This window comes from Meles meles, unplaced genomic scaffold, assembly GCF_922984935.1.
Source record: "Meles meles unplaced genomic scaffold, mMelMel3.1 paternal haplotype, whole genome shotgun sequence".
Lineage (NCBI taxonomy): Eukaryota > Metazoa > Chordata > Mammalia > Carnivora > Mustelidae > Meles > Meles meles.
Genome location: NW_025721143.1, coordinates 49,055 through 121,143, shown reverse-complemented (window position 1 = coordinate 121,143; position 72,089 = coordinate 49,055).

Below are 72,089 nucleotides of genomic sequence, written 5' to 3'. Positions count from 1 at the left end.
TAGTATTATGGGGCAAAGAGGAAAAGAAACAGAAGGAAGAGGCATCCACACCGAGAGAACATTTAAACATGTCTAAGGAAATGGTGCGCATCATTTCATTTCCACTTCACATGTTTATTCCCAAGACTTTACAGCCTTATGGTGTGTTTCTGTGACAGGAACAACCTCAGGGGACCCTTTGGCATACCTCTTCCTTGAAGGTATGAAACTCGATTGGTACCCAGTGGGTGGATGAGAACTCCCCTCCCTGTACTTCCCTGAGCACAGAGAATATTTCTGGTGAAGGACAAGTGCCTCAGCTAGCTACTTCCTGGTAACCCCAGTCCTGCCTACTGGTGCTGTTCATGAAAGAAAATCAGTCTCTGGGATCTAAACTTCAAGGTATTCCCACTGCAGAAAAAGTAAAGGGCATTTCTGGTTTCACCAGGTCCCTTTAAAAAAATTATTATTAATAGGAATCTAACTCAGATAATTCTGGATTGAAAGCCAAATACAGAAATTTATATAACCCTGTTACCCACCCTTTTTTGAAATCGATTACTCTAGCATGTTTATTGAATATATTGGGCTTACATTTATGAAAATGTGAACACAGTTTTCCTGCACTATATTTTAAAAAAGGTGGAGGTGTACCAATAAAACAGGTGACCTGGCTGGGGAACTTCATCCTGCATTACTTAAATGGAGATCTGTGAGTTCCTAGTGCTGACACAATGCTGGCATCTCTTTTAAATGACACTGTTTTTTAAATTATATATGAGAATTAGACATCTGAATGCTTTTTAATTTTTTTTAATTTCTTTATTTTCATCTTAACAGTGTTCATTGTTTTTGCACCACACCTAGTGCTCCATGCAGTACGTGGCCTCCCTATTACCCACCACCTTGTTCCTCAACCTCCCACCCCCCCGCCCCTTCAAAACCCTCTGGTTGTTTTTCAGAGTCCATAGTCTCTCATGGTTCATCTTCCCTTCCAGTTTCCCTCAACTCCCTCTCCTCTCCATCTCCCCATGTCCTCCGTGTTCTTTGTTATGCTCCACAAATAAGTGAAACCATATGATGATTCGCTCTCTCTGCTTGACTTATTTTGCTCAGCATAATCTCTTCCAGTCCCGTCCATGTTGCTACAAAAGTTGGGTATTCATCCTTTCTGATGGAGGCATAATACTCCATTGTGTATATGGACCACATCTTCCTTATCCATTCATCCGTTGAAGGGCATCTTGGTTCTTTCCACAGTTTGGCGACCGTGGCCATTGCTGCAATAAACATTGGGGTACAGATGGCCCTTCTTTTCACTACATCTGTATCTTTGGGGTAAATACCCAGCAGTGCAATTGCAGGGTCATAGGGAAGCTCTATTCTTAATTTCTTGAGGAATCTCCACACTGTTCTCCAAAGTGGCTGCACCAACTTGCATTCCCACCAACAGTGGAAGAGGGTTCCCCTTTCTCCACATCCTCTCCAACACACGTTGTTTCCTGTCTTGCTAATTTTGGCCATTCTTACTGGTATCAGGTAGTATCTAAATGTAGTTTTAATTTGAATCTCCCTGATGGGTTGCTTTTTAATTTTTATTATACTTTTTAATTTTAGGGGGTAAGTGGAGGGGCAGAGTGAGAGGGAGTGAGAATCTTAAGCAGGTTCTACACCATGCTTGGAGCCCAATATTGGGGCTACATCTCACAAGACCTGAGATAAAATCGAGTGTTAGATGCTTAACCCACTGAGTCACCCAGGGAACCCAGTCACTGGTAGATTTATTAAAAAAAAATGTTGGAAATGCTGTTGTACTAAATCCCTTTTATGTGAATGGCTACAGATTACAATGGCCTAAGCTACACTGGTGAGTATAATAAAGTGACTGCTGGTACTTTAAGAACAATGGACTTTAGAAGACCGATGGTTACTAGGTATATTCTATTGATAATTCTACTGAATCTGATAAGCTTTAAGCATCAAAGTTGATGCTGTCCAGACAAAAAAGGATGGTTATTATTATTATAGGAACCTCTGGTGGTATGAAGAACAGAGAAGAGCCCTTTTCTGAAAGTCATCAAAATTTCACAGAACCACCATGGTTCTATAATTTTTCTGTCTACTGTAGGTGGAAATGCAATCTCACAAAACCCTAGCTATGAGAGGGATTTGCTTTAATTCAGGAACACTCCACATTTAAGTGTGCTAAATTAATCTCTTTCAATATAATTCAGGGTTTTACATTTTATGTTTGTATGTTATACATATGCGTGCGTATGTATGTGTGTGTTATTTTATGTATATATTTATACTCACTTTTCCAAATATAATTATGTTATATTGCTTTATTAATTGATCAGTAGTACAATTGATCATTGATGCAGAATATTTTTAAACTCCTGTTTCCAGGCATAAACACTGAAAACTATTTGTAAAAATTAAACCAAGGTGAACTCCATTACACATTTAAGTGCTATTGAAGGGAATTAATTTATTTTTAAAAATATTTTATTTATTTGTTTTTGTTTTTTTACCTATTTTTTAATTTAATTAATTTATTTTTTCAGTGTAACAGTATTCATTATTTCTGCACAACACTCAGTGCTCCATGCAATACATGTCTTCCCTATTACCCACCACCTGTTCCCCCAACCTCCCACCCCTGACCCTTCAAAATCCTCAGGTTGTTTTTCAGAGTCCATAGTCTCTTATGGTTCACCTCCCCTTCCAATTTTTTTTTATAAACATATAATGTATTTTTATCCCCAGGGGTACAGGTCTGTGAATTGCTAGGTTTACACACTTCACAGCACTCACGATAGCACATACTCTCCCCAATGTCCATAACCCCCTCCCCCTCTCCCAACCCCACCTCCCCCCAGCAACCCCCAGTTTGTTTTGTGAGATTAAGAGTCATTTATGGTTTGTCTCCCTCTCAATCCCATCTTGTTTCATTTATTCTTCTCCTATCCCCCTAACCCCCCATGTTGCTTCTCCATGTCCTCATATCAGGGAGATCATATGATAGTTGTCTTTCTCCGATTGACTTATTTCACTAAGCATGATACCCTCTAGTTCCATCCATGTTGTCGCAAATGGCAAGATTTCATTTCTTTTGATGGCTGCATAGTATTCCATTGTGTATATATACCAGAAATCACAACTAGGCAGAGAGGAAGGCAGAGAGAGAGGATAAGCAGGCTCCCCATGGAGCAGAGAGCCTGACATCGGGCTCAATCCCAGGACCCTGGGAACATGACCTGAGCCAAAGGCAGAGGATTTAACCCACTGAGCCACCCAGGCGCCCCAGAAGGGAATTAATTTAAAAGCAGTCTATGCTGCTACACCAATTGTCCACTGTAGATACAGTTTTATCATTGGTCACCATGTAAGATTTAACTTTAATTCCAGTTAGATAATATATGGAACAATATTAGTTGTAGGTATATAATATGGTGATTCATCACTTCCACACAACACCTGGTACTCATCACATGTGTACCCTTAATCCCCATTCCCAATTTAACCCATTCCAACCACCCACCCTTAGGTGACCTTCTGCTTTTTCATTAGAGTTACAGATCTGTTTATTGATTTACCTCTCTCTTTTTTTTTCCCCTTTGCTCCTTTCTTTTATGAATTCCCATATGAGTGAAAACTCAATGATGTCTTTCTCTGACTTACTTCGCTTGGAGTAATACTCTCTAGCTTCATTCGTGTCACTGCAAATCACAAAAATTCGTTCTGTTTTCATGGCTTAGTAATATTTTATTATATACCTATATATCTGATGTCTAATATGCATTACATATCTATATATGTGTACATATCTATATATATATATATAAAACACATGTTATATATCTATAGATTATATCTGTATATCTATAGAAATATACATATGTATAGATACAATTTACATATAGATATATACATATATATGTATATATTTTATATAATGGTATATATAACATATTTTCTTCAGTCATTCATTTGCCAATGGTCAACTAGACTCCTTCCATATTTTGGCTACTGTGGTCCAATTTACTGTATTACTTAGGTACCCAAACTATTGAGAATATCTGTGGCTTTTAGGCTTCAACCTACATTTAATAAATTATTTGGGGAAAAAAAGAAAGAAAAAAGAAAAATTACCAGAAAAATAGAGTGATTGGTAACATATAATTATTTTGTCAAATCTTTATTATTTTTTTTTCTGGATTAATGAAATCTTCATCTTAAATCCTGGAATGACATTGTTCTAAAAGAGTGTACAAGGTGAAATTAATGGACTTCTAAGCAGCAGGGCTCATTGTATGAACTTTGTTACATTTTTATAGAGCAGATCCTCTGAATTAGTCTTCTCAGGGTCTGCTTCACCCTGTTTCTCAGGCTGTAAATGATCAGGTTGAGCACTAGGGTCAGGATGGTGTAGAAGACAGCAAGGACCTTGTCCTCTGTGGGAGATTGGAAGGATCTAGGGCATAAGTATGTGTAAACTAAGGGTGCATAGTAGAAAGTCATTACAGTGAGATGGTTGCTGCAGGTCAAGGAAACACAAGGAAGAGGGTGATGCTTACAAAAACTTTGTACTCAGACACAGTTGTCCATGCATGACATGGCTGGGACATCATAAAATCAATTGTTGATGGCTCCACATCTACAAAAAGGGGTACATAAATCATATGCAGTGTGGGCCCAGGAGTTGATTGAGCCTATCATCCAAGATCCTCTTGTGATCACCACACACTCTCTTTTGATCATACAAGTAGCATAGTGGAGAGGAAAGCAAATTGCTGCATAATGATCATAGACCACAGAGGTCAATAGTAATCCTTCTGCATCAGATAAATCAATGAAGAAGAAACTCAGAATTGTAGACCCAAAGAAAGAAATATACTTATTTCCAGACTGATTATCAGAAACCATCTTAGGAACCATACTGGAGATGTAGTACAGTTCCTTAAGGGACATGACTAAGTAGGAAATACATGGGTGTATGGAGATGGGTGTTCAGGAGGATTAGGATGATTATGGACAGGTTACCAAAGAGAGCCATTAGGAAAATAAGAAAGCTAAGAGTGAAGAAACCCAGGCCAATGCTTGATGGTGGGAATACCCCCAATAAGAAGAATCAGTTGGTGTTTAGTTAATATTTTCCATGGGACAGTAACTTCATTTTCCCTAAAGAGAGATACATAGTAGGTTAATGAATTATTAATTCATTATTTTAGTTCTACTGTGATTTATTCGGGACATATTGCAGCTCTTAAAAAATTAACACATATTTTGAAAAAAAATTTCCTCATAGTTAAAATCTTGGTGACATATAAATATCCATCCCCAAAATACTTAATGGAAATGAGTAAATTATTAAGGATAATATATTTTTGTGACTTTATTGAGATACACATACACATATTTTATTTTCCTGTGTAAGTTTAGTTATTATCAACATCAGGCTTTATACTTGTTAAGTATGCATTATAAGGCAGTGTAAATGTATAAATTATAGACCCATACTTGAGTATATTTTATCACACTTTGGCAGTGATTTTTTTTTTTTATTTGTAATTAAGCCCTAGGATTTCTGAAACTATAGTAGTCCTATCAGGTCATGCTGTAGATATATATCCTTTTGGTTTGATCACTTGGTGGTTTTGATGCCAAGACTTAGTATCTGTTTCTTTTTTGCCCAGAAATCTACAATGAAGTGTTATTGACAACTATAAATTATAGGAAGTAGATTTCGTCCTCCTCACTCAATATTCAAATACTTTAAAGAAACTACTTTCCTGACAATTTTCTCTAGCATTTTATTGTGGTTCCTTGACTCTGCTTACACTCTCTGAAAATATCTGTATTGTTTTTTTGCGCCTCATTAATTATATAACATTCTGCATTGCTTTATGACATCTTTCTTTTGTCTGCTTGACCTCTTGCGTTTGTGTACTGGAAACTCTTTCAATTTTTAAGAATTTTCTTTTTTTTTTAATTTATTTGACACAGAGAGAGATAGAGAGGTCACAAGCAGATAGAGAGGCAGGCAGAGAGAGAGGGGGGAAGCAGGTTCCCTGCTGAGCAGGGAGCCCGATGTGGGGCTCGATCCCAGGACCCTGGGATCATGAACTGAGCCGAAGGCCGAGGATTAACCCTTTGAGCCACCCAGGTGCCTCAAACTCTTTCCATTTTTTGATATGTGTGAGTTTAGCTCCTATATGTATCATCCTCTGTCATAAAGCTCAACTCACATAATAATAAAGCAGTAAATCTGCATAAGGTAAAACGGAGTGGGAAACAGAATAGAGGGTGGAATTGGTGATAAGAACATTTGGGGTGAAGACATTTTAAGGAATAGACACTTAAAAGGAGTAGGAGAAATGGTATTTTGAGAATATTCTAAGTAGGAAGGAGTGGAGGGAATCTTCTCCAAAAGGAGTACCATCTGGGAGGAAACACCAACAAAGGACTCTATGCTTCAGTATCATACTTTTCTAGGAACAAAGCCATCAGAATATTGAGGAATTTGTTATATGAAAGATACACACACACACACACACACACACACACACACACACACACATGTACACTGAATTAAAAATGACTTACATAAATGCCTGGCTGTCGGTATTAAGGAGGGCATGTATTGCATGGAACACTTGGTGTGGTGCATAAACACTGAATCTAGGAACACTGAAAAGATAAAATTAAATTTTTAAAAAGGATATATGCAAGAAACTTTTACAAAAAAAAAAATCTTATGTCTTCAGGGGAATGTGAGACTGTGTTAAATCCAAAGTAAAAATGTCATGTATTTTATAAAATAAAGTGCCCAATAACAATAAAAGACTTTTTAAAATAAATGAAAATAATTAAAATAATAAATTTAATAAAAGTGTCAAAAGATAAATTGATGAGAATCAACCAGAAGCAACAGTGAAACACAAAATCTGACACTTAGGACAGTTAAGAGAATGAGAGGAATAATATAAGGTGACCCAACATATACTTATGGGCATTTCTGTAAATGCCTATGACATCAATTTTTTTTTGTCAAAACACTTATTTACTCTTAAGTTAATATTATAAAAAGAGCTTTTCTCTAAACCAATATGTGAACTACATTGATGAAATTTGAGGTAAAGAGCACAGAAAAATAACATAATTAATCTATTAAATAGCATCTTCTTGAAAATTCTAAATATTATCTTGAAAACAATTTCTTGATAATCCTCAAAATGAGGTAGACTGATATCCTAAATTCTCCTTGGGAGAAATTATGGTAATATGAGATGAAATCTATATAGTCATGCGTATAAAATAACATGTTTCAAAATACTGTTGTATATTTTATATGTGAACAATACATTCCATGAGATGAAGCAAAGCTCTTGATGCGTATCCTCAGACATAATGTAGTGTGTGGCTATGTTGATAGATTGGGGAGGGAAGGGGAAAACGTTGATGTTGTAGGAAGGGGGTGACTCTTTATCCACAGTGGACTGAGTTACAAATCATGGTCTGGTATTTTGGATTTAGGAATCAAGCATTAGAGATGAGCGTATTGTTTAAAATATTGATGAACTACTAGGAAAAATTGTAAACGAATTTGAAGAATTTGCCTTGGTGTCAAGAGGCATAAGCTATGAAACTGTCATTTTATCCTGTGGTTTGTTGATGCCATATCCATCCATTCTTGGAGTAATATACTAAAGTGTTTTAAAAAAGTTATTTCAGTTAGTAATTTACCTGTATTCAAATTATTGCAGGTGTGCATCTCCTAATCTTCTGCAAAATACCCACATCAGGGTGCTGAGTCTATAGGAAGCAATTGCTTTTCAATTATTGGGTGGTCACTGACAATTTCCAGAGGAAAACCTGGGAAGGTGGTTGGGTTTATAAGGTAAAGACGCATTGCATCTGACACGGAAGCCACTTGAGATATTGAATATCTGGTTACAAACTCTAACGTGAAGAATTATATTTTCATGTAAAAATAATTAGATTATTTCCCCCTTATTTTCATTTTATCCAATGACATAATGAAAACTAGCCTATTTAATTTGCAAAAGATTTGTGCCTGCTTCAGTCTTTTAACCTTCGCTAGAACATTTGGGTCTGGCATCAGCATTACTGGTAATATGCAGTGGAGAAAAAGGGAAAGAGTTGGTTTCTTAGCGAATAGGAGAACTAAGGCTTGAACCTGAACAAGGTCCACACATGGCAGAGAAGATAGAATTATACACTTTCATTGACCATCTCCATAGGGTGGAACCTACCACATGTCAAGATTTATGCCCGGAATTAATTTTATTTAATCCTGACCAAAGTCTCTTGAGGTTGATACAACCACCAATATGACTACAGACAGCTGATGATAAATTATGTTTAGACAATTAAGGAAATTCTTTGGATATCCTGTCTTAACATAGTTGGTAAGTAGATGCATATATTTATATACATTAAATTTGTATTTAAAAAGAAGTCTATCTTAACACAAAATATTTTAGGCAACAATTATGAAGTAAAAAATAGTTAACTGGTGCTCGCTTCGGCAGCACATATACTAAAAAAAAAAAATCGTAGTTAACTGTCCAAAACTAAAAAGAAATTAAAATAAAAATATAAAAGTTTTAATTAAAAATCTACTATAGATGAAACAGAGTCAAGAATGCATAAAAGTTATTTATTTATAAATAAATTGTTTTAGTGCTTTGGTATTGTCAGTTCAAGATATTTCTTGTTTGCTCTCATCTGCAGTCTCAACCATAGTTTCTCTTGTTACCCGCAAAAATACTTTAATCAAGAGTATAGAGAATACACACATCACTTCCAGATTCTCTCAGTGAACTCTAATCCATGTCCTTCCCTATACAAAAGTTGCCCTAGGTGACTTTCCTCACAAAGCATCATTCTCCTCTTTTAATATCTCCTCTGTAAATTGCTTTGTAAATGTATATATTCAGTTTATTCCTACATCATAATGAAGAAGTTCCTCTAAATAATGTCATTTATAAATAATTTTCACATTGCCAGTTTTAATTTACTTTAATAACATTTAACAAGGATTATCAATATTACAGATATTCTTTTTCCTATGTTTCTCATGTTCCTATTCAATTGGAAGTAAAACTTGAAAAACATCTCCCTTTATTGATTCACATATGTATGGAATAAAGAGATTTTTCAAATATAGGATTATTATTATAAAGATTCAATGTGGATTCCATGTGATGAGAAGTAATTTATATAAAACTATATAATGATCCAGTGGCAAATCTAGAAATGTGTCCTCTAGATACCAGACAATGTAGAGTTTTCCCCTGAAGCAAATGAATGTCAAAAATATATCATTCAGATGACAAAATATGTCTGGTCACAATCAATTTTGTCTGATTATTGCATAGCTCCAACAAGAATGTGCATTGAACTAAGAATTTTCTATCACTTTGCCTAAAATTTTATAAGAATCTCAGACTAAAAAAATAGCACCAGTTTTCATATAAATTTGGGTTGCCTTCTCTTTTCAAGAACTCTGTCATATTTTTGTATGTACTTTAGCAAAATAAGCTTCTTTTTTTTTAATTTCTTCCATTTTATTTATTTTTTCAGCGTAACAGTATTCATTCTTTTTGCACAACACCCAGTGCTCCATGCAAAACGTGCCCTCCCCATTACCCACCACCTGTTCCCCCAACCTCCCACCCCTGACCCTTCAAAACCCTCAGGTTACTCACCTATAGGGGAAGAGTTCCCTAAAGGACCTATCAGGACTTTTGCCCCAGGACTACCTTGAACCTACTGGCTGCACAGAGTCTACCTTGGTTCATTGAAAATTGTGTTCACACTTGTATCTGTAATGTCTGTAGATAATAATTATTTTGAATCGCTTTCAGTTATATAGGTTTTAAAATATTGTGAAATGACTTTCCTAGAATGAATCAGATTACAGAAAGGAGAATCCTCTGGAGTCTTGCCAAAGACAGTGCCCTACAATATCTCTGCAATGAGTCATACATGGAATTTTTTGTGCCTTCTAATGTTTCCATAACAGCTTCTATTAAAAAGAATATACAGTGCAGGGGCACCTGGGTGGCTCAGTGGTTTAAGCCTCTGCCTTTGGCTCAGGTCATGATCTCAGGGTCCTGGGATCAAGCCCTGCATAGGGCTCTCTGCTCAGTGGGGAGCCTGTTTCTCCCTCTCTCTCTGCCTGCCTCTCTGCCTACTTGTGACCTCTCTCTCTCTGTCAAATAAATAAATAAAATATTTAAAAAAAGAATATACAGTACAGAGTTCAGAATGATTTAGTGACTTAGGAATAAATTCTCTTTTTAAATATTTATGCAATGTGTATTCTTATTTGTTTAGATGGTTACAGAGCTTGTGCCCCTAAGGATTTTATAATGCACAGAGATCTAAAATTCACAGTATTAATATGTGCATGTTACTATTGCTTCTATGTATACCTTCATGAAATATCACAATTGTGAATTAGAACTGATAAATACATAAGTCGGTAGACAGATATATGGAGAGATATCTGATTTATCAGTATATACTTTGAGTTTGGGTTCAGATTGAAGTGAGGTTTATTTTGCTTTATTGCAAAGCATGCTGCAGATTTTTGGAGCCAATTCTAGATCTAATGTTAGCAGTCTCTTACTATAAATGTGAACTTGGATTAGTGAATTCACTCTCTGAGCCCCAACCTCACAAGTAAAGCAGATCAAAATCATGAGATATGATCCCACACTTCTTAGAATGGATATTACCCAAATTGAAAAAAAAATAATGAGAGTTGGAGAGAATGTGGAGAAAACACATCACTTGAGCACTATTGATGTGACTGAAAATTAGTACAGCCATTATGGAAAATAGTATAGAAGTTCTTCAAAATTTAAAAGTAAAATTTTCCTATGTTCCAACAATCCCAATTCTGGCTATATATGCAAAAGAAATAAGTTGATATGAAATCAAATTTGAAGCTATTCTTTACTCTTGTAATCATTATTGCAGTGTGACCCACAATAGATAAAATATGGAAATTAATTTTACATATGCATTGACAAATGAATGGAAAAATGAAATAACAGCAACATGGAAGAACCTGGAGGACACTGAGAGAAGTGAAATAAGCCAAACACAGAAAGACAAACATAATTATAATTGTATATGAAATCTAATAGTCAATCTTTAGAAGTAAAGAGTAGAATGACAATTGTCAGTGACTACAGGCAGTGAGAAATGGGAAGATGTGAGTCAAATGCTATGTTTCCAGGATCTATGTTGAAAAGATCTATTTATAGCAATTTATATATAGTTAACAACATTGTATATTTGAAATTTTCTGTTACTGCATACCTCATCAGTTGGTAATGTTCTTACACAGACACACACACACACACACACACACACACACACACACACAAGCTAATTGAATTGGTGGATATTCACTTTGATTTTGGTGATTATTGTAAAGTATAAGTATCTTAAATGAAGCTGTGCACCTTAAATATATAAAATTTTTGTCACTTATACCAAAAGAAATCTGAAGAACAAACAAAAAGTATAACAAGACTGAATGGCATAATTTGTACTGGATATGTAAAATCCGAGTGGCATGAGTGACCCATGCACAGTAGCTGTGATATTTTTTACCATCTTCACCACTGTCACTAAAATCAGCATACTTACTATCATACATTTTTATCCATACACATGTCATCCTTGGATTTCTCAGGGACATTCTTCCTTAAAAGTTGAAAAAACACTCAGTGATTTTCACAAAGCATCCTACTTTGCTCTCACAGATGTAACTATTATTGCACTGGAAAGTTAGTGAGAGGCAAGGAAAATTTTATTTATTTATTTTTATGTATTTTTAAGTTGACTTCTTTTAAATGATTGTATTTATTTATTTAACAGAAAACATAAGTAAAGGGAGCAGGAGAGAGATAAGCAGGCACCCCACCCATCAGGGAGCCAGATGTAGGGCTCACTATCAGGACTCTGGGAACATGACCTGAGCCTAAGGTCAAAGTTTAACTGACTTAGCCACCCACATGCCCCAAAGTCATTTTTAATGCCATAGTTAGACACAGAAAGCAATACAGCTGGGCAAAATTTGTGTTAAAAATAATCCTATTCTTTTGGACCCAACTATCTCCATATATGGACATGTCCATAGGTTAACAAAGGAAGTTTACATTTTTGAATAAAGAGGCAAAGTAGGCAAAAACACTAATACTGATGCAAAAAATTTAAAAAAAATAAAAGAAAAAGAGAACCAAGGCAGAGGAAGTTGTTTAAGCTCTCCTTGACCTGCGGGAATGGTGGCAACAGAATGATTTGAGATTAATCTGTGGGGAAAGAGGGGGAACCAGATTTGCTGCTTGAAAAAAAGGTAAAATAATAATTTAAAAAAAGACATGTTTATAATCAATCCCTGGTTGTAGACAAGTTCTCCAAAACCAATACCTGGCACCGCTCCACCAAACAAACAGGGAAAAAAGTTCTTGGATTATCTCATCAAGCTCTTTCCCTCCACTGCCTCCGCTGGGGGGAGAGCTTCTGGACAGCACTCAGCTGGGCCTCCTGTGTGGGGGCTGTGCAGGCTGACCGGGCTGAAAAGTCCCCCTCTTCCATGGCCACCACTCCTTCCTGCCCCCAGATACAGGAAAGAACTAGGAAATGCTTATTTTCTACCATCACTGTTGAAGATTTCATTCTCCCAAGCTTTATTCCCTGAGTTTCATGTGAGCCCATGGAAATGCTACCCAATATGACTCAACACTGTACTTATAAAGGCCCTCATCCATTTCCTTTCCAGAGAGCACATTTATGAAATGGCCCCTAAACCATTTTCTAAAGTAAACAGTGTAACACTGTGCAATCAGACTCCAGTTAAAATCTTCGGTTTCCAAAGTGGACCAACTCTTCCATAGATGACATCACTCATTTCCTAAACTGACAACCTGAAAATGGGAATGATTTCCATCCAGTCAATAATCCACAATGCCTGGGCACCTGGGTGACTCAGTTGGTTCAGCGACTGCCTTCACCTCCGGTTATGATCCTGGAGTCCCAGGATCAAGTCATGCATCAGGCTCCCACCCTCAAAAGGGAATCTGCTTCTCCCTCTGAACTTCTCCCCTCTCATGCTCTCTCTCTCACTCTCAAATAAATAAATAAATAAAATCTTTAAAAAAGTCCACAATACCAAAGAATTCACCCAACAGGATCAACAGCTCTGGGACCACATCCTACACGTGCATGAAATCAGCTGTACTTCTCTAAAACAAAATTTAGGCTACCTAGGCCATACTAAAACATTCTTTTTTTTAAAGATTTTATTTATTTATTTGACACATAGGGAGATCACAAGTAGGAAGAGCAGCAAGCAGAGAGAGAGGGGAAGCAGGCTCCCCGCTGAGCAGAGAGCCTGATGCAATGTGGGGCTTCATGCCAGGACCCTGAGACCATGACCTGAGCTGAAGGCAGAGGCTTAACCCTCTGAGCCACCCAGGTGCCCCTAAAGCATTCTTTATTTAGTTGCAATCTCACGCTCTTCAGAGGGTCCATGACAAGCTCTGGACTCAAAATACTTTTTTCCTTCCTCAGTGCATAATATGTCTGTTTCAAATTCAATAATTGTTTTGAAAATCCCTCGTGTTCAAATTCTCACATTTGCATGTCCATTTGCATTCATATATTTACTATATATTTTGTCAGAGAGAACTTTTTATATTAAACTGATCATATTTACATGGATATATTACCATTTAGTGTAATTTAATTTACCATAAACTGAGAAAAGTACATCGATGCTTGTAGATATCAGCCATTGATTCAAATATCAATTCCACCATATTTATTACCATTTCACAATAGATTATAAGGAACAGCAGCAATGCTTTCAAGATTTCCATAATATTTTCTTGGGGTTTAAAGAGAGCTTCATTTTTTTTTAAAGCAAACGAGTATGTACTCAATTTATTTACTTTTTAAGTTTTAATTAGATATCTAAATGAAAATATGAGATATATAAGAGATATAAAAATGCATATCTTTTATTTTTTAAAGATTTTATTTATTTATTTGACAGAGATCACAAGTAGGCAGAGAAGCAGGCAGAGAGAGAGGAGGAAGCAGGCTCCTTGCTGAGCAGAGAGACCAATGTAGGGCTCCACCCCTGAACCCTGGCATCATGACCTGAGCCGAAGGCAGAGACTTTAACCCACTGAGCTACCCAGGCACCCTAAAAATGCATATCTTTTAAATCGACTTTAGTCAACTAAAATTTCCCTTATACTTTCCATAGTTAATGAAATGCTTGAATGTATTAATTATCAATTATAGTATTTTAAGATAGTTCTTTATTAATTCTAATCATAATTATCTTAAGCATTTAAAGAAGTATCTCAACCTTAAATGATAAATAAAAATAAAAATACCAGAAGGCATGTACCTTTTATCAGCTTTCATAGTTACAAACTTACTGGTTTGAAGAGCTGACATTGGTCTTCCCATCTTCAATGGAATGGAGTCATTTTTCTGAGTCAACTTTGAATATTTTTCTTCTTTTAATTTTTTTTAATTTATTTTTTTTAACTTTGAATATTTTTCAAAGCAGTCTGTATGCTTTTTTTCTCATCCCTACCCTTGACATTTGAGATAACTCCATAAAGACTAAACAGGGATCATGACTTCAGGGTATCTTTGGAGATTAACGATAACACGTGGTGTTCTGTGTGTGTATTCACTTGACTATGTCCACTGAGACATGAATAAGGTGAAAATACTAATTGCTTAGCATGTCCCTAGAACAAAGTTTAGAAATGAGTTCTGATACTTTGTGTAGCTTTTTTTTTTTTTTTTTAATTTTCTCTAAAGAGTTTATTTATTCATTTGGCAGAGAGAGACACAGCGTGAGAGGGAACACAAGCAGGGTAAGTGAAAGGAGAAACAGACTTCCAGAGGAGCAGGGGGTCCCATGCAGAGCTTGATCCCAGGACTCTGGGATCATAACCTGAGGTGAAGGCAGATGCCTAATGACTGAGCCACCCAGGCTCCCCATGTGTAGCTGTTTTAATAGGTGAGTTCAAGGTCAATCCAGAGGGTAAAAAAATATACTTATTCAGACTTCTTGAATGTTATGTCTTCATGTATAAATTCTTTCTATATTTTGGATATTAAGCCCTTATTGGATATATTATTTGCAAATATTTTCTCCCAAACAGAAAATTGCCTTTTTATATTGTTGATGGTTTCTTTCACTGTGCATTAAAAAAAAAAAAAAAGAAAAGAAACAGACAAGCAAAACAACCCTTCTGTAGTCCCAAGGGTTTAATGTGGTTTTCTGTTTCTCTTGCCAGAGAAGTCTTATCTAGAAGTCTGTTTCTATGGCTGATATCAAGTCATTAATTTCCTTTCTGAGAAATTTTTTATAATATCCATTTTGAGTTTATATTTGTGTATGATGTAGTAAGTGCCACAGTTTAATTGTTTTCCATTAAGCTGTCCAATTGTCACAGCACCAATTACTGAAAAGACTGCCCTTTCTCTAGTTCCATCCACGTCGTCGCAAATGGCAAGATTTAATTTCTTTTGATGGCTGCATAGTATTCCATTGTGTATATATACCACATCTTCTTGATCCATTCATCTGTTGATGGACATCTAGGTTCTTTCCATAGTCTGGCTATTGTAGACATTGCTGCTATAAACATTCGGGTACACGTGCCCCTTCGGATCACTATGTTTGTATCTTTAGGGTAAATACCCAGTAGTGCAATTGCTGGGTCATAGGGTAGTTCTATTTTCAACATTTTGAGGAACCTCCATGCTGTTTTCCAGAGTGGTTGCACCAGCTTGCATTCCCACCAACAGTGGAGGAGGGTTCCCCTTTCTCCACATCCTCTCCAGCATCTGTCATTTCCTGACTTGTTAATTTTAGCCATTCTGACTGGTGTGAGGTGATATCTCATTGTGGTTTTGATTTGTATTTCCCTGATGCTGAGTGACGTGGAGCACTTTTTCATGTGTCTGTTGGCCATCTGGATGTCTTCTTTGCAGAAATGTCTGTTCATGTCCTCTGCCCATTTCTTGATTGGATTGTTTGTTCTTTGGGTGGATGGAACTAGAGCGTATCATGCTTAGTGAAATAAGTCAATCGGAGAAAGACAACTATCATATGATCTCCCTGATATGAGGACATGGAGAAGCAACATGGGGGGGTAGGGGGATAGGAGAAGAATAAATGAAACAAGATGGGATTGGGAGGGAGACAAACCATAAATGACTCTTAATCTCACAAAACAAACTGGGGGTTGCTCGGGGGAGGTGGGATTGGGAGAGGGGGAGCGGGCTATGGACATTGGGGAGGGGAGGCGAACCATAAGAGACTATGGACTCTGAAAAACAACCTGAGGGTTTTGAAGGGTCAGGGGTGGGAGGTTGGGGGAACAGGTGGTGGGTGATGGGGAGGGCACGTTTTGCATGGAGCACTGGGTGTTGTGCAAAAAGAATGAATACTGTTACGCTGAAAAAATTAATAAAAAGGGAAAAAAAAAAGAATAAAAGGACCCAAAAAAAAAAAAAAAAAGACTGCCCTTTCTCTCATTGTACCTTCTTATCCACTTTTTTGTAGATTAACTGACTATGTATCTGTGAGTTTTTTTCTGAGTTACTTTGTTGTATTGATCTATGTGTCAGTTTCCATGCCAGTTCCATACTGTTGAGGTTTATTATTATTATTGTTATTATTATTATTATCAATTTAGTTTTGTAATAGCTTGAAACCTGGGCTTGTGATAATTCCAGTTTTGTTCTTTGTTCTCAAGATGGCCTTCTGTCTTGGGTTACCACACTGTTTCGATTACTATCACTTTATATTTAATTTTCAAAACAGGAACACTGAGTCATCCCATCTTATTCTTCCTCAAAGTTCTTTTAGTGCATGAAGGTTTCTCTTTTGTTTATGTTGCATTATATATGTTTACTTTCATATGTTGAAGAATCTTGGCATTCCAGGATTAAATCCAACTAGGTCATAGTGTATAATACTCTTCATATACTGATGAATTCTGAGTGCCAATATTTTATTAAAAGCTTACATAAAGACTGATATCCAGACCAATATCATTTATGGCATTTGTATGAGGGCAATGTTGCCATATGGAATGAGTTAGTATGTATTCTTTTCTCCTCTGGTTTTTGAAAGAGTTGGAAAAGTATTGGTGTGAATTTGATTTTGTACACTTGGTAAAATTAATCAGTGAAGTTTTTTGGCTCAAGGACTATCTTAGTTGAATGTATTTAATTATGTATTCAATCTCCTTACTACTTATAGATGAACTCAGTTTTATATATCTTCATGAGCCAGTATGTTGTTTCTGGAAGTTAGTATACTAGTTCATGGATATCCAACATGTTAATGTATTTATAATATTGGGTTCATAATTTTTATATGTATAAAACTTACAAAAATGTACCCACTCTCACTGCATATGTTAATATTTTGATGTTTATTTTTTATTTTTTATTGGTTAATATAGTAGAAGTTCTGTTAATTTTGAAAGAATCCTGCTTTAGTTTTGATGTATTTCTTTGATGTTTTTCCTGTACTACTATTATTTGTTATCTCTTCTTCAACTTTATTACTGCTTCACCTTCATTAGCTTTAGATTTTTTTTTCTTTTTATATGTGATTAAGTTATAAGATATTCTTGTTGATTTCAGAACTTTCTTTTTTAATTTAAATTTTTACTGCCATTAATTCTTCTTTAGGACTTTTTATCTGAAATTCATATATTTCAGTATCTTTATTTCTACTTTCATATGCTTCAGATTGTTTTTTTTGTAATACCTATTATAAATCCTTAAACCTCTTAGTTTTTAATAGTCTACTGTTTAATATCCATATAATTGTGTTCTAGTTTTTCTTCTGTTATTCATTGTTTATGTAAGCTTAATGTAAGCTTCATTACATTTTTTTCCATTTTTTAATTTCTTTTTTCATCTGTCTGATAGCCATTTGTATGTCTTCATGGGAAAAGTGTCTGTTCATATCTTCTGTCCATTTTTTTGATATGATTATCTGTTTTGTGTGTGTTGAGTTTGAGGAGTTGTTTATAGATCCTGGATATCAACCTTTTGTCTGTACTGTCATTTGCAAATATCTTCTCCCATTCCGTGGGTTGCTTTTTTGTTTTGTTGACTGTTTCCTTTGCTGTCCAGAAGCTTTTGATCTTGATGAAGTCCCAAAAGTTCATTATCACTTTTGTTTCCTTGGCCTTTGGAGACATATCTTGAAAGAAGTTGCTGTGGCTGATATCGAAGAAGTTACTGCCTATGTTCTTCACTAGGATTGTGATGGATTCCTGTCTCATATTGAGGTTTTATCCATTGTGAGTTTATCTTTGTGTACCATGTAAGAGAATGGTAGAGTTTCATTCTTCTACTTATGGCTGTCCAGTTTTCCCAGCACCATTTATTGAAGAGACTGAACAGACACTTCTCCAATGAAGACATACAAATGGCTATCAGACACATGAAAAAAATGCTCATCATCACTAGCCATCAGGGAGATTCAAATTAAAACCACATTGAGATATCACCTTACACCAGTTAGAATGGCTAAAATTAGCAAGACAGGAAACAACGTGTGTTGGAGAGGATGTGGAGAAAGGGGAACCCTCTTCCACTGTTGGTGGGAATGCAAGTTGGTGCAGCCACTTTGGAGAACAGTGTGGCTATTCCTCAAGAAAATAAGAATAGAGCTTCCCTATGACCCTGCAATTGCACTGCTGGGTATTTACCCCAATGATACAGATCTAGTGACAAGAAGATCCATCTGTACCCTAATGTTTATAGCAGCAATGGCCACAGTCACCAAACTGTGGAAAGAACCAAGATGCCCTTCAACAGATGAATGGATAAGGATGATGTGGTCCATATACACAATTGAGTATTATGTCTCCATCAGAAAGGAAGAATACCCAACTTTTGCAGCAACATGGACGGGTCTGGAAGAGATTATGCTGAGTGAAATAAGCAGGGAGAGTCAAGTATCATATGGTTTCACTTCTTTGTGGAGCATAACAAATAACATGGAGGACATGGGGAGATGGAGAGAAGGGAGCTGAGGGAAATTGAAAGGGGAGATGAACCGTGAGAGACTATGGATTCTGAAAAACAACCTGAGAGTTTTGAACGGGTGGGAGGTGGGAGGTTGGGGAACCAGGTGTTGGGTAATAGGGAGGGCACATATTGCATGGAGCACTGGGTGTGGTGCAAAAACAATGAATACTGTTACGCAGAAAAGAAATTTTTAAAAAAGTGAAAAAAAAAAGAATGATATAGTGTCCTTTGTAACTCTGACTATAGTCTTTATTTAAAATCTAATTTATCTGATATGAGAATCACTACCCTGGCCTTCTTTTGAGGCCCATAGGCATGAAAGATGCTTCTCCATCCCTTCACTTTCAGTCTGGGTGTATCTTTAGGTTCAAAATCGGTCTCTTGTAGACAACATATGGATGGGTCCTGCCGTTTTATCCAATCTGCAACCCTGTGTCATTTATGGGCTCATTTAGGCCATTCACATTGAGAGGGATTATTGATAGATATGTTTTTGTTGACATTGTGTTACCGTTGAAGAATTTCTGTCTGTAGATTGTCTCTATATTTCTGTTCAATGATATTCTTAGGATTTTTTTTCTTTTATAGAACTCCCCTCCCCCCCTTAATATTTCCTGCAGGGTCAGCTTCGTGGTTGCATAGTCTTTTTAGCCTTGCTGGTCTTGGAAACTTTTTACCTCTCCATCCCCTTTAATGTCTGTCTTGCTGTATAAAGTATTCTTGTCTGTATGTTCTTCTCATTTATTAACCTGAATATATTTTGCCATCCCTTCCTGGCTTGCCAGGTCTCTGTGGACAGGGCTGACGTTATTCTAATGGGCTTTCCTCTGTAGGGTAAGAGCCTCTTTGTCCAAGTGGCTTTCAAGAGATTGTATCTACAATTGTGATTTTTCAATATTACTACCAGGTGCCTTGATTTTTTTTAAGAATCTATAATCTTGGGGGGAGACTGTTCTGCCTCTAGCACATGAACTCTGGTTCCATTCACATGATTGGGAAAATTTTCATAGACAACTTCTTCCACTCTATCTTCTAGATTTCTATCTTTCTCTTCCCCTTCAGGGATTCCAATACTTCTGACTTTGGAACGTTTCATGGCATCATATATTTCCCTGATTCTGTTTTTGTGGCTTCTAAGCTGTTTGTTCCAGGCTTCCTCCTGATCTTTTCTCTCTGTTTGTCCTGCAGATCACTAATTCTATCTTCTGTCTCAGTTACCCTAGCTTTTAGAGAATTTAGCTTAGATTGGAACTCACTGAGAGCATTTTGGACATCATCCTTGGTGGCTTTCAGTTCTGCCCTAACATTGTGAACATCATCCCTGGTGGCTTTCCATTCTGCCCTATCAATTCCATTTGGTCATCCATGTCTTTCTCCAACCTAGATATTGCCTGGATAATTGTTAGCCTGAATTCCTTTTCCAATATATTGTCCATGTCGATAGCCATTAGCCCTGTTACAGAAGCCCCATACTCTGTATTTTTCTTCTGTTGTGCATTCCTCCTCCTATTCATTTTGGTGAGAGATGACTGAATGGATATAGATGGATGTATCAACTGTGGTTCAGTCAATGTGCACCCTGGAACACTCTGAGTAATCAGGATTCCCCACCTAAATGAGAGAAAAAAGAAAAGAAAAAGAAAGAGAGAGAGAGAGAGAGAGAGAGAGGAAAAAAAGGGAAGATAAAAGAGAAGGCTCAGCCCAAAAGATTTATGAAGGTAAGATTTGTGAAGGTAAGATTTACCTTAAAGAAGGTAAGATTTATGAAGTATACAAACAAAAACAGACAAAAGACTGATAAAAGTATATGACAAGAGAAAAAAAATATATATATATACATAAAAGCAAAAAAAGGAAGGACCTCGTCAAAAAGAACTCTAAGTATAAGATTTATATACTATCAGGACAAACAAAAATACACAGAAACAATGGAGGAAGGAAAAGATGGGAGAGTGGTTATAAATTCTCAGTGTGGGCAAGGAAGTTTATTTTGATTCTTCTTGGATGTATCTTGATGTTTTGTTAATGGACTCAACTTTCCTAAGATAAAGGGTAATTAAAAATTGGTTTACCTGTAGGGGTAGCATTGATTGGGGAAAGGGGATTACCTTGAATTTAACTCTATATGTATATTAGAAAATAAAAATTAAAGTATAAACTAGACTAAACTAAAATTTAAAAAAAATTTAAAAAATAGAAAAGCAAAAATAAAACATGGGTGTATGTATCAAAATGTTCAGGTTAGAATGTTATTAAGGGATTTGATGTACTGGACATCTCACTGTGATTGTAAATAGGATAAAAAATTACCTATATGTATAAAAAATATGAACCAGAATAGTGGTAAGGAGTTAAAAATAAAAGTTGTATCTGTGAAGTAGTGGTGGTTGTTCTCTTGTTGTCTGTTTTTTTTCTCCTTCCTTCCTGATAGGTTTTCTGGGGGAGGGGCCTGCTACGTGGGTTTTCAGTCAATGATGTTCCCTGAGTTAAGTCCTCCTGCTCCCCTCAAGGGGGTGGGCTCTGGGGAAACTGTTTTTTTCAGGTTTTTGTTCTCTGGAGGTTTTTATGTTTGTTCATCTGTTTGCTCTCGCCTTGACAGCTTTTGAGGGTTTTTGGAGTTTTGGAGGAGAGCAAACTGCACCCAGACCTCCCTCTCAGACAGAAGCCTCAGAATGCTCTGCAGAGCTGCTGGCAGAGTAGGTTCAGAATCCTGGTCCCTGGGGATGCAGGATCTCTTCCTTGTACTCAAAACCACAGCAGTGGCGGCTGTAGGGCAGCTCCAGACCACCAGAGAGGTTCCAAGCAGCGATTGCACACTGAGATTTTCCCGCTGGCCCGGGCTGGGAGTGCATGGTTTTTCAGGGTCTCAGAGCTCCTGGCTAGTGCCTGTGAGCACCTCTCCCAGGGGAGGGTGAGGGGCGTGCATGTCTCAGGCTCTGATCGCTCAGCGGGGTTCTAAGAGCGCCAGGCTAATGCCTACCCACACCTCTCTCAAGGAGTGTGTGGTGCACGCGCATCTCAGGAACGCCATCTGGCGAAGCTCAAAGCCCCTCACGGGAGCCAGATCCCACTCATTCTCAGGCGCGCTGGAGGCTCAGGTGCGCTGGTGGCTCAGGGAACAAGATCTGGTTTCTCTCCGGCACTCTCTCTGGCTCAGCACCAGGGGAGGCGCTGCTGGATCGGGGGACTTAAGCCCCTGTCCCTAACTGCCCTGATTCCCACAATTTCCTCCCATGATCCTTTGTTCTTTTTTTGAGTTCTTTCAACCAGACTCCAAGTTAATGCTGGTCCCGAGATGCAGGGCACTCTCATGTTGGAGTATTATTTTCCAATTGGTCGCCTCTGGTGGCTCCCACCCCCTTTTGTTTATCTTCTGATTTCAGTCCGAAGTACCCACTCCACTTTACCTCCCCACTGGTGTCTTCTGCCCCCGTAGAGATCCAGACGTGTATAATTCTGATATAATTCTGATTTCAGGGGCACCTGGGTGGCTCAGTGTGTTAAGCCTCTGCCTTCGGCTCAGGTCATGATCTCAGGGTCCTGAGTTCGAGCCCCGCATCGGGCTCTCTGCTCAGCAGGGAGCCTGCTTCCCCCTCTCTCTCTCTGCCTGCCTCTCTGCCTACTAGTGATCTCTGTCTGTCAAATGAATAAATAGAATCTTAAAAAAAAAAAAAAAGACTGATTTCATGGGCGATCGGAGTTCTTTGGTAGGTAATCAGCTCACTTTAGGGTATAGGTTGAAAGAGCGCCTCCTCCTACTTCCCCGCCATCTTGTCTCCCCACCTCTTGTTTTCTTAATGACTCATTGAATTCTATTTATTTCTTTAGTCTATCCACTCTTCTGTGTTCTCCTACCTATGAACAGCTCACAACTCTTAGCCTTCTCTTTCACTCTTCCTTGTCCTCAATTCACCTATCCTATACCTGTTTTGTTTTTTTTCCCCTTATGGCTTGACTTAACCAATTTAAACCTCAGGCCACACTATCCATCGCCTATATTCTGGGATGCATGGACTCCTTCACAATACCACACACAATTCCCACCTATGCACCATATCTACACCACACTCGGATGTTTACATTCAAAGGCACATTCTTACAATGGTGGTTTTCCATTTCATTATCACCTCCCCCAAGGTGAAATGCCAGTAATTTACATATCCTTATACACATTTTGAAAGACATAACTCTCTGAACTTTTTTTTTACATATTTTATTTATTTATTTGATAGAGATCACAAGTAGGCAGAGAAGCACACACAGAGAGAGGAAGGGAAGCAGGCTCACTGCAGAGCAGAGAGCCTAATGTGTGGCTCAATCCCAGGTCCCTGGGATGATGACCTGACCCGAAGGCAGAGGCTTTAACCCACTGAGCCACCCAGGCGCCCCAGCATTATCTGAATTTTTAAATCAGTTTGGGAAAATATACTCAATATTCCCTGTGAGACATAGCATATTGATGACAAAATAACAATAGTTATTACTGATTAGTACCTTTCTATTGATGATAGCTGCTTTGGATTGAATCCTTGTTATGCGACACACACGGATTTATGCCATAGCTAGTACTCAGAGAAATCTGGGATGTCTTTGGTATCACTACAAATGAGGAAAACCAGAATCAGGAAAATGAAGCATCTGCAGGCCTGGGATTCCCACTCAGGAATGCCAAGTGTTGACATGGCTGTTTTATGCATTATAGCACCAATCATGTAATCCTATTTGAAAAAGTCAACAGACTAGCCATACTTGATTTTAACCTTTCACTTAGTTTGGGTGGCCATTATGTTTTATTATTGCTTATTTCTTTGGTGCTTGTTTTATACCAATAGCCACCATTAATATGGTATCAAGCTATCATGGGCATGTCATTAGTAGAGAAGTTGTGTGGACTGTGCATGTACTGAGGAATGTAAGATGGGCACAAACCCTTTTACCCACCTCTAAGTAGTACAGTTTTCATATTGTGAATATACTTATCTCACTCTGATCAAAATAAGATTCAAAAAGGAAATGAATAGGTGATATTACTAAAAATGGCAACGTAAAAGCCTCCAAAACCTTCCATAAAAGTCAGGAGAAAACTGTGTGTGCATGCATGAATATGTGTGTGTGTGTTTAATGGTCAGAATCCACATTTCAGAACTCTGGAATTAATTGATGGCTTGCAGGAATCTGGATAGTGTTTAATTTGAAAAAATGCTAAATACCGGGGCACCTGGGTGGCTCAGTTGGTTAAGCAAGTGCCTTTGGCTCAGGTCATGACCCTGGAGTCCTGCGATCGAGTCCCACATCAGGCTCCCAGCTCCATTGGGAGTCTGCATCTCCCTCTGACCTCTCCTCTCATGCTCTCTCACTCTGTCTCTCTCTCTAATAAATAAATAAAATTTTTTTAAAAATGCTAAATATCAGAAGGAGAGAGAGTTTCATGGCATTTTTAACTTGGCCTATTCCCATTCACCCCACGCCAGCTCAGTGATAGCCTTGAAAACGACAGCTTCACAATCCCATGAAAATCTACAGGTTGGCAGGCACTGGAGGAAGAAGAACAAGATTGGAGCCTTTCAAAGCCCATTCAAGGGAATGCAAGAGAATTTTCATTATTTAACCAGTTTGGTAGTTCCCTAGAAGATTTCACTTCCAAAGCTATCTTTATTTTAACAGTCTTAGCCCATATTCAGGCTCTTATAACAAAAATGTCATAGACTGAATGGATTAAACAACAAATAGTTATTTCAAAGAGTTCCGGAGGATGGGAAGTCCAAAATTGAGGCACCCATCTATTCAGTGCATGCTAAGAGGCTGACTGCTGATTAGCAGATGGCAGTCTTCTAACTGTGTCTTTGCACAACAAAAGGAGTGAAGGAGCTCTCTGGAGTCTCTTTTATAAGGACACAATCCTACTCATGAGGGATCCCATCTCCTGGTCTAATCATCTCACAAAGGCTCCACCTCCAAATACCATCACATTGGGGATATGATTTCAGCATATGAACTGGGGTGAGGGGGCACTGGGGACACAGGCAATCAGTCCATAAGCACTGACTCAAAGTTCACTCAGTGTAAAAAGACTCAAGAGACTTGTTAAAAACAATTAGAGGCTGGGCACCTGTCATGATCTCAGGGTACTGGGATCAAACCCCGCATCAGGCTCTCTGCTCAGGGGGAGGCTGCTTCCCCCCGCCTCTCTCTGCCTGCCTCTCTGCATACTTGTGGTCACTGTCTGTTAAATGAATAAATAAATATAAAGAAAACAATTAGAGGCAATTGCTTAATATCATGAATGCCTAAGGTAGTAGATAACAATTTAGACAAACAATAGGCTAATCATAAAGTTTAAAAGGAAAAACTGAAGAATGAGATGTCCCTAGACAGGGCTGAAAATACTGTAATGAAATCCTAGCAATCCTCAAGGCACATACATAGGGCTATGTGCATGTACAGGGCTGTGCACCTGCTTAGCGAAGATCTGAGAATATCCTAAGTATCTACTTCTGGTTAACCTGGAGTCTTTGTGCCAATAAGCAGCAAAAGCTAAGCAACGCTATAAAATAAAAGACATTCCCAGGTAAACAAAACTGAGTTCATTGTTAACACATTAGTATTATAAGAAATATTAGAGGAGTTCTTCAAAGTGATATGAAAGGGCAGTAAATGTAACTCAAATCCATATGAAAAAATAAAAAGCAATTATAAATGTAATTATCAGTGATGCTTTAAATCTACCCTAAAGTCTTCATCACCTGCCCTTTGATACTTCAGAGTGTGAGAGAAAGACATTTACACTATTTTTCAATTTACCATGCTAATGGGCATCAGAAGAAAGCTGGGGTGGCAATCCTTATATCAGATCAATTAGATTTTAAGCCAAAGACTATAATAAGAGATGAGGAAGGACACTATATCCTACTCAAAGGGTCTGTCCAACAAGAAGATCTAACAATTTTAAATATCTATGCCCCTCACGTGGGAGCAGCCAACTATATCAACCAATTAATAACAAAATCAAAGAAACACATCAATAATAATACAATAATAGTAGGGGACTTGAACACTCCCCTCACTGAAATGGACAGATCATCCAAGCAAAAGATCAACAAGGAAATAAAGGCCTTAAATGACACACTGGACCAGATGGACATCACAGATATATTCAGAACATTTCATCCCAAAGCAACAGAATACACATTCTTCTCTAGTGCACATGGAACCTTCTCCAGAATAGATCACATCCTGGGTCACAAATCAGGTCTCAACCGGTATCAAAAGATTGGGATCATTCCCTGCATATTTTCAGACCACAATGCTCTGAAGCTAGAACTCAATCACAAGAGGAAAGCTGGAAAGAACCCAAATACATGGAGACTAAACAGCATCCTTCTAAAGAATGAATGGGTCAACCAGGAAATTAAAGAAGAACTGAAAAAATTCATGGAAACAAATGATAATGAAAACACAACAGTTCAAAATCTATGGGACACAGCAAAGGCAGTCCTGAGAGGAAAATATATAGCGGTACAAGCCTTTCTCAAGAAACAAGAAAGGTCTCAAGTACACAACCTAACCCTACACGTAAAGGAGCTGGAGAAAGAACAAGAAAGAAACCCTAAACCCAGCAGGAGAAGAGAAATCATAAAGATCAGAGCAGAAATCAATGAAATAGAAACCAAAAAAAACAATAGAAAAAATCAATGAAACTAGGAGCTGGTTCTTTGAAAGAATCAATAAGATTGATAAACCCCTGGCGAGACTCATCAAAAAGAAAAGAGAAAGGACCCAAATAAATAAAATCATGAATGAAAGAGGAGAGATCACAACTAACACCAAAGAAATACAGACAATTTTAAGAACATACTATGAGCAACTCTACGCCAACAAATTGGACAATCTGGAAGAAATGGATGCATTCCTAGAGACATAGAAACTACCACAACTGACCCATGAAGAAATAGAAAACCTGAACAGGCCCATCACCAGTAAGGAGATTGAAACAGTCATCAAAAATCTCCAAACAAACAAAAGCCCAGGGCCAGACGGCTTCCCAGGGGAATTCTACCAAACATTTAAAGAAGAACTCATTCCTATTCTCCTGAAACTGTTCCAAAAAATAGAAATGGAAGGAAAACTTCCAAACTCATTTTATGAGGCCAGCATCACTTTGATCCCAAAACCAGACAAGGATCCCACCAAATAAGAGAACTACAGACCAATATCCTTGATGAACACAGACGCAAAAATTCTCGCCAAAATACTAGCCAATAGGATTCAACAGTACATTAAAAGGATTATTCACCACGATCAAGGGGGATTTATTCCAGGGCTGCAGGGTTGGTTCAACATCCGCAAATCAATCAATGTGATACAACACATTAATAAAAGAAAGAACAAGAACCATATGATACTCTCAATAGATGCTGAAAAAGCATTTGACAAAGTAAAGCTTCCCTTCCTGATCAAAACTCTTCAAAGTGTAGGGATAGAGGGCGAGGGGGAGGGGGTTATGGACATTGGGAAGGGTATTTGTTATCATGAGTGCTGTGAAATATGTAAACCTGGCGATTCACAGACCTGTACCCCTGGGGATAAAAATACATTATATGTTTATAAAAAAAAAACTGGAAGGGGAGGCGAACCATAAGACACTATGGACTCTGAAAAACAACCTGAGGGTTTTGAAGGGGTGGGGGTGGGAGTTTGTGGGAACCAGGTGGTGGGTAATAGGGAGGGCATGTATTGCATGGAGCACTGGGTGTTGTGCAAAAACAATGAATACTGTTAGCTGAAAAATAAATAAATAAATTTATTAAAAACAAACAAAAAAACAAAATTCGCTAATCCCATGATATTGATACAAGTAGGGCACATATTGCATGGAGCACTGGGTGTAGTGCATAAAAAAATGAATCTTGGAACACTGAAAAAATAAAAAAAATTTTAAAAAGTCACCAGTAATATAATTTTAAATCAAATAATTCTCTATTGAAAGCCAAATAGAGTAATTTATATCACCTTGTTGTCCTCTATTTTTGAAATATAATTATTATTATAATAGGTTTATTGTATATATTTGACTTACATTTATGAAAATGGAACACTGTTTTCTTGGGCTAGGTTTAAGTAAAGGAAGGGATGTACCAATAAAGCAGGAGATCAGTCTGGGGATCCTCATTCTGAATTACTTAAATGGAAATATATGGGTTCCTACTACTGACAACAACATAGGGTTATATGCAAAGAAGCTGGCATCTCTTTAAATTATATATATTTTTAAATTATAATGGGAATATATAAGAATTTGTACACTTTTTAATTTTTCTTTTATTTTTTACTTTTAGGGCATGGGAGGAGGGGCAGAGGGATATGGAGTGAGAATCTTAAGCAGGTTCCACACAATATTTGGAGCCCAACACTGGGGCTAGATCTTACATGACCTGAGATGAAATCAAGAGTTGGATGCTTAACCCACTGAGCCACCCAGGGAACACAATCATTGGTTAAAAATAAAAGTTTTTATAATGCTGTTGTACTAAATTTCTTTTAAGTGAATGTCTACAGATTACAATGAAACAGCCTCATGGATGAGTATCATAAGGTTACCAACAGTATATTAAGAACAATTCTCCTTAGAACTCTGATGGTTACTAGGCATTCTCTATTTATAATTCTACTAAATAAGACAAGCTTTAAGCAGCAAAGTTGATGTTTTCCAGAAAAATGAGGAGGATTATTTTTAGGATAGAAACCACTGGTGGCATGGAGAACAGAGAAAAACCCCTTTCTAAAAGCAATCACAATATAACAGAGCCACCACAAGTCTGCCTACTGTGGTTGAAAATGAAATCTCACAAACCCTAGCTAAGATACTAATCAGCTTTCATCCAGGAATTTTCCACTTTCAATTGTGCTAAATTTATTTGTTTCAATATGATTCAGTGTTTTATCTTTTATGTTATATGTTTACATATACGTGTGTGATATTTTATGGATATATATATGTTAATTTCCCAAAGAAAATTAATTTATATTGTTTTATTAATTGATCAGTAGTAGGATTGGTCATTGATACAGACTTTTTTTTAAACTTCTGTTTCCAAGCATAAGCACTGAGAACCATTTGCAACAATTGAATGCAAAGTGAACTCCATTACATACTTCAGTGTTATTGGAGTTATTTTAAAAACATTCTATGCTTGCTACACAAATTGTCCATTGTAGCTAAAGTTTTATCATTTGTCACCACTTAACGTGTTTTTAAGACTTTATTTAATTTCCAGTTAGAAAATATACAGCATAATATTTGTTGCAAGTATATAATGTGGTGATTCAACACTTCCATAACGCATGGTGCTCATCACAAGTGTTCTCATTAATCCCCATCCCCTGTTTAACACATCCCCCACCACCCTCCCCTCTGTGACCAACTGCTCATTCTTTAGAGTTAAGGATCTCTTTATTGTTTTGTCTTTCTCTCTTTTTTCCCTCTTTGCACCTTTCTTTTCTGAATTCACATATGAGTGAAAACTTATGGTAATTGTCTTTCTCTGACTTACTTCTCTTGGCCTAATACAGTCTAGCTTCATTCATGTGATAGAAAATGGCAAGAATTCATTCTGTTTTTATGCCTGAGTAATATTATAATATATATCTGTATATCCAATGTCTAATTTGTATTATATACCTATATATGTATAGATATAACATATATATCCATAGATTATATCTATCTATATATAGAAATGCACACATAAATATAGTTATAATACACACACATATATCTATCTATGCATATGTATAGATTTACATAATTTACATAATGGTATATATACCATATCTTCTTTATTCATTTATCTCTCAATGGACATCTGGACTCTTTCCATATTTTGGGTATTATGGTCTTATTTTCTTTAATACTTAGGTACTCATATCATTGAAAATATATGTGGCCTTTAGAATTCAACTTACATTTAATAAATTATTCATAACAAAAAAGAAACAAAAAAGAAAATTGCCACAAAAACAGAGTGATAGGGAATATATAATGATACTCTGTTTTTGTGGCAATTTTCTTTTTTGTTTCTTTTTTGTATATATATATATATAATTTATAAATTTATTTATATATATATATATAACTTATTTTTCTAGATTACTGTATCCTTATCCTAAATCCTAGAATGGCATTGTTCATAAAGAGTGTACAAGGTGAAATTAATGAATGAAGCAGCAAGACTAGTGAGAAATTTGTTATATTTTTGACTAGCAGAACCTCAGAACCACTCTTCTCAGGGCCCACATCACCTCCTTGTTTCTCAGGCTATATATGATTGGGTTGAGCACTGGGGTCAGGATGGTGTAGAAGACTGCCAGGACCTTATCCTCTGTGGAGATCTGAAGGATCTTGGACATAAACAAGTGTAAACAAAGGATGCATAGTAGAAAGTCACCACAGTGAATGGGTGCTGCAGGACAAATAGGCCTTCTTCCTTCCTTTGGATGCATGCAGCAGATGGCAAGGATGACCTGGCCATAGGAACAAGCAATGCCAATGAAAGGAAACACAAGGAAGAGAGTGATGCTCACAAACAAAGTGTACTCATAGACCCAGGCATCCATGTAGGCCAGACTCAACATGGCTGGAGCATCACAAAAGAAATTGTTGATGGTTCAGGATCAACAGCAAGGTATACCAAGGACATATTCAGTGTGAGCACAGGAGTTGATTGAACCCGTGATCCAAGAACCTGTTATCACCACACACACTCTTGCTCAGATGAATGGGATAACAGAGAGGAAAGGAAATTGCTACATAATGATCATAAGCCATAGAGGCCAATAATAATCCTTCTGCACCAGCTAAAGTAATGAAAAAAAAAAAAACAACAACTCTCAATTCCACACCCAATGAAAGAAGTAGACTTGTTTCCAGAGAGATAATTAGAAGCCATCTCAGGGACAATGTTGGAGACATAGTTCAGGTCCATGAGGGTGAGCTGACTAAGTAGAAAATACATGGGTGTGTGGATATGGGTGTCTAGGAGGATGAGGATGATCACGGACAAGTTACCAAACAGAGCCATTAAGAAAATGAGAAAACTGGGAATGAAGAAAAACAGGCCAATTCTTGACGGTGGGAATAACCCCCAGTAAGAAGATATGACTTGATCTTTGGTTCATATTTTCCATGAGACATTAATTTACTATTCCCTAAAGAGACACAAATATTAAGTACAGAAAAATAATATATTACTTCATTATTTTAGTTCCACCATGATTTATTCAGGACACATGGTGGCTTTTTAAAAAATTAACACACATTTTGAAAAAAAAAATTACCTCATAGTTAAAATCTTGATGAGTCATGAACTTCAGTCTGTGACTCTATCAAGATACATATGTTTCATTTTCCTGTGTAAATTTAGTCATTACCAACATCAGACTTTGTAGTTAAATATGCATTGTAAGTCAATGTAAATGCACAAATTATAAGCCCATATTGAATATATTTTATGACACTTAGGCAATGATTTTTTTTCTTTATAATTAAGCATTCATATTTCTGGAACTATAGTAATTTATCAGGTCATGTTGCAGATATATATCCTTTTTGTTTATTCATGTATTTTGATGCCAAGACTTACTCTCTGCTTCTTTTTCCCCTAGAAATATACAGTAAATAGTTATTGCCAAATATAATTTATGTGAATCAGACTTCTTCCTCCTCACTCAATATTCAAATGCTTTCAAGAAATTCCTTTCCTGATAACTTTCTCTAATATTTTATTTTACCTTCTTGATTCTACTTAAGCTCTCTGAAAAGATCTGTATTGTTCTGTTTTTCAATAATTATATATTATGAATTGCTTTGTGCCACCTTTTCTTGGTCTGTTTTATCTCTTGCTTTTGTGCATTTAAAGCTATTTCCATTTTTTTGATAAGTGTGAGTTTAGCTCCTAAATGTATCTACTCCAGTCAAAAAACTCAACTAACATGATAAAGTGGTTAATCTGCATAAATTTAAATAAAGTGGAAAACATAGTCCAGGGTAGAATCAGAGGTGAAAATGTTAAAAACCTTTAAGGTGAAGAAATTTTAAGGAACAGACACTTAAAAAGAGAAGGAGAAATGGCACTTTTGAGATTATTCTAAGTAGGAATGAGTGGAGGGTATCTTCTCCAGAAGAAATACCATCAGTGTATAAAGCCCAACATGTTATGCCCACAAAGGATTGCAGTGCTTCAGTCTCTCATACTTTTCTAGGACCAAAGCCATCAGAATGTTGAGGAAGTGTTTATATGAGAGAAAGACACACACACACACACACACACACACACACACTGAATTAAAAATGATTGAGGTAAATGCAAGAAAACTTTATAAAAACTTCTGATGTCTTCAGAGAAAATATGAGAATTTGTTAAATCCAAAGTAAAAATGTCATGTGTTATATAAAATTAAGTGCCAAAAAAATAAAAAAAAACTTCTGGAAAATAAAGGTTATAATTAATATAATATATTTCATGATAGTCTCAAAAGATAAACTGATGATAATTGACCAGAAAGCAACAGTGAAACACAAAATTTGACACTTAGGAGAGATAAAAGGATGAGAGCAATAATATAAGATGATCCATCATATACTTATGGACATTTCTGTAAATGCATATGACAGTGATTTATTTTTGAAAACAAAAGTTATTTTTAAATATATATTATTAAAAAAAACCCTTTTTTTCCAAACCAATATATGAACTACAATATTCAAAGATGGTGAAAAGAACACAGAAAAATAAAATAAATAATCTATTAAAGGGCATTTTCAGGGAAATGTTCAATATTGTCTTGGAAACAATTTCTTGATAATCCTCAAAATGACGTAGACCAATATCCTAAATTCTCTTTGAGAGAAATTATGGTAATATGAGAAGAAATCTATGCAGTCATGCATATAAAATAACGTGATGTTTTACAATACTGTTATATGTCTTATATATGAAAAACAAATTCCAGGAGATGGAACAAAGCTCTAGGTGCTTATCATCACACATAATGTGATATGTAACTGTGTTGACATAATGGGGAGGGAAAGAGGAAAGTTTGATAATGTAGGAAGGTGATGACTCTTCATCCATACTGGCCTGAGTTACAAATCATGGCCCGGTATTTTGGATTTAGGAATCAAGCATCAGAAGATGAGCATAGAGTTTAAAATATTGAGGAAGTACTGGGAAAAATCATAAAATAATTTGAAGTATTTGCCTTGGGTACCAAAAGGCATAGGTTAGGGAACCATCATTTTATCCTGTGGTTTGTTGATACCAAATCCATGCATTCTTGGAATAATATATTAAAATGATAAAAAAAAGTTATTTTAGTTGGTAATTTACATGTACTCAAATTATTGTACATGTGCATCTCCTTATCTACTGTGAAATACCTACATCAGGATTCTTGGTCTATATGAAGCAGTTGATTTTCAATTATTGTGTGATCACTGTCAACTTGCAGAGGAAAAACTGGGGGAGCTGATTGTGTTTATAAGTTAAAGAGGTATTGTGGGAGAAGTAGCAGGCTGAGATGACATCAGGTAGCAGGAGATCAGCTAGTAGCTTATCAAACCATTCCAAACACCTACAAATCCAATAGGACATCAAATAGAAGAATAACAGCCGTTGTAGAAACAGAAAATCAACCACATTCTGAAAGCTAGGACCAGCAGAGAAGTGAATCCAAAGCAAGGGGAAGATAGACCTCGGGGGAAGGGGCCAGTTCCCAGCAAGTGGCAGAGCAATGGAGCAAAAAATCAGAACTTCTAAAAGCCTGCCCCACTGAGGAACATCAATCCAGAGGCTAAGTCAGGGAGAAGACCACTCGGGGACAGCATGGCCTCAGGTCTCATGGGGTCACAGAAGAATCAAGGATCGGGGGTATCTGAGTGTTGCAGAGCTCACAGGTATTAGAACAGGGAAGTCAGCTACAGAGATGGAGGTGAGGAGTGAGGTCGCAACTTGGGGTTACCTTAAATTGCCATCCATGGCACAGGCCACTGCTCGTTGAGCAGGGACCACACAAGATCCATGGAGATCCCCCTGGAAGAGCACTGGGATCTGTGTGGTGTGGAGACTCCAGGCAGGGCTGTGTGCCAGAGACAGAGAAGCCTGGTCACAGGCTGGGTGAGCTTCGTGGGCAGTCCGGAGGCCAGGGAGATGGGAGTGATTGAGCGCTTTTCTCCAAGGGCACAATGAGGAGTGGGGCCCTGAGATCTCAGCTACTTCTGTCCGGAGATTGGGAGGCCGACATTTTCATTTCCATCCTCCAGAACTCTACAGAAAACATTCAGGAAACAAAAGCTCCCAAAAGTGAACCCGAGTGGACCCCTGGTAAGGGCGGTGCAATTCTGCCTCAGGCAAATAGACTTGAGAATCACTACAACAGGCCCCTTCCCCAGAGGATCAGTAAGAAATCCAGCCAAGACCAAATTCACTTACCAAGGAGAACAGTGGAATTCCAGAGGATGAGAAAGCAAAGCATGGAATTCATGTCTTTCTCCCCATGATTCTTTAGTCTTGCAAAGTTAATGAATTTTTCTTAATTTTATTTTTTCTTTTGCTAATTGTTTTAACATTTACCCTTTCTTCTTTTAACATTTTAACTAGTTTATCTTAACAATACCTTTCATTAAATTTTTTTGAACCATTATTATACTCATATTTTATTCTTCATTGCATCTAACTTTATTTTGTGTATAAATATAGGATTTTTTCATATAAACATTTGTGATACAACTTCTTCTAATAAATCATAATGTACCCTAAATCTAGCACAGAGCTTTGTCCTAGTCTCCAGGCTGAGCAAATTCTCTCCACGTTCTTTTTCTTTATTCTACTAACCAACTTATCAACTCCTTTTTTAGAAATTAAAAAAATATCATCTTTATAATCATATTACAACCCTTTACTGTGTTTACCTTTATATATGTTTTCCATTCTTTAAAAATTTGGGAGGTAGTTTCTTTTAAGAGACCAAAATTCTTGCAAAATTAAGTGGGTGACCCTGTTCTATTCACCAATCTAATATATATATATATATATATATATATATATATATATATATATATATATCTTTTTTAACTATCTTCTCCTTATTTGTTTTCTTTTTTTTCCTGAACTTCTTTTTAACCCCTTTCTTCTCACCCCCACGATTTGGGGTCTATTCTGATTTGGTAAAAGCACATTTCCTGGGGTCTTTGCCACCCTTTTAGTAGTTTATTTGCTTCCTTCATATATTCTTATCTGAATAAAATGACAAGGCAGAAAAAAACTCACCACAAAAAAAGAACAAGAGGTAGTACTGAAGGCCAGGGACCTAATCATACAGACATTGGTAATATGTCAGATCTAGAGTTCAGAATGTTGATTCTCAAGGTGCTAGCCGGGCTCAAAAAAGAGTTGGAAGATATTAGATAAACACTGTCTGGAGAAATAAAAGCCCTTTCTGGAGTAATAAAAGAATTAAAATCTAACCAAGTTGAAATTTAAAAAATATCTATTAATGAGGTGCAATCAAAAATGGAGGCTCTTACTGCAAGGCAGAAGAGAGAATTAGTGATATAGAAGACCAAATGACAGAGAATAAAGAAGCTGAGCAAAAGAGAGATAAACAACTACTGGATCACAAGGGGAGAATTCAAGAGATAAGTGATGCCATAAGAGGAAACTGCATTAGAATAATTGGGATTCCAGAAGAAGAAGAAAGAAAGAGGGGAGCAGAAAGTATATTGGAGAGAATTTCCCTAATATGGCAAAGGGAACAAGCATTAAAATCCAGGAGGTGCAGAGAACCCCCCTCAAAATCAATAAGAATAGGTCCACACCCAGTCATATAATAGTAAAATTTACAAGTCTTAGTGACAAAGAGAAAATCCTGAAAGCAGCATGGGACTAAAAGTCTGTAACATACAAGGGGGAAAACATTAGATTGGCAGCAGACTTATCCACGGAGACCTGACAGGCCAGAAAGAGTGGACATGATATATTCAGAGCATTAAATGAGGAAAACATGCAGCCAAAAATACTATATCCAGGTAGGTTATCATTGAAAATAGAAGGAGAGATAAAAAGCTTCTAAGAAAAACATAAATTAAAAGAATTTGTAAACACCAAACCAGCTCTACAGGAAATATTTAAAGGGGTCCTCTAAGCAAATAGAGAGCCTAAAAGTAGTAAATCAGAAAGGAACAGAGACAATATACAGTAACAGTCACCATACAGGCAATACAATGGCATGAGATCTATATCTCTTTTTGGTTACCCTGAATGTAAATGGGCTAAATGCCCCCAGTCAAAAGACACAGGATGTCAGAATGGATTAAAAAAAAACAAAACCCATCAATATGCTGTCTACAAGAAGCTCATTTTAGACTCAAAGACACCTCCAGATTTAAAGTGAGGGGGTGGAAAACAATTTACCATGCTAATGGACATCAGAAGAAAGCTAGTGTTGCAATACTTATATTAGATCAATTAGATTTTAAGCCAAAGATTATAATATGAGCTGAGGAAGGACACTATATCATACTCAAAGGGTCTGTCCAACAAGAAGATCTAACAATTTTAAATATCTATGCCCCTAACATGGGAGGAATCAACTACATAAACCAATTAATAACAAAATCAAAAGAACTCATCAGCAATAATACAATAATAGTAGGGGACTTTAACACTCCCCTCACTCAAATGGACAGGTCATCCAAGCAAAAGATCAAAAAGGAAATAAAGGCCTTAAATGACACACTGGACCAAGTGGACATCACAGATATTTACAGAACATCCCATCCCAAAGCAACACATTCTTCTCTAGTGCACATGGAGTTTTCCAGAATAGATCACATCCTGGATCACAAATCAAGTCTCATCCCATATCAAAAATGGGGATTATTTCCTGCTTATTTTCAGACCACAATGCTCTGAAGGTAAAAATCAATCACAAGAGGAAATTTGGAAAGAACCCAAATACATGGAGACTAAAGAGGATCCTTCTAAAGAATGAATGGGTCAACCAGGAAATTAAAGAAGAATTGAAAAAATTCATGGAAACAAATGATAATGAAAACACAATGGTCCAAAATCTGTGGAACAGAGCAAAGGCAGTCCTGAGAGGAAAATATATAGCAATACATGCCTTTCTCAAGCATCAAGAAAAGTCTCAAATACACAACCTAACCCTACACCTAAAGGAGTGGAGAAATAACAACAAAGAAAGCCTGAACCCAGCAGGAGAAGAGAAATAAGATCAGAGCAAGAATCAATGAAATAGAAACCAGAAACTATAGAACAAATCAATGAAGCTAGGAGCTTGTTCTTTGAAAGAATTAATAAGGCCAATAAAGCCCTGGCCAGAGTCATCAAAAAGAAGAGAATGGACCCAAATAAATAAAATCATGAATGAAAGAGGAGAGATTACAGCCAACACCAAAGAAATACAATTATAAGAATATATTATGAAGAACTCTACAACAACAAATTTGACAATCTGGAAGAAATGGATGCACTCTTAGAGACATATAAACTACCACAGCCAAACAAGAAAGAAATAGAAAACCTGAACAGACCCATAACCAGTAAGGAGATTGAAGCAGAGCCACCAAAAATCTCCTAACAAACAAGAGCCCAGGGCCAGAGGGCTTCCCAGGGGAATTCTACCAAACATTTAGAGAAGAATTAATTCCTATTCTCCTGAAAATCTTTCAAAAATTAGAAAGGGAAGGAAAACTTCTAAACTAATCTTATGATGCCACATTACCTTGATCCCAAAACCAGACAAGGATCCAATCAAAAAAGAGAATTACATACCAATATCCTCGATGAACACAGACATGAAAATTGTCATCAAAATACTAGCCAATAGAATACAAGAGTACATTAAAATGATTATTCACCACGACCAAGTAGGATTTATTCCAGGGCTGCAAGGTTGGTTCAACATCCACAAATCAAACAATATGATACAATATATTAATAAAACAAAGAATAAGAACCATATGATACTCTCAATAGATGCTGAAAAAGCATTTGAAAAGTACAGCATCCCTTCCTGATAAAAACTCTTCAAAGTGTAGGGATAGAGGACACATACCTCAATATCATCAAAGTCATCTATGAAAAACCCACCGCAAATATCATTCTCAATGGAAAACAAAACAAAACAAAAAACTGAGAGCTTTTCTGCTAAGGTCAGGAACATGGCAAGGATGTCCATTGTCATGACTGCTATTCAACATAGTCCTAGAAGTCCTAGCCTCTGCAATCAGACAACAAAAAGAAATTAAAGGCATCCAAATCAGCAAAGAAGAAATCAAACTATCACTCTTTGCAGATGATACAATACTATATGTGGAAAACCCAAAACACTCCACTCCAAATTTGCTAGAACTTGTGCAGGAATTCAGTAAAGTGTCAGGATATAAAATCAATGCACAGAAAGCAGTTGCATTTCTTTACACCAAAAACAGGACACAAGAAAGAGAAATTAAGGAGTCAATCCCATTTAAAATTGCACTCACAGCTTTGTAGTCAAAACTATAAGATACCTAGGAATAAAGCTAACCAAAGAGGCAAAGAATCTATACTTAGAAAACTATAAAGTACTCATAAAGAAATTAAGGAAGACACAAAGTAATGAAAAAATGTTTCATGCTCATGGATTGGTAGAACAAATATAGTGAAAATGTCTATGCTACCTAAAGCAATCTACACATTTAATGCAATACTACCAAAATTCCATCCATTTTTTTCAAAGAAATGGAACAAATAATTCTAAAATTTATATGGAATCAGAAAAGACCTCCAATAGCCAGAGGAATTTTGAAGTTCTTAAAAAGGTAAAAGTAAAATTACCATATACTTCGACAATCCCACTTCTGGATATATGCCCAAAGGAAATAAATTATTTGAAATCAAATTTGAAGCTACACTTTATTCTTATAATCATTATTGCAGCATGATTCATAATAGATAAAATATGGAAATTAATTTTATATATTCATTGGCAAATAAATGAAAAAATGAAATAACAGCAACATGGATGAACCTGGAGAACATTAAGAGAAGTGAAATAAGCCAGACACAGAAAGATAAGCAACTTATAACTACAACTGTATATGAAATTTAATAGTCAATCTTTAGAAGTAAAGAGTAGAATGGCAATTGTCAGTGACCAGAGGGAGGGAGAAAAGGGAAGATGTGGGTTAAATGCTACGTTCCCAGGATACATGTTAAATAAGTTCTATTTACAGCAATTTATATATAGTTAACCACATTGTATATTTAAAATGTCCTGTTACTATAGATCTCACCAGTTGGTAGTATTCCTACACACACACACACACACAAAAGCTAAATGAATTGGCAGATATGCACTTTGTAGTGATTATTGTGAAGTGTAAGTATCTTAAATGAAGCTGTGTACCTTAAATATAAAATTATCTATATATATTTATATATATATATAAAATATAGAAAATTTTGTCAATTATACCTAAACAAATATGAAGAAAAAATGAAAAAATATGACAAGACTGAATGGGATAATTTATATAGATATGTCAAATCTGAGTTGCATGAATGACCCAGACACAGTAGCTGTGATATTTTTTTACCATCTTCACCATTGCCACTAAAATCAACATAGTGACCATCATACATTTTTATCCATTCACTTGTCTTCCTTGGATTGCTCAGGGACATTGTTCCAAAAAAGTTTCAAAACACTCATTGATTTTCACACAGCATCCTACTTTGGTATCACAGATGTAACTATTACTGCACTGGGAAATTAGTGACAGACAAAGAAAATTTTAATTTATTTATATTTTAAAGTTAACTTTTTTAAAAAAAGATTGTATGTATTTATTTCACAGAAAGCACAAGGAAAGGGAGCAAGAGAGGGAGAATCAGGCACCCCGCCAATCAAGGAGCCAGATGCAGGGCCCACTGTCAGGACCCTGGGATCATGAGTTGAGCCAAGGCAGAAGTTTAACGGACTTAGCCACCCAGGTGCCCCAAAGACATTTTTCTTTTAATGTCATAGTTAAACACAGAAAGCAGTACAACTGGGCAAAATTTGTGTTAAAAAAAATAATCCTATACCCCTTTGGACCCACCTACTTCCTCCTTATATGGGCATGTCCATAGATTGACAAAGGAAAGTTTAAATTTTTTTTAAAGATTATTTTTAAAGATTTCTAAAGATTTTTTAAAAGATTATTTATTTATTTATTTGACAGAGAGAGATCACAAGTAGACAGAGAGGCAGGAGGAAGTAGGCTCCCCACTGAGCAGAGAGCCCAATGTGGGGCTCAATCCCAGGACCCTGAGATCATGACCTGAGCCTAAGGCAGAGGCTTAACCCACTGAGCCACCCAGGCGCCCTAAAAGTTTACATTTTTGAATACAGATGCAAAGTAGGCAAAAAACATTAACATTGATGCAAAAAATAAAAACAAAAGAAAATCAAGGCAGAGGAAGCTTAACCTGTTGGAATGGTAGTAACAGAGTGATTTGAGATGGGATCTGTGGGGAAGGAGGGGGAATCAAATTTGCTGCTTAAAAAAAGGTTAAAAAAAAAAAAGACATCTTTACAATCAATCCCTGGCTGATTGCACCCCTGCAACAAGAAAATGGGTAGAAGAGTCCTTGGATTATTTTAACAATATGGCCATTTTCTTCTATGCCTCCACTGGGGGTGGGGGTTGGGTTCTGGACTACACTGAAGCTAGGCCTTCTGTAAGGGGCTGTGGCAGACTGACCAGGCAGACCTGTCCCCCCTCTTCCTGGGTCTGGACCTCCTTCTGGTTGACCCTGCATCCCCCTCCTGCCCCCAAATCCAAGGAAGAAGTAGGAAATACTTATTTTCTACCACCACTGTTAATGATTTGCACTCTTCTAGACCTTATTCCTTAAGTTTCATGCTAGCCCATGGAATTCCTACCCAGTATGACTCAACTCTGTCCTTACAAACACCCTCATTTAATTCCTGTCCAGAGAGCACATTTATGAACTACCCCCTAAACACTTTCTATTGTAAATAGTACAGCTCTGCTCACTAAAACTCCAGTTAAAATATTGTTTCCAGGGGGCGCCTGGGTGGCTCAGTGGTTTAAGCTGCTGCCTTCAACTCAGATCATGATCTCGGGGTCCTGGGATCGAGTCCTGCATTGGGTTCTCTGCTCGGCAGGGAGCCTGCTTCCCTCTCACTCTCTCTGTCTGCCTCTCTGCCTACTTGTGATCTCTCTCTGTCAAATAAATAAATAAAATCTTTAAAAAATATATTGTTTCCAAATTTGACTAACTCTTTCATAGATGACATCACTCATTTGCTTAACTAACAACCTGAAAATGGGAACGATTTCCGTCTGGTCAATAATCCACAATGCCAGAGAATTCACCCAATAGGACCAATAGTCATGTCCTATGCATGCCTGAAGTCAGGTCTATTTCTTCAAAATAAAGTTTAGGCTACAAAGCCTTCTTTATTTAGTTGCAATCTCCCCCATCTGTAGGGGGTCCCTTACTGCCTCTGGACTCAAAATATGTTTCCTTTCCTCAATGGATAATATGTCCATTTCAAATTCAATTATTTTTCTAAAAATCCCTTTGTTCAGACAAATTGTAACATTTTCCAGTCTATTTGCATTCATATATTTACTATTTATTTTGTCAGAGAGAATCATTATTATTTTAAAGTGACCATATTTACATGAATATAGTATCACTTAGTGTAGATCTTCATTTGATTTACCATAAGTTGAGAAAAGAAATACACTGGTGCTTGTAGATAATAGCAACCATTGATTAAAATGTCAATTCCAGAGACAAGGTATTAGAAGCTCAGAAGATGGTGGGGAAGTAGGAGGAGGCGCCGTTTCAACCTGTACCCTAAAGTGAGCTGATTACCTACCAAAGAATTCCGATCACCCATGAAATCAACCTGAGATCAGAATTACACACGTCTGGATCTCTACAGGAGCAGAAGACGCCAGTGGCAGGTAAAGCAGAGTGGGAACATCGGACTGATATCCGAAGATAAACAAAAGGGGGAGGGAGCCACCAGAGGCAACTGATTGGAAAGTAATACCCAATACGAGAGTGCCCTGCGTCTGGGGAACAGCATTAGCTTGGAGTATGGTTGAAAGCACTCAAAAAAAAAAAAAAAAAAAGAAAAAGAAAAAGAAAAAGAAAAAGAAAAAAAGCAAAGCATGGCGGGGGGAAATTATGGGAATTGGGGAGGTTAGGGACAGGGGCTTAAGTCCCTGGACCCAGGACAGCCTCCACTGGCACTGAGCCAGAGAGAGTGCTGTGGAGAAACCATGTCTTGGTTCCTGAGCCCCCAGCGTGTCCGAGAACGCATGGGGTCCGACTCCCCAGAGGGGCTGGGAGCCTGGCCATATGGCATTCCTGAAATGTGCGCATCCCACACCCTCCCTTGGGAGAGGTGCGCAAGGGTGCTAGCCGGGAGCTCTGGCATCCTGAAAAACCAGGCATTCCCAGCCTGGGCCAACAGGAAAATCTCAGTGTGAAATCGCTGCTTGGAACCACTCTGGTGGTCTGGAGCTGCCCAGACAGCCACCGCTGCCGTGGGATTGGGTACAACGAAGAGATCCTGCATCCACAGGGACCTAGAATCCGAACCTACTCTGCCAGCAGCTCTGCAGAGCATTCTGAGACTTCTCTCTGAGAGGGAGGTCTGGGTGCAGTTAGCTTTCCTCTAAACCAACAAAAACCATCAAAAGCTGTCAAGGCAAGAGAAAACAGATGAAAGAACATAAAAACCTCCAGAGAACAAAAGCCTGGAAAAAAAAAAATGGTTTCCTCAGCGCCTACTCACTTTAGGAGTGTGGGAGGATCTAACTCAGGGAACATCATTGTCTGAAAACCCACGTGGCAGGCCCCTCCCCCAGAAAACCAACCCAGAAGGAAGGAAAAAAAAAAAAAAAGAGGACAAGAGAACAACCACCACTACTTCATAAATACAACTTTTATTTTTTAATCTTTACCACTATTCTGGTTCTTTTTTTAAATTTTTTAACCTATTTTTTAACCTATTTACCAACACAGTGAGATGTCTAGTACATCAAATCCCTTAATAACTTTCTAACCTGAACTTTTTTATACATACACCCATGGTTTTTTTTTTTTTTTTGCTTTTTCTATTTTTTCTTTTAGGGAGGGTGTGGGGCCCGTCCATTTCAGGAATGCTGTGTGGCGAGTCTCCCAGCCCCTCATGGGAGCCGGACCCATGCGTTTTTGGGTGCGCTGGTGGCTCAGGGACCAAGACCTGGTTTCTCTGCCCCACTCTTTCTGGCTCAGCGCCAGGGGAAGCTGTCCTGGTTCCGGGGACTTAAGCCTCTGTCCCTAACTTCCCCGATTCCCACAATATCCCCCCGTGATCCTTTGCTCTTTTTTTTTTTTTTTTTTTTTTTTGAGTACTTTCATCCAGATTCCAAGCTAATGCTGGTCCCCAGATGCAGGCCACTCTTGTATTGGGGTATTACTTTCCAATTGGTCGCCTCTGGTGGCTCCCTCCCCCTTTTGTTTATCCTCCGATATCAGTTCGATGTTCCCACTCTGCTTTACCTGCCCACTGGCATCTTCTGCTCCTGCAGAGATCCACACATGTTTAATTCTGATCTCAGGCTGATTTCATGGGTGATCAGAGGTCTTTGGTAGGTAATCAGCTCTCTTTAGGGTACAGGTTGAAAAGGCACCTCCTTCTACTTCCCCACCATCTTGACTCCCCCCCAGCTTTGGTTTTCTTGTGCAACAATGCCCTGGCTATTTGGGATCCTTTATGGCTACATGCAAATTTTAGGATTGTTTGTTTTAAGACTGTGAATAATTTTGAGGGTATTTTGATAGGGATTGCATTGATTGTGTAGATTGCTCTGGACAGTATATGCATTTTTACAATCTTAATTCTTCCAATCCAGGAGCATTGAATGACTTTCCATCTCTTTGCATCTTCCTCAATGTCCTTCCTCAGTGTTCCTTAGTTTATACTGTAGATATCATTAACCTATTTGATTAAGTTTATTCCTAGGTGTCTTATGGGTTTGGGTGCTATGGTTAAGGGAATTGACACCTGAATTTCTCTTTCTCCATTCCCATTATTAGAGTATAGAAAAGCAAGAGAATTTTGTGCTTTGATTTTGGAATCCTGCACGTTGCTGAATTCCTGTATGAGTTCAATTTAAGGGTGGCGTCTTTTCTGTTTTCATATAAAGTATATTGTCACATGCAAAGAGAGATGATTTGACTACTTCTATGACAACTTGAATGCCTTTTACATGTTATTGTCCAAATGCTGAGGCTAGGACTTCTAATGCTGTGTTCAATAAAGTGGCAAGAGTGGGCTTCCCTGTCATGCTCCTGAACTTAAGGGAAGAACTGTCAGTTTTTCCCCATTGAGAATGATATTTGCTGTGGCCTCTTCATAGATGGATTTTATAATATGAGATATGTTCCCTCTATCCCTCTATTTTGAGGAGTTTTAATAATGAGAGGATGTTGCATTTTGCCAAATGCTTTTTATGCATCAAATGAGAGGATGTTATGGTCCTTGTCTTTCTTTTGTTTATATGACTAATCACATCACTTGATTTGTGAATATTGAACCTCCCTTATATCCCAGAAATGAAACTCACCTGATGGTGGTGAATACCCTTTTAATGTACCTTGGAATCCTACCAGCTTGTATCTTGTTTAATATTTTTTATTAGGTCCCACTAGGTTTATTCATCTATAATTCTTTTTCACGGGGTCTTTGACTGCTTCTGGATCAATGTAATGCTCAGCCTCAGAAAATGAGTGTGGGAGATTTCCATTCATTTCCATTTTTTGGAAGCAGCTTCTGTAGAATAGGTATGTCTTATTCTTAAAATCTTTGGTAGAATTCCCCTGGGAAAGTATATGGTCCTGAACTCTTGTTTTTCTGGGGGAGGTTTTTGATTCCTGATTCAATTTCCTTGCTGTTTATTGGTCTCTTCAGATTGTTTATTTCTTCCTTTTTCAGACTTGGTACATTACACATTTCCAGGAATGCATCTATTTCTTCCAGATGGCCGAATTCTTTGGCATATAGTTGCTGATAATATGTTCTAACAATTCCCTGTTTCTTTTGCATTGGTCGTGATCTCTCCCCTTTCTTTCCTGATTTTGTTAACTTAGGTCCTTTATCTTTATTTTTGGCTACATCTGGCCAGAGGTTTATTGATCTCATTAATTTGTTCTGAGAACCAACTTCTAGTTTGTTGGTGGGCTCTGCTATTCTACTAGTTTCTGTTTCATTGATTTATGCTCTCATCTTTATTCCTTCTTCTCTCATTCCTGGTTTCAGCTCTATTTGCTGTTCTTTTTTCCAGGTGTAAGGTTAGCATGTGCATTTGGATTTTTCTGATTTTTTAAGACAGCCTTGGATGGCTAAGCAATTCCCTCAAAGACCAACTTTTCAGTTTCACATAGATTCTGAACCACAGAAACACATTGGTGTTTTCATTTTCATTAGTTGCATTGAATTGTTTAAGTTCTTTAATTTCCTAGTTGTCCCAATTATTTCTTGGTAGGATGCTCTTTGACCTCCAAATGTTTGAATTCCTTCCAAAATCCTCTTCTGATTCAGTTCCACTTTCAAAGCATTATTGTCTGAAAAAATGCAGGGAAAAATCTCTGAAATTTGGTAATTGTTTGAGACCTGATTGGTGACCAAGTATGTAATCCTTTTATTTTTAAATTTTTGAGTATGTAATGTCAGTCACCCTACAGTACATCAGTATTATTTGAGGAAGTGTTCATAGACTCATGGTTTAAGTGTAACAACCAGTGTTTCATTCAGTACATGCCGTCCTTAATAACCACCACCAGCCTCACCAATCTCCCCAACCCCTTCTCCTCTAAAACCCTCTGTTTCTTAGAGTTTACGTTCTCTTGTGATTCATCTCTCCCTCCAATTCCCCAACCGTCCCTTTTCCCTTCCTTCCCCTAATGTGGTCTCTTTTATTCCGTATTTTCCCAAGTAAGTGAATACATATGATAATTCACTTTCTCTGCTTGACACCTTATAGTCATTATAATTTCCTGCAATCCCTTCCATGTTGATGCAAAATTGGGGTATTCCTCAATTCTGATGGCTGAGTATTATTCCATTGTATATATGGACAATATCTTCTTTATCCATTTGTCTGTTGATGGTCACCTTGACTCTTTCCACAGTTTGGCTTTTGTGGCCATTATAGCTATGAACACTGGGGTCCATATGACCCTTCATTTCAATACACCTGTAGCTTTGTGGTAAATAACCAGTAGTGCAATTGCAGGGTCAGAGTGTAGCTCTATTTTTTAATATTTGGAGGACTCTCCATGCTGTTTTCCAAGGTGACTGCCCCAACAGGCATTCCCACCAAGAGTTTAAGAGCATTTCCCTTCCTCCACATCTTCTCCAGTACTTAGGGTTTCTTGACTTATTATTGTCATTCTAACTGGTAAAATGTGGTTTTGATTTGAATTTCCCTGATGGCTAATGATGATGAACATGTTCTCATGTGTCTGTTAGCCATTTCTATGTCTTCTTTGGAGAAGTCTCTGTTCATGTCTTCTTCCCATTTTGTGACTTGATTATCTGCTTTATTGGTGTGGAGTTTAAGAAGTTCTTTATAGATCTTGGATAGCAGTCTTTTGTCTGTAGTGTCATTTGGGAATATCTTCTCCCATTCCATGGGTTGTCTCTTTGTTCTGTTGACAGTTTCCTTTGCAGTGTAGAAGCTTTTTGTCTTAATGATGACCCAAACGTTCATTTTTCACTTTTCTTTCCCTTGCCTGTGGAGATGTGCCTTAAGAGAAGTTGCTGTGGCTGATGTCAAAGTACTTACTGCCTATGTTCTCCTCCAGGATTTTGATGGATTACTGTCTCACAGTGAGGTCATTCATCAATTTACAGTTTATATTTGTGTATGATGAAAGAGATTGGTGGAGTTTCATTCTTCTGAACATAGCTGCCCTGTTTTCCCATTAGCATTAATTGAGGAGACAGTCTTTTTTCCACTGGATATTTTTTTTCTGCTTTGTTAAATTTTAGTTGACTGTAGATTTAAGCATCCATATCTGGACTCTCTACACTCTTCCATTGGTATATGTGCCTGTTTTCATGCCAGTACCATGCTGTCTTAGTGATCACAGTTTCTTATAACTTGGAAGAAACCTAACCAACAAGGTAAAGGATATATACTTGTGGAAGTAACTAACACTCAAGAAAGAAAATAAAGAAGACACACAAAATGGAAAAACCATTTCATGCTCTTGGATCGGAAGAATAAACATTGATAAAATCTCTATGCTGCTCAGAGAAATTTGTACTTTCACACCCATCCTGATCAAAATATCATCAGCATTTTCCAAAGTTTTGAAACAAGCAATCCTAAAATGCGCATGGGACAAGAAAAGACCCTGAATCACCAACAAAATGTGGAAAAAGAAAACAAAGCTCTGGGTATTTCATTGCCTGATTTCAAGGTTTATGGCAAAGCTCTGATCAACCAGTATGTAATCTATTTTGAAGAAAGTTATGTTTATCCTCGACAGCAATAGCCTTCTCTGTTTTTAGGACTGAATGTTCTGTTTTTATCTTTGAAGTCCAGCTGTTCCAATGTGTCCTTCAAAGCTCTTATTTTTTTTTGAACAGTCTTCTACTTAGGTGATCTATTTCTGTGTTTGGGATGTTGTCATTTCTGCCTATTCATGCATTATTATGAACAAGATTATTTATTTTGTTTAATAGTTGGCTGATGTAGTTGGCTACTCCCATGTAGGGGCAGAGATATTTACAGTTGCTAGATTTTCATGCTGGATCGACCCTTGAGGTATGATATTGTATCCCTCTACACCTCTTACTACAGTATTTTTTAAAGATTTTAGATTTTAAAATTTTAGATTTTAAAAATCTAACTTGTCTCATATGAGAATAGCTACCCCAGATTTCTCTTGATTCTTTGGAATGAAGAATAGGTTTCAGTCCCCTCTCTTTCAGTCTGGAGGTATCTTTAGGTTCAAAATGAGTGTTTTATATACAACATGTGGATAGGTCCTGTCTTTTTCTTCAAATCGGAAACCCTACTATGTTTCATGGGACCATGTAGCCTGTTCACGTTTTCAGTAACTATTGGGAGATAGGACTTTCTTGCCATCATGTTGCCTGTGAAGTCCTGGTTTCTATAGATTGCTTCTGTAAGTGTCTGGTCCATATTACTCTTGGGGTCTTTCATCTTTCAAAGAAACCCCCTTAGTCATTCTTGCAGGGCTGGCTTTGTTTTCACATATTCATTCATTTTCTATGAGTCCTGGAATGCCCTTGTCTCTCCATTAATTCTGAATGGTAGCCTTGATGGATAACATATTTTTAGTTAGCATGTCTCCTATAGTACCCTTAATATTCCTTGCCAGCCTTTTCTGGCTTGTCAGGTCTCTGTGGATGGGTCTGATGTTACTCTAATGCTCCTCCCACTCTCTGTAATAGATATCTTCTCTGTAGCAACTTTCAAGGTAGCCTCTTTGGCTCTAAGATTCGCAAGTTTCACTATTATATGCCAGGACTTTGGCCTATCTACTGATTTTTGGATGGGTCCTCTCTGCTTTATGGAGAGGGAGGCTTGTTTCCCTCCCCGACTTAGGGAAGTTCTCTGCTATGATTTACTCAAATATATCTTCTACTGTCTCACTTCATTCCCTCAAGGATCCCAATAATTCTGACACTGGGCCAAATTTATGGCATCATTATTCTCTCTATGTCTGTTTTCATGAGCTTCTGTTTCTCCCTATCCTGCTCAGCTTCCTTTCTTTCTATCTATCAGTTTACCTTCTAGCTCACTAATTCGTTCTTCTGTCTCTTTTACCCCGGCTGTTTGAGTTTCCAGTTTAGACTGCATCTCATTCATAGCATTTTTAATGTCATCCTGATTAGATCTCATTCTGCCCTTGTAGATTTTATGTTGTCTCGAATGGTTTTCTCAAGCCTAGCTATGCACTTTGTGATTGCTCTCCTGAAGTCCATCTCTGATATCTTGCTTATATCCATAGCTATTAGATCTGTGGAAGGAACCAGTGTCTCTGGTTCTTTTGATGACTGGATGTTCTTTCCCCTTGTCATTCTGCTAAGGGCTGGTTGAGGGAATATACAGAGTCCAAAATATCAATCACAACTCAAGCAAAGTGCAACTATGAAAAAATCCAAAGTGGTCAATACTATGTTGAATGAAAGTGGTGAGATTGAATATCCTTGTCTTCTTCCTCTTCTTAGGGTAAAAGCTCTTAGTTTTTCACCATTGATTGCGTATAATGTTTCCTGTAGATTTTTCATAGATAGACTTTATTGTGTTGATTTAACCTTCTCTAAACCTTCTTTTTTTGTGGGATTTTGTCATGAGTTGATGCTGTACTTTGTCAAAAGCTTTTCCTGCACTGTTGAGATGATCATATGGTTGATGTGATGTATCATGTATAACATGTACTCTTGAAGCACCCTTGCATTGCAGGAGTAAATCCCACTTGATTGTGGTGAATGATATTTAAAATATATATTGTAAGATTCAGTTTGCTAACATTTTTGTTCAGGAGTTTCCATCTATGTTAGTCAGAGATATTGACCTGTAATTCTATTTCTTCCTTCCTTCCTTTTCCCCATAGTGTCTTTATCCGGGTGTGTTTTGTTGTTGTTGTTGCTGTTTGTTTCTTTGTTTTTGTATTTTTGTTTCTTTGCTTGTATGTTTGCTTTTGGCATCTGCGTAATTTTGGCATCATGGAATGAATTTGGAAGCTTTCCTTCTTCTATTATTTTTTGGAATCGTTTGAAAAGAATAGGTGTTCAGTCTTCTATAATATGTGGTAGAATTCGCCTGTGAAGCAATCTGGTTCTGGTTTTCTGTTTATTGGGAGTTTTTTGATTATTGATTCAATTTCATTGCTGCTAATGGATCTGTTTAATTTTTCTATTTCTTCTGGATTCAGTTTTGGGAAATGATATGTTTCTAGGAATTTATCCATTGTTTTTGAGTTGTTCAACTTGTTGGCATATAATTTTTCATGATAATCTCTTATAATCCTTTGTATTTCTCTGGTGTTAGTTGTTATTCTTCCTCATTTCTAATTTTGCTTGAGTCTTCTCTCTCTTGCTCGCTCTTTCTCTCTCTTTCTCACTCTCTCTGGCTAAAGGTTTTTAGTATGTGGCTGGTTTAAGGTTTATCTTTTTTTTTTTTTTATCTTTTCAGAGAAACAGCTCCTGGTTTCATTGATGTTCTCAATTGGTTTTTGTTTGTTTTGTTTTTTAGTTTCTGTTCCATTTATTTCTGCTATGATCTTTACTATTACCTTCCTTCTACTGGTTTGGGATTTTGCTAGTTCTTTCTCTAGCTCCTTTTGATGTAAAGTTAGGTTGTTTATTTGAGATTTTTCTAGCATCATAAGCTAGGTATGTATAGCTATTATCTTCCCTTTTAGAATACCTTTTGTTGCATCTCTAAAATTTTGGACCATTGTGTTTTCATTTTCATTTGTCTTTATGTCTTTTTTTTTATTTTCTTCTTGATTTCTTGATCCATATTTAGTAGCATATTATTTAACCTCCTCATATTTCTTTTCTTTGTAGATTTCTTCCATTGTGATTAATTTCTACTTTCACAGCTTTGTGGTGGGGAAAGATGCATAGTATGACTTCAATCTTTTTGAATTTGTTGAGACTTGTTTTGCAGCCTAAAATGTGATCTAATCACTAGAAGGTTCCATGTGCACTTGAAATGGATGTGTATTTTGCTGTTCCAGGATGGAATGTTCTGATTATATCTGCTAGTTCCATCTTGTCCAATGTGTTATTCAAAGCCACACTTTCCTTCGTGATCATCTGATTGGATGATTTATCCATTGATGTTAGTGTGGTGTTAAAATCTCCTACTATTATTGTATTATTTCTTTTATGTTTACTATGGGTTACTTTATATATTTGAGTGCTCCCAGATTGTGTGCATAAATATTTACAATCATTATATCTTCTTTTTAGATTGTTACCTTTATGATTATATAGTGTCCTTCTTTGTCTCTTATTACGGTCTTTATTTTAAAGTCTATTACTTCCAATGTAAGTATTGCTGTCTCAGCCTTCTTTTAACTTCCATTTGTATGACAAATGTATTTCCATCCTTTCATTTTCAATTCACATGTATTTTTAGATCTGAAGTGAATCTCCTGTAGGCAGCATGTAGATAGGTCTTGCTTTGTTATCCATTCCTTGTTACCTGTGTCTTTTGATTGGAGTATTTAGCTCATTTCCATTCAGGGTAATTATTGATAGGTATATAGTTATCACCATTTTGTTACTTGTTCTCTGGTTGGTTTTGTAGTTGTTCTCTGTTTATTTCTTCTCTTGCTCTCTTCTCTCACAGTTTTCTGGCTTTCTTTAGTGATACACTTGAATCCTTTCTCTTTATTTTTTGTATGTCTATTATGGCTTTTTGATTTGTGGCTACCATTCAGTTTATATATGTCTTAGGCATATGGCAGTCTATATGAAGTTGATAGTTGCTTAAGTTTGAACTCATGCTTTACCCCATCCTTTCCCACATTTAAAAAAAAAAATTTTTTTGACTGAGAGAGGGAGAGAGAGACAGAACAAACAGGGGGAACAACAGAGGGAGAGGGAGAAGCAGACTCTCTAGTGAGCAATAAGCCCAATGTGGGGCTTGATCCCAGGGGATCATGACCTGAGCTGAAGTCTGATGCTTAATCAGCTGAGGCAACCAGGTGTCCCCCTTTCCTCACATTTTATATATGGCATCATACTATATATCCTTTTCTTTTGTGAATCCCTTGACATATTTTTTTTATAGATGTACTTAATTTTACTGCTTTTGTGCTTTCTACTTTACTTGCACCTGCTTATGGTTTTCCCTTTCTATTCAGAGTCCTCTTAACCTTTCTTATAAGGCTATTTAGTGGTGATAAATTCCTTTAATTCTTCTTTGTCTGGGAAACTTTATATCTCCTTCTACTCTGAATGATAGACTTTCTGGATAGAGTATTCTTGGTTGCAGGTTTTACTCTTTCATCACTAGAATATTACCATGCCACTCTCCTCTGGCCTGTAAAGTTTCTGCTAAAAAACAGCTGGTAGCCTTTTGGGGTTTCCCTTGTAGGTAACTGTTTTCTTTTCTCTTACTCCTTTTTAAATTTTCTATCACTACTTTTTGCCATTTGAATTACTATGTGTCTTGGTGCGGAGCTCAGGTTGATTTTGCTGTGGACTCTCTGGGCCTACTGGATCTGGATTTCTGTTTCCTTCCCCACATTTGGAACTTTTTCAGCTATTTTTAGATATATTTTCTGCCTCCCCTTTTCCCTCTCCTCCTTCTAGTATCCATATAATGTGAATTTTATTATTCTTGATTGTGTCACTGAAGTCCCTTCATATATATATATATATATATATATATATATATATATATATATATATAATTTCTTCCACCTTGTCTTCTGTTCAGCTTGACTGCTTTGATTACTGTGTCATCAAGGTCATTAATATATTCTTCTGTTCTCTATTGTCTACTATTTATTTAATCTAGTGTATTTTTTATTGCAATTTTTAAGTTCCTCACCTCTGATTTGTTCCTTTTTATGTTTTCTACCTCTTTCTTGAGGATCTCCCTGAGGTCCTCCACTCTTTGCTTACTCCAGTGATTATCTTTATGACCATTACTTTAAATTCTCTGTCAGGTGTATTATTTCTTTCTGTTGCATTTAGTTCTTGTCCTGTTCTTGCATTTGGGGCAAGTTCCTCTGTCTCTTCATTTTGTCTAATTCTGTGTTGTTTCTATGTGTCAGGAAAGTAGGTATGTCTCCTGCTCTCAAAAATAGCGGCCTTATGAAGAGGTCCCATGGTGTCCTGCAGTATAATGTCCCCTGTTCACCAAAATCTGGTGCTTCATAGGGTCCCCTATGTGTGTTTGTTAGCCCACTATTGTGGCTGAGCTGCATTTGCCTTCAATCCAGGCATCTGCAATGGTCTCCTGTGCCTACTGTGGGCCTAGTTGGGACCATGTGTTATTAGTGGGCCAGTGGGTAGCCTCTTTGACTTGAAAGATAGGGCTATTGTCTGCCTGAATGCAGTATCACCAAGCAGCAGAGTGTTTTCCCTGTGTTGTTCCCTGAGAAGCTTTAGTCGGTGGTCAAGTCCTGCAGTGAGACCTGATGTCTGCCCCTTCCTCATTGCTAGAGTTGCTGTTGGACTCTGTGTGTGTGTGTGTGTGTGTGTGTGTGTGTGTGTGTGTGTGTGTGTGTGTATTTTCCCCTCTCTCCAGAGAAGGAATCATTTTGAAGTGGTGCTGGTCCCTTTTGGGACTGCTTGTACACTGCTAGTTTGTGGCTCTGTTTTGGGTGGACTCTGGCCAAGGGCATATTGAAGGGGCTAATCTACAGGAGAATGCAGGTACAGGGTACACAGGGTCAGCAAGATTCATGCTGATCTACTGTTGGAGGAGGTGGGCAGCAGCCCAAGAAAATGCCTACTTAGGATGGCCAAGTTGGAAGGGGCAGATCTCCTGAAGCTCACCAAGGTGGGGTATGTTTTTCCCAACCTGGGTGGAAAGCTGGCTCCTGCAAGTGTCCCTGGACCTAGGCTGGGTGTATCTCTGGAGGTATCTGGGGATCTAGGTTCCCCTGTCTCTGCAGGGGCTGCTTGTTATACTGTCTCTTTAAGGGTGGAAACTCATTTTTCTCTTGCTCTCAGCTCTCCCAAAGCCAAGCACCAACTGAATTTTAAAGTTCCAGTTGCAAAATACCACTGATTGTAAGAACTCAGATAGCCAGGCCCCTCCAGTTCTCAAAGCCAAATGTTATGGGGATTCATCTTCCCTGTGTGGGTACCCGACATCTGTGAGCTATATGTGGAGATCTGTACCTCCCCCTCTCTGTACCTTCATGTCCTGCCCTTATATTGGTGATGCCCTTATAACAGTCCTATGGGTCTGTTTGGCTCCCAGCTGTGTCCCAACACCTCCTAACCTCATTTACATGGCCTATTCTCTACATTTACCTGTGGAGATTCTGTTCTTCTAGTCTTCCAGTCATTTTCTAGGTTTTTTACACTAATGTGGCTGTAATCTAGTTGTGTGCATGGGAGAAGGTGAGCTTAGGATCGTCCTACTCTGTCATCTCCCCCAGAAGTTCCTCAATGATGATTTACATTAATCAACTCAATAAATTTTATCCATTCTTGCATTTTGAGGTTAAGGTGACTTGCTTGTTGTATAATGTTCTTTAAATATTTTCTTAAGGATCTTGCATTGACATTCATGAATTATATTTTCTTTATTAATGTAATCTTTGTTGTTGTTGTGAATCAATGTTACAGTAGTTTAAAGCAGAGGACTGAAAGTCTTCTTTATCCTTCCCTGATGTAGAATACTTTGACAGAACAGTGGCATTATCTCTTTCTTAAAGATTGATAGAATTCTCTTGTCAAATCATCTAATTTCACTGATTTGGGGAGCTGTCAACTTTAACAATTTTTTTTTATTTCCTCTAGAGTAATTGATTTTTGAATTTCCATTCTTATATAAGTTTTGGCAATTTATGTTTTGAAGAAAATGATCTCTTCAGATTTTTAGAGTCACATTAAATTCAGGCTTAGGATTCCTAAAGTTTTTCCCCTTATAATTTCTTAGATTGTTTATTTGTGCTTTCTTGTTTGTTGAAATTAGACTAGGTAATAGTAGGTGTCTGTATGTCTGTATGTATGTACTGAAATTCTTTGACTTATCATTACTATCATTTTCATTTTTCTATTTGTTTTCAGTTTATGTTTACTAATTCTCCCATTACTCTTGGTTTTCTTTTCTTATCTATTTTCTATTAATTTTTTCTATAATTTCTATTTTCAACCATTTGATAATCTACATGTAAAATCTGCATGTAATGAAAGATGGTCAACATGTAAAAATACATGTATTTTTATCTTTTCTGTTTATCATATACATATAAGACTATGCATTTTTCCTTGAGCTCTGCATTAGATGTAACCCATAGGTTCTTCTAGGCATCCTTTTAATTACTGCTGTTTTGTAGTTATAACAAAAATTTAGTTTTTATTTCTTCTTTGACTATGAATTGAGTCTTTAAGATTCCAAGTGGTAGAGACTTTGTTAGTTTTTTTATGTTTTGGTTTCATTATTAATTTCTTTGTTCATTGTGATCAAGGCATTTTGTCTTATTATTTCTACTTTTGGGAATTACTTGAGGTTATCTTTGAGGCCTGGTGTTTTGGTATGTGTATATTTCTTTCAATATTTCCAAAGATTTGTATTTTTGTTCTAAGGTTCCTTTATAGAATATACTTACTTCTTTCTTTTTTCAGTATGCCTATTGCCTCTGTCAGTTTTTCCTGAGACATGTCTTTTGATTCTGCAGATTAAAAACTTTTATTTCTGGAACATTTTCTTAGTATATCTATCTAAATATATGTATTCGAGGGGCACCTGGGTGGCTCAGAGAGTTAAGTCTCTGCCTTTGACTCAGGTCATGGTCCCAGGGTCCTGGGATCAAGCCCCGCATCAGGCTCTCCGCTCATTGGTGAGCCTGCTTCTCCCTCTCTCTCTGCCTGCTGCTCTGCCTACTTGTGATCTCTCTCTGTCAAATAAATAAATAAAGTCTTTAATAATAAATAAATAAATAAATAAATAAATAAATAAATGTATTTGACCTTGTTCCCCCTTGGCAAACAGTTAGGCATATGTTGGATCTCTTAGTTTGTCTTACATTTCTTTCTAGTCCTTGTTAATTCTTTACTTATTTTCATTTTATTTTGATTGTTTTCAATCTTGATCATTATGTCTTTTGTAGGTTTTAAGCATTTTCTTTACACCTCAGAGCTTGTCCAGCTAATTGCAAAATAACACAGTGAAAGTCAGGGTCATGAAATTATTAGTAGGAATTCTTCATAAGACACAAGGACTTGGGTTTAAGAATATTTGTCCCAGAGTTTACTTTCAATGTCCTCTGAAATTTTCTGAGGCACTTCTGCCCATAATGCTTAGGTTCTCTTCTGCTTCTTGCCTCACGAATAGACTGCTTCCTCAATATATGGCAGGTCTGATGAATTTTCCATATAGCCCATCATATCCTGCTTTTCTGTACCAAACTCAGGTGGTGGGAGCTGCCCAATGCCTATCTCTCTCAGCTGTCCTCAGCAACAGACATGGTGTGCCCCTCAGACTATGCCACTTTCTCTGGGCCTTTTACCCTCTCGGCCTTGTCTAAATTTCTGCAACCATGGCATCTTCTCTCCTGATTGACTGTCAGTCACTGTATTTCCTTCCCATTTCTTATGTACTTTGCTCTGGGTTTATGTGTGTGCCTTTGAGTTTTGTTGAAAATTGCAGGCCGACTTTGTAAGAAGGCTGAAATTCATTTTCTACTCTTCTCTCTTAAAACTGAAGGTCTCCAGCACATTTTAAAAATATTTGTATTTTGAGTATAGAAAAACTCAAATTTGAAAAAGGATATTGTGCTGCAAAATCTGTAACTTTTGGTATTTTCTCATGGCATATTCTTCCTCACAACTCAAGAAATTTTGTTAAATACAGAATTTTATATGTCTTACAAATTAAACTTGATTATCAAATAAAACTTTTTGATATGAAGAAATAGCGATGTGGCTTATAATTAATCGTATACACAATTTTGGTAGAGTGTACATAAAACTCTCTAAATATTTTAATCTCTACGAATATCGGTGTCATGCAGATACTAAAGTCCTTAAAATGTTTAATGTTGCAAAATATATACACTCATCTGAAAATGTAATCATTTTTCTTTGCACGATTCAAATATCAAGTGCCATTTTTATCTCTCTTTTTACCATTGGGTGGTGCTAAATATGTCATATTCTTAATGATAAAACTTTCAGAAATATTCCCCAGGGTATAGTTAATGAAGTTAGGATCTTTGGGTAGATTGACATGATTATTACATCATAATTAAAAATAGCATGATTAGAATGTACAACTGTTTAATACAATTACATGAACTTCAGAGATATATTAAATATCAACAACATTTTTGCTGTTTCACTATGAAGGGCATCATATGCAAAAGTGAATCTGTGGCCTTTTGTAAAGAACTGCTTGGGATTATCTTATCTCATATTTAACAGAGGAGGTATGTAATTTTTTATTCCAATATCATTTTACTCCTCTGTTCTTTGGTAAGTTGACGTTTGCTTAGGTTAGTTTTAGTTTTGTTTCATGTGTTTGCTTACATCAGGGTGTCCGTGTATCTGATTTCTCCACATTATATGCCATATTTGATTTTGGTTGACTTCAGTAATTTTGACCCTTGGATGAAATATGGTTTTCTATAATTTGCCTTCTTGGACAGTGTGGATCAAATAACTGTAACCTCAACATTTTTTTTTCTCTTGCATTTACGCATCTGCTCATTATTGAAGGAGAAATGGAATAGCCTTCCAAAGGGGAACAGGTGACTCTCAGCAGCAGGAGATTGAATTTCAGCGCAGGAATTGTTTTCATGGAGCAAAAAGGTAATTGTTAAACTTCTTTACAAAAGGGGGGAAGAAAAGAGGTCAAAAGGGACTGATTTACAAATGCCTGGGGAACATTTGCAGTTATTCAGTATTGTGATCTTTTAACATTCTTTCTCCTAAGGAAAAAAAAAAATCCTATTTATGTTGTGCAGCTATGGTACAGTTAATGAATTCAGGTATTTGGAGACATTCTTTTATCTCATTTTTAAATAAGTGTCTTTTAGTCATTAAGGGCTTCTAGAGCTTCATTGGTTAACCATCATCGTGTTGGCAGTGGGAAGCTGAGCCTGTCATGTACAGTGCAGGACAGTGGTTGCCTGAACTAGGTGGGAGCTGGCTTAGGGGCGAGAAGAGGCATGAAAAGGGGGTGGTCAGTCTTGCTTCTTACATGTAGGTGGCTCTTAACAGAAAGGATGGTGAGGAGACTTGTGAAAGGGTCCCTTTTCCGTGTCAGTTTTTATGTGCTCTTGTGTTCCTCCCTGGCTTGGGCACAGCCTCTGTGCCTCTTGTCCTCTTCCCTCCTCTGCTGGCCCCCTTGGTGTGTGGTCTCAACCTGACACATCCCACACCTCCCTGAGAGAATGACCCAACATCCTATCATGGTCTCTTGCAGATAAGCTTATAATGAGGAGGACAGAGAGGCTCTATGGCTGCCCACGCTTGGGGTAGTGGTAGGGAAGGACAAGAAGAAAGGAGAGGAAGCAGGAAGAGAGACTCACCTCACCTCTCCTGCAGGGACTGCCCCTGCCCCATCCTGCCTTCCAGGGAAGACTAGGCAGGAAGCACAGTCTGAGGGCTGAGCCATCCTGTCAGATAACTGGGGAGACTGGGCCCCTGGGCCGTGCACTATGAGGATCTGATTCCCAGCCAGAGTGCTGAGCTTCACAGTGGGGAGATGTCCTGGGTAGAATGGCTTCCTTCAAATCAGTCTTGGCCAGCTGCCATCCACTTGAACGAATGACTCCCTCACGTGTATGCTTTCAGGAACAGTTTTTTCAACACGAGGATCTGCTGGTATGGTCCCCTGACAGGGGTTTCTCACAAAGCAGAAGAGCATATGAACAGATTCCAATCTAGACCCTTTCCCGAAGGACAGTCAAACATGTACAGGCCACTGTGTGACACGCATGCATAGATCAATAGTCAAGCCCCATGCCGGACTTGAACTCACAACCCTGAAATCGAGATCTGAGCTGAGATCAAGAATCAGATAATTAACAGATTGAGCCACTCAGGCACCACATAGATCACTATTAAAATAAAGCACATGCCAAGAATTTAACTACTTCTTATGGAGACATTTCATTCATTAACTAAATATTTAGTCATACCAGCTTCTCTGGAGATTTTCTGGAGGCTTGGTTTTTTGTTTGTCTGTTTTGTTTTGGTTTGTTTTGTTTTTTTTGGCATCTCTGGTTTGGGGATTACATTTTATGCAGGGGCTAGAGGGATGGGTAGGACTCCAATTTGATGTGGTGATTGGTAGCTTGAAATGAAACAACTAAATACAAATAAGGGAGAGGGTGGCTGGCAAGGTCTCCACTTGTGGATGGAGGATGGCTCTGGGGATCAATAAGGATGGTGACTTGGAAGAAGGGACAGAGAGATCATTCCTTCAAAGGCTGGGGTGGGGTTATGAGCAGAAGACCAGACTCGGAAACTCACAGGGGATATACTGCGAGTGGGTGTGGTGTTATCTGGAGAGATTTAGTGGAATATTAGGGTAGCTTCAGTGTGGGACCATAGCTGTGGGTACGAGGAGGAAGTGGGGTCCCTGGGGTGGGAAGGAGCCTGCCAGAGGAGCAAGGCAGACAAGGGAAGGGCTTGTGGAACAGGCGGGTGGCATTGGGGCTGGGAGTGAGGACTCAGAAGTGCTCACCATCCCGAAGGTTTGCTTCCTCAGAAACCAGGCATGCCATGAGCAGTTCAGGAGTGGGCCATGGGGGGAAGAAGCTGCAGTCCTTGGGAAGGTCCTTTGTAGAACTTGGAATGAACTAAACTTACCTTCAGGCAGTTCCACTTCTCCTCTGAACCCCAGTCACATGTTACAGGGTCTTCGTCTGTTCAGGATGCCATTAGAGTATACAATGGGCTGGGTGCCTTAAATATCATACCTTTATTTTCTCACAGTTCTGGGCTGTAAGTCAAAGATGAAGATGGTAGCATGGTTGGCTTCCTTTGAGCTCTTTCTTCTTGGCTTGAATATGGCCACCTTCTTGATACTTCTTCCCAAGGTCCCCTCTGTGCAAACATACCTTGCTGTCTCTCCTCATGAGGATCTCAGTCATACTGGATTAGGGCCCAGCCTAGGAGACTTATTGTAATTTAATCAGATCTTTAAAGACCTTGTCTCCAAAGACAGTTGAATTCTGAGGTAAAAGGGGTTAGAATTAAGCAAATGATTTTGGTGTGGCCACAACCCAGCTGGTAAGTGTCTTGCTGTCTTGTGATGGGGAATATTTGAGTTATGGAACCAGCCTTTCGTGCTTTTGTGAATCTCATTAAGCTAAACTCTGATAAGAGTTATCCAAAGAGTCATGCACAATTTCACTTTCTAGGGCTTAAAAATAAAGGATGCTTCTCTATTGATAAATAAAGCATACATTTACAAGCATCCTGGTAGGCAAGGAAGACTTATTTTTGACAGTTCAGAATTTTTCAGAGCTGGGGGTGGATCCAGGTTCTGTGGGGTTTAAAGTATATGTAGAAAGTTTCTGGTACTTTCTTCAAAAAAGAAAAAAAAAGTACAAAATGATGAATATAAAATCAAGTATGGAAGGTAAAATTTATTTAGAATGGAGAAAAATCACAGCAAATTATAAATCTAAAACACTGACAAATTTCACAAACATAACAAAAATCCAGAAATCTAGCATACTAGGATAATGGCCTGACACATGTTCACAATATGTTTTTCCCTGGAGTGTTTGGCACTGTATTTTTAAAATTTCTCAGCATATTGCAATAATTTTAGAATATTATTTTCTCTCAAGTGAGTAGAACGAGGATTCAGTCTTTCTCCAGGTATGGCTGAGGGATACTTGTTTTGGATTATTGGCCCTTCTGGAAATGTCTTTCAGTTGCAAGACTACATGCTGGTACCTTGGGGTTGCCTCTGGAGGCTGCTTCTTCCTGCCTTGGAGAGTTCCAGGTTTGCCTCTCTCTAGGCACAGGCTGGTGGTTAACTGCCTCACCTGCTGGCCCCACTCGGAGAGGTCCCTACACCCCCACTTCTAGTCCCCAAGTCCCTGCATGGCTGCTGATGAACTGGTCATTAGGACTGGGGTCTGAGAGCCCCCGGTGTGGGGAAAAGCCAACACAACAGACAGTTCAGGTCCTTCTTGCCCAGACACATGGTATGATCAGGGCTGGCTTTTTGCCGTGGCTGGTGTGGCCACAGCTGCTTCCTATCCCCTCGCCCATCACCAGGGCAGAGAGGGAGACCCCCAAGCCTGGCAACGTGTATGCTTCCAGAGTTGGCTAGGGGTCCTGCTGGCTCCATATGCCCATGAAGGGAACACACAGAGCCACAGAAGGGACACAAGCAATGGAAGGCTCTGAAGCTTTGGTTACTTTAGCAGGTGACATCTGTTTTGTAAGCCACCCTTGGCAGTCATGACCCTCCCTGTGAGTGAAGATGGATGAGGGATTTTTTTTTTCTTTCCTGAGCATTGTATGGCAACAGAGATGGAATGTGTAAATGTGTGGCTTAGTTTCTGTCTATGGTATCTGTTCAATAACTGACAGCATTATGGTTATTAGTAAATTACCATCTGCTTTAATTATTCTCCTGTGAGTTTTATCTGAACTTATGAGTCTCCCAGAGCCTGCTCAGGCATGGGAGAACTCGCAAAGCTGAGGACCAATCCAACTAGGACTCTCGGTGTTCAGTCCTTCCTTTCCTGGAACACCTTCATCAGAGATGGGGGTGTTGGTGGATGAACAGTGTGTGGATTACCGTGGAATGTCAGGAATGCGGCCAGTTTGTCCACTCAGGGAGTGTTACATAAGTGAGCCCTCCAGGGACACCATGCTAGGGGGAGTGGAAAAAACAGAATATGATACCTGATTCTCGTCCACATCAATGACTGAGACTTGAGGGAATTCGACACATTGTTAATTTAAAAGCTTTGATTGCAAGACAGAAATATGTTTCAGCAGCTTAAAGCAAAGAAGGGAATTTGTTGATTCATGTGATTGAAAAGTTTAGGGTAGGACTAGCTGGCTCACGTGAGCAGAAGTGGGGACATGGTTCAATGGAATCATTAAGACTTGATCTCCCGGCTGGTGATTATTTGTTCAGGTTCATCTTCCCCACCTGGAGGATCCAGGCAAATTCAGTTTTACATCTTGGGAATGAATGTTCTAGTGCACTGTCTACCAGCCTAGCCCTCACCATCTAGCTGGAGAGCAGACAGAGGTGCCATGAAAGCACAGCCTGGTCCTCCCCGATGGTGGAGGCTGTGCGTGTTAGGTTGGCAAGTATTGTAATATACACGGTAAAGGCTTGCACAGTAACTAGATGGTGAGACTATTATTGGGCACTGTAGCATTTTGTCTAAATGAAACATTTGCTCACAGTGCTTAACAAGTGATCCAGAAATGTTTCCTGGTTTGATCTGCCACAAGACTTTAAGTCCTGGGAACAAATACTATTGTGTTACTCTCATCATGCATATTGCTTAGCAGACACAGCATTTTCTTCACTACATGTTGAACTATTTTGGTATAGGATTTGGGGATGGGGGAGGCTTATGAAGTCTGCTTTCACCTGAGGGTCTAGTATTCTTAATTTCTGGGGCCACAGGTCTATATTCTTTTGAAAATACAAAGCTGCCCCTTTTGTTCCTGCTTTTATAAATCTTCAAATTAAAACGTGAAGGGAGCCATGGATTGGTGGCCTCTGGTAAAAGGAGCCAGTTCTATGAACATAAATCACAATTATTTATTTGTATGTAATGTGAGTGCTTATTTTTCCTGTGGTCTTAGACTTCATGTAATATTGTCTGCCAGTGCAGATGGATTTCCATAGATATTCCCTTGTACAAACAGATGCTACACAGTCCCCTGTCTGTACTCGCGTCTTCATCCTCCAGCCCTGTGTGGGAAGCCAGAGGCTGATGTCCCATGTTCACAGAGCTCAGACATCCTCCCTGAGACCTAGTGCAGCAACCTCACCATTGGTCCTGGTCTTCCTCAGGTCAAGGGCACATGTGTTTCCTTGCTGTTCCCCTGCTGACCAGGAAGGAGCTGGGCCATTCTAATACCTGTGTCACCTGGCCCCAGGTGAGGACCTAGGAGGATCTATGTTGAGGAAATGAGGCTTTAAAAGGCAGGGGTTGGTTATGGGTTGTTTAGGAAAAAATTCTATTGAAAGAAGGTAGAACATTCAAACCCCAGCTAGACAGTCAATACCCAGAAATCATACCAAGTATTTATTATTTGGCACTGAGTCACGATCTGTAGAGGTCACAGGAGAATATAAAATTAGACACGTGTCTGGTTGGGTAACTCAAGGAGGCATTAAAAAGGGTTTTGTGGAAGAGGCAGGTCAGGATCAGAACCTTGAAGCTGACCACTCAGTTAGCGTTCTTCCAGGTGCAATCATGGGAAACCTACTCAAGGCAGGCTTAAAGTTAAAAAAAAAAAAAAAAGATGGGGGATGGGCTTTATTAGTGTGCTTCATGGAAATATCTCAGGAGTTGAGGTCTGGAGGGCTTGGGCTGCCAGGGAGTCCCTGGGACCCCTCTGCTCTCTGCAAGTTCTGGCTCTGGTCCCCTTGGAGTCAGTGCCTCAGACCATCATGTGCACAGCCCCCAGCAGTTCCTGGGTCTGGCAGAAAGAGGTCCCCTCTTTCCAGATGGCTTCAGCAAATGTCATGGCTTAATTCCAATTGGCTCTGATCTCACACAGACCTGCACCAAACTCGTGGGAATGCAAGAGGACTGTATCTAAGTCTGAGCAGCGAGCTCACCTCTGTCGCTGGGGAGGGGTCAATAATTCCACCGGTCAACAATGTGCACTGAATGTGTAATGGATACATGATTCAATGAGTAAGTGAATGAATCAGTGACAGGCTGGATTATGGATTGAGGGGAAGTCAGGGACATAGAATAGAGGGAGGTGTGCTTTTGGCTTCTGCAGCTGAACGGCCCTCTAGACTCTTGGCCCCAAAGGCGGCCTAAGCATGGACTTGGGGTGGTGCTGCCTGGCCTGCTCCCAGGGTTTACAGTCTGGAAGCAGGACATAGATGGCAGCAGGATGTAGACAGCCCAGCCCGGGCGGACACTGCCTGCTGCTGGAGGTGCACCCATTTTCTTCCCTGAGCAGATGCCTGCTGCAGAATCTGCAGATTCTGGACCTTCTATCCCTGGAAGCCGAGCCCAGGAGGGGTCTGAGGTTCAAGCAGTGCAGAGGACAAGGAGGGATGTCCACAAGCTGGGCTTGCTTTAAACCCTGAAAGTCGGGGTTTAAAAGTCAGATGAAGCATGGACAGACCCTTCCAAAGTTCGGAGCTCCAGGCTCTGAACCCACAGGAATGTACATAGATGGTGGAGGGAGCAGAGGAGATTTGAAGGATGTGTGTTGCTCTGAATGGCTCCCAGGCCCCTCACTGATGGGTTTCCTCATCCCTGTGCACAGGAGGTCACCCATAAAACCCGTCTGTTACTATTAACATCTGACTCTCACCATCGGAGGCTCAGAATGGGAACTTCACTCTGCAAATGACTTTGCTGAAGTGCTGGGGTACACCCCCTTTTCAGACAGCCTGGTCCTGCACCGAGGGACCTTGCTCACATGACCCTTTTCCTATTCAAGGCTTCACCACATACACACCCTCCTTTCCATCTCCCACCTCCAATCTCCTTCCTTCTGGGAGCATTTCAAATGGAAATATGATGTTAAATACACAAATTAACAGAGAGATACTGAATCCAAGTGCAGATTGGATGACTCTGTATGACATGTTATGATCCATGGCATAAAATATTATTAGTCTTATAAGGATACTCCTATAACTATATGTCAACTTTCAGACCGATCTTTAAAAGAGTTGTCTTTATTAGTCAGCTATCCAAGCCAATACATGGGAGCTGCTCTTATGTCATTCTTGCCCAAAGACCCATTCCAATCAGTCAGCACACCAACCGCACATCCTTCAGGCCTTGTGAATTGCCTCTTCAGATTTCTTATCCAAAGCACAGCACTTGTCTCTCTGCCTTCCATTCTACTTACCTCCCATTCATTCTGCACGCCTGGGCCAGCATGATTGCATGGAAACCCCATGCATTTATCACTTTTACTTGCTGATTCTTACCTTCGAGGGCAGTCCCTAAGGCCCGTGTAGCCCCCGGGAGTTGGTGTTTGCTTCTGTCCACAGTCTTGGCTCTCATCTGTTCCCTGGCAATGATCCTTTGAGAAGAAAGAGATTGGCTTTCTGGCAGATGGTCCTTAAGATGACCGTGATCTTTGGCTCTTCTGATTTTACTTCTTCCAAATTTCCCAGATTCAGGGCTGTCTGACACCTGCCACTTCTTGGACAGGTAGGGAAATTCATGCTCCTAACCTCACACACTTGCATGTACCAATCCCTTTGACTTTCCCACTGGGAGCCACCCTGAGGCAGGACACTCACTTCCTGTCCTGGTTCCTGCAGGGTTTTCTTCCATAAAACTGTTGGTTTTATCTTATCAGCTGAAGTAGGGCCTCACAGGTGGCACAGCACCTGGCAAGAGCTGGAGTTCAGGGTCAAGGCCAGTTTCCACCCAGCCCAACTCCCTGATCTGCTTCACATTCTTCTGCCTTTATGCCTTCCACAAATGCAAGGTGGGACCTGGTTTGTTTCCATCTGAGTTATCGACCAAAACCTGGATGCTGGTGGCTCTGGGGACAGACCTCTATGCTGGGGAACAGGCGCAACCCCGCCATAACCGAGGCACCCCTGGGTTCAGTTTTGCAGTCATTTTCTTTTCAAGAAATCCATAAGGAATTATGTCAAGTTAATTGCTGAACTCCAGAAATACTGCATGTAGGATATAGATAGGTATTGGATGGGGCAGGGTTTGGATCGCAGCTTCCTGGCAGGAATCCAAGTGAACCCAGACCAGTGGGGAGTCTCTCTCAGCATCTCAGGCTGCCCTCTGGGAGCAGTGACCTAAGGGTCAGTCCCAGCTCTTCCATTATGTTGCTGTATGACATGGTTAGGTAGTGGTGTCTCCTGCACAATGGGGTAACAAGGACTAGACCCAAGCACATGGCTTCAGAAACAGAGGCCATAAGAAGCATCCAGCAGGGTTACAGTCACTATTGGTGGGTTAAAGTTACTATTACTTAGCTTCTATTTACCTCAGATCCCCACCCATGAAGTGGGAATCCACTGCTAATAGCACTCACAGGGCTGTTGTTGGAGAAGCTTGGGGAAGCATCCTCGTAGCTGTCTAGGCTGGTGGAAGCTCCTAGTCAGTGGTGCTGGCAAAACTGTTGGCATTCCCCCCATCTATCCATGCAGGCTCATCGTCAGAAAAAGGAAATGAGACCAGAGTGGCATAGTGGGAGAGGGACAGTGTGTGTGTGTGTGTGTGTGTGTGTGTGTGTGTGTGCGCACCCGTGCATTAGTGCGATGCTGTAACAGATTTCCTCCTGTGTTTTGGAAAGTGTGATGGCTCCTTGATTTCACAAATTCAGTCCCTGCATACATACACCCATCGCAGGTTGACAACTGCATCCTTGGCAATTGGTATTCCCTAGGAATTAATGTTTGGTGCCAGCTTGAATGTTAGAACAGTAATTAGACTGTTAATTATTCTAATAGTATTGCACATTCATCTTATGTATATTGGTGCATGAGAAGATGTGATAATTCCACCTAACTTACTTGGGAGCAGGTAGGCTCATGAGTCATGTGAAACATCCTTTTTCTAATCAGCTGAAACACGAAGGAGGAGAAAATGAGCCTTAACCCAGGACCTGCAATGTTCCCAGACCTACGTTAGGTCCTGTGAAGACAGGAATCTCACAGAATGCTCACAGTCCCTCTGAAATAAGCATCACTAGCCTCTACATTTCACAGAGGAAGGACACAAGGTTGGGGCAGGAAGGAAGGTGGCCCATGTCACAGTAGTCAGTTGTTGCTTAAGCCAGGAGGCAAGCCCAGGGCCCCTTCCACTGAAGTGTGAATCATGACAGGCCTGTCTTGATCCAGCTCCAGGGATCTGGAGAAACATCTCTGCTTCTTTCTCACTCCACTTTCACCTTCCTCACAGGAGGAGTAGCCAGACCAACTGAGATGTTTGCAACACAGGTGGGAGTTTTCAGCAAGAGACATAGCAAAGCAGACAGGAAGCACTGCTTAAATAAAGGCAGGAGTTCATCACTCAAGTTCTTTATTAAAGGAGTAGAAGTATAAACCAGAGGCAGGGTTCAGAATAATGGCTGGGTTCTCAGTCTTGGTAATTTTTAGGAGACCACTAGTAGTGGTGTAGTCTTTTCTGTCACTGTGACTACAGGGCATGGGGTGGGAGGCAGAAGAAGGGATGGAGTGGACCAAGAGGGGATGCATTGAAGATTTGGTCCTTCATCTTCCTGGGGGTAAACTCTGGATGTTGTGCCTGGCCCCCTCTAAGCCCAGGCAGAGGAACTGGATGTGGCCCAGCAGAAGGGCAGGAGTGGATTTTGGGAGTCCTGGGCTCTCCTTGCCATGACCAGGAGTGCTTGATTCCTGTCTGGGCTTCTCTTCCCTCCTTTGTAAGATTAGACTATGCCAACCAGAATTCTTTCAGGTGAAAGTGACAGAAACTCTAGTAATTTGAACTGAAGCTTTATCTTGGCCTACAGATGAGCTTCTTTAGGCAGTGAGAAGCTTGACAGGCAGCGTTTGTAGGCTTACTAGCCTCAGGTTAGGACTCTAGCAAAAAGGAGGCTATCCTCTCTAAGTAGTCACATCTGAATTTCCAAGGAATGTTCTAGATGACCTGTCCTAGCTCACAGCTTTACTCCTGGCCCTGTGGCCAAGGGGTGGGATTCAGTGGCTGATTTTCTTTTTTTTTTTTTTTCTTTCTTTTTTTTTTTTTTTTTTTTGGCAGAAGAAGGTAGGGAACTGGGACACTAGGCAGACAATAGCTATTGATGTCTGGCAAGGAGAAGGAATAATCCTTGTAAATTCCAAAATAAGCCAAAACATGTTTGCCTGTTTCACCAGCTTCCACCCAGCAACCCCCAGTTTGTTTTGTGAGATTAAGAGTCATTTATGGTTTGTCACCCTCCCAATCCCATCTTGTTTCATTTATTCTTCTCCTATCCCCCTAACCCATCAAAATCCTTGAGGAGAACGCAGGCAGCAACCTCTTTGACCTTAGCCACAGCAACATCTTCCTAGGAACATCAGCAAAGGCAAGGGAAGCAAGGGCAAAAATGAACTATTGGGATTTCATCAAGATCAAAAGCTTTTGCACAGCAAAGGAAACAGTTAACAAAACCAAAAGACAACTGACAGAATGGGAGAAGATATTTGCAAATGACATATCAGATAAAGGGCTAGTATCCAAAATCTATAAGGAACTTAGCAAACTCAACACCCAAAGAGCAAAGAATCCAATCAAGAAATGGGCAGAGGACATGAACAGACATTTCTGCAAAGAAGACATCCAGATGGCCAACAGATACATGAAAACGTGCTCCACATCACTCGGCATCAGGGAAATACAAATCAAAACCACAATGAGATATCACCTCACACCAGTCAGAATGGCTAAAATGAACAAGTCAGGAAATGACAGATGCTGGCGAGGATGTGGAGAAAGGGGAACCCTCCTCCACTGTTGGTGGGAATGCATGCTGGTGCAACCACTCTGGAAAACAGCATGGAGGTTCCTCAAAATGTTGAAAATAGAACTACCTTATAACCCAGCAATTGCACTACTGGGTATTTACCCTATAGATACAAATGTAGTGATCCGAAGGGGCACGTGTACCCGAATGTTTATAGCAGCAATGTCTACAATAGCCAAACTATGGAAAGAACCTAGATGTCCATCAACAGATGACTGGATAAAGAAGAAGTGGTATATATACACAATGGAATACTATGCAGCCATCAAAAGAAATGAAATCTTGCCATTTGTGATGACGTGGATGGAACTAGAGGGTATCATGCTTAGTGAAATAAGTCAATCGGAGAAAGACAACTATCATATGATCTCCCTGATATGAGGACATGGGGATTAGCGAATTTTTAAAGGGAACTGATGAAACCTGAAATGCCCTTGACTCTATCCATGCTGGGAACATTTTCAGGTTTAGATCCCTGAGACTAAAAAGGATTTCATGATGAGCACCAGTGGACAGGCCTGGGGTTTTAAGGCAGTAACTGAAGCACTTGTCCTTCCCCAGGAATGCTTTCCGTGCTCAGGGAAGTACAGGGAGGGGATTTTTCATCTACCCAGTGAGTTCCACTTGAATTTCATACCTTCAGGAGCAGGTATGCCAAGGGCTCCCCTGAGGTGTGTTCCTGTCACAGAAACACGCCAAGAGGCTTTAATGTCTTGAGCATAAACATGTGAAAAAGAGATGAAACTAAGTGTAGCATTTCCTTAAATGTGCTTAAATATCTCCTATGTCTAGATGCCTCCTGCTTCCCTTTCTTTTCCTCTTTTCCCCATATCCCTGTTCCTAATTGACTGGAGCATCTGACATAGATTGTGTGTGTTGGTTTTATATGTTTCTGTGATCATGGCTCTGACCTCATAACTGAGTTCATGGCTCATAACTAAAAAACTGCTTTAACAAACTATTTCTATTTCTCTCTCTGATAGCAACACCAAAATATGTTTCTAACAAAGAAACAGGCTGACTTGATTTAAAAAAAAAAATTAAAAAGTCTGATTCATTTCCTGATGTATGTTAGTCAACAACAAACCAAAAAGTTCATTTTGGAAATTATTATTGCTAATCATGTTTAATTATTGATTTTCTGCTGGAAACAACACATTGGTATTTTGTACCTCCAGCTATTATTTTCAGACTTGAATTTATACATAAGACCCCCCTGAAATTAAAATCTATTCAAAATTGGCAAATATTGCCTTCAACTACCAGCAACTTTTTTTTTCTTTATCTTTCATTTATAAATTTATTTATTTTTTTCAGCATAACAGTATTCATTGTTTTTGCACAACACCCAGTGCTCCATGCAATACGTGCCCTCCCCATTACCCACCACCTGGTTCCCCCAACCTCCCACCCTGCCCCTTCAAAACCCTCAGGTTGTTTTTCAGAGTCCATAGTCTCTTATACTACCAGCAACTTTTAATTGTAAATCGAACTAAGTGGTTTTGATCATTCATCAAAATGCGATCTGTAACCTGGGAACAAAAATTTGTGAAAGTCTATCAGGAACCAGGAAGAGTGGGCGTTCCTGAGGGCAGGAGCTCAGTAGCTGTTCCTTCCCACTCAATCTCCAGCAAGTAGAACAGGTCAGTAAATAACTGTTTCTCCCCAATGAGAAAGAATTTCTATGCATCATATGTATGTATTTCATGCATTTATTTTTCTTTATTTGAACTGATACTGAAGGATGTGCAAGTGACAAAGCCAAGAACCAGAAAAGGGAGTCCCAAGGGAGGTGGCAGAGCCAGAAGGAGAAGCAGGACAGAGAGGATTTCACAGAGAAAAGAGCAATTGGAAAGTGACATCTCAGTTGGGGAAGCACTGAGAGTGGGGAGGGGTCTGGCAGGAAGCTGACAAAACTCCTGGAATTCCTTCTTAGGGAACAAATAGAGAGATCTGCTTAGAAAGAGTGCTACAACCTTCTCCCCGCAATATCCAAGCCCAACATCCCTGCTCCCAGCAGCACAGCGGGCCCCAGCTCAGCAAGAGCTCTGGATATGGAGGAGAGCAGCAGGCAACACAGAAACTTGGGCCCTGGGGCAGTTGGGGAGCTTCCTGAGAACCCACAATACAGGGACTCTGAGACCCTCCAGCACGGACCAGGGCCAGTTGCTCTCCAGGCTGTGCCACTGAGCGGCATTGCCCAGGCTCTACACAGCTAGGCCTGTGGCCTGGAGGAGCTTGGTTGGTGTGAAGAGGACAACGTGGCTGACAATGTGAATGTGGACTGCAGTGAGTGTGGACAGCTGATGCCAAGGATTGCCAGGCACTGCTGGACAAGGAGTTTGCACATCGTCCTAGTGGGCCCCCAGGGCAAGGGGATGGAGGGAATGGGTTCATCACCCATTCCTTCTATCTCCTTCTTCCTGGTATGCCAGGTTCCCTGTACCTTTGCTGCCCAACCTCTTGCTCCTCTGCTAGGGTGCCAGCGTGCTGAGAGGAGCCCAATCATCCCAGGAACAGGTAAGTTCTCAGGTGTGGACTCCCAGGGGTCCTGAATGAACCTCAGGACATCAGACTGGCTGGCAGAAGACATTTGTCTTTTATTTAATATCAGGCATGTATCTCCCCTGTGTCCACTTCTCCCCATAGGGCTAGCTGTCATGTGTGGCAGGACAGGTGTCCTGCAGACAACCAGTAGTAACTCATCTCCCCACCCCCAGTTCCTACCTGGTCCAGCTGACCAATTTATGACCAGTGCCCAAGCTGAGCAGAGGAAGTGCTCAATGGTTGGTGGGGGTGGATCTCCCCAGTATCTGAGGGGTTTAACCAGCTCATCCCTCACACCAGGACCTTCACAGGGATGTATTAGCTAAATCCTCTCTTCCTGTCCTCTGGGGAGATGGTAAAGGCAGGAAGCCAGAGGACCTGAGTACACCTGGGCCAGCACCACAGTTACCTGCCTGTTTGGTGTGAGCATTTAATAGGATTGGGAGAACTCTATTGGGGTCATCCTCTTCATTTTACAGTCTCTAGTCATTGATTAAAGTTCATAGAATGTGCTTCACCTTATCTATGCCTTTATCCACTTACATTATAACTCTGTATATAACTTCAGGTGAAAACGGAATAAAAGGAAGGTCTGGTGATCATTACTGCTGAGACTACTAACTGTCATAACCAGATGCAGTCATGAGTGAGTACAGGAAACAGAGCCACTTCCATGGACTCACATTTCAGAGCTGTTTGGTCTCCACTAAGTTTGTCACTGTCTTCTGGTTGTAGCTGTTGTAGAAAGGGCTGGGGGCAAGCTCCAGTTTCAGTCCTTAGCTGAAATAAGTGGTGTGGGGCATCCGCTGGTGTTTTCTGCTTCCTTCTTTTAACTTAAAATAGGGAAAAGTGGCAAAAAAGGAGTGGTGGTTGGAGTTTGTTCATGGGTATTGGTAATACAGACTATGAATGCTTTTGGCCCTCCACCAGATGCTAAAAATGCCAACTTTCCTTCCTCCTCCTGGTACCCTAGA